Below are 72089 nucleotides of genomic sequence, written 5' to 3'. Positions count from 1 at the left end.
AAAATCACATCTTCAAATTTTCTGTGAGGTAATTTACTTTAATTAATTGAGGAAGAACAGATTCATATATTTGTGTGTGACGTTAACTTTTATCATACCCTAAGGATGGTTCATTGATATTTGAAAGAACCCAATCTGAAACACACATTCCAGAGGAAGCTTTTACTAGTACTTCATATATCATCTAATCAATAGCAGAAGTTTAGCTCACTAGCCTAAAGGATTTAGACATTAAATTGGAAGGAGGAGAATTCCTCCACTGAAGGAATGAGAATGAGGACTATTCTGGATTCATCATTGTCTGAAAGTTTCCACAGGCTCATCGATCCTCTGTGAACACTGTACAAAAGACTGGCCAGTCCCAGCACCTGCTACTTTGGGGCAATGCCCCATATAAGAGAGAATTATGTCTCTTGATCTAACTAGAAGTTTGGCTGCTCCTAAGGCCGTAATATTTCATTGATTCAGGGGATGCTCCTCGTAAGAGCTCCTAAGGAGAGCTAACAGGAGCTTGCTGAGTTTCTGGAACTGTGTGAAATGTTGTTCTTCTTTACTAAGAAGCTTCTTTGTGTGCAGCAGACTTTGGGCTAGGAGCTGCTTTTATTGTAAAAGATGAGAGTTTTTTGGAGACTTCAAGCTACTTCCTACCCTGTAGTCACCAAAACCTATTAATGTTTACCAAAGAATCTGAAAAATCTTGAAATAATAAAAACTCGGGCCACTTTGCAACAGAGAATATTCTAGAAGGCCAGATCAAAAGTTATTTATGGCTCAGCAAAGATAATGGCTGTGGGCTTGTGAAAGAAGGAATGATTTTGAGAGAGATGTGTTCAGTAGAATCAACAGAATTTGATGACATATTGAATATTGGGGATCAAAATAAAGAAAAGTATAGAAAAGTTTGTGTCAGTCACTTCAGCAAATGTTTTAGCCACTTATTGCCTTATTACTTTTCCTGTGGCTGCTACAATAAATTAACACCGACTTAGTGGTTTAGAACAGAAATTTACTCTCTAAAAATTCTGGAAGCTAGAAGTCTGAAACAAATATACCGGGTTGAAATCAAGTCTCAGCTGTGCTGCATTTCCTCCAGAGACTCTAAGGAAAAATCTGTTTCTTGCCTATTCCAGTCTCTGGTGGTACCAGCATTCCTTGACGTGAGGCCAAATCACTCCAGTCTTTACCACCTTGGTCATACCACTTTTTCTTCCATATCCATCAAATCTTCCTCTATTTCACTCCTGTCAGGACACATATGATTGTATTTAGGGCCCAGGCAGATAATCCAGGATAATCTCCCCCATCTCAAGATCCTTAACTCAATCACATCTATAAAGACCATTTTACTGTATAAGGTAACATTTGTAGGTTCCAGGGATTAGGATCTGATATCTTTTGAACTATTACTCAACCTACTAAAGACATACTTAATTTTAAGTAGCTGTAGGGAATTCTAGAGCCTCTATTTGGTAAATAGATATCTATGAGGTTTGGGGTATGAAATAGAAAGCAGGTTCACCAGCTGAGACAAAACAGTGCTGGGGACACTGGATTCCTGGCATTGTCAGTTTCTGAAGTGGTTATGGGGGAGAATGGAGCAGAGAACTGACTAGCTGCTAAGCAGTGTTTTGAAAGGAGTGCAAAGCCAGCAGCAAACATAATAGGGCAATAATCTGAAGCGTTGAAGAAATGTTTCCTAGTCACCTGCAAATAAAGGAATCAAGGCAACAACTAATTGGATTAATCAGCAGTTGGAGTTTGCTGAGCATATATGGTTGAAAAAATGAGCAATGGCGTCAAGAGCACCAATTAAGGTGAAAGTATTGGATAATGAGATTTGGGCTGGATGGAGAAGCAAATAAAGTGAGGAGAAGGCTGAAACATTTGAGGAAAAAAGTTAAAAACAGGATTATAAGAAATTAAACAATCAGAATTTATATTCAAAGAGATTTATTATTTCAAAGGTAGAATAACTGATAGCAGTATCTAGCGTGTAGTATGTGACTAGATAGTACAGATGTCGAATATTATTGTTGACTAGAACAAGGAAAGAGGAGGGTATGGGCATTCATTCTCAAACTTTACTGGGTCTAAGCATTATCTGGAGAGCTTTCTGAGAAATGCAGATCCTTGATTCTACTTTTGAGAATTTTGATTCAATAGGTCTGGTGTGGAATCCACGAACTGCCCCTTTAAACAGACGTGATTTAGATGGGGGTGGCAGGAATATCACAGAAACTGCCACAGGATGTTAGATTCATAACTTACATAAATATTGCTGATAGTGGTATGAAAGCAAGATTCTGGATGAGGGAGAAAATGGTGCCAACCAATCATTAATACAGATGAGTGATAAGGAAGTGAATAAACAATAGAATAAATAGTAAATGGGGCTAACAAGCATTGGATGACGTGGACAAAAATGGATAAATGATTTTTTCACGAAGAAAAAAAATGGGATGGACTGAGACTTACAGAAGACACAGAGAATGTAAACTCCATCCCTGGGTGGGGCAAGAAGAAGAAACGTGTTGCCTCTACACATGGGCCTTTCGAGAGAAATTCTGTCTTCAAGGAAGAACCAAGGTCCAAATAAAGGGATATCTTGTCACATATATATATGGATTTGTCCCCCGAAGAGAGTGTTACTTATATTTTTACCTCCTACATTCTCTTTGCACGTAAAAGAAACTCAATAACTGCTTTTTAAAATATGTATTTTTTCTTTACACTCAAGCTTTATATTAAATCAGTCTATAGAAACTTATCATATTCCATTTCACTAGCATATTCCATTTCAAAAAGCAGGTCACATATATGTGCATCTTTCTAATACACATTTTTAAGGGAAAATTTTTGATAATTAGAACATTATTTATTTTTCACTCAAATAGCAAAAATTTATAACATAAAAAATATTATGACATATGTGTATTTATATATTTTACCTTTAAAACTAATAGCATTCTAATTTAGTGTGCATAATTAGAAGTAATGTCCTTCTTTTTTTTTAGAAGTAATGTCCTTCTTAAAATTTATTTTCCAGGCTTACTGACACATAATTGATCTGATGTACTTCTCTAATAAAATATGCCTACAGTTTTTTCCACATTCCAATCATAAAGAAACAAAAGGAATAAGATACATAAGCAAAAAAATAATTTAATTTTAAAAAGGATTCTAATGTTACTGGCAATGTTATTAATAATTGACAAAAGGTAGAAGCAATTCAAATATCCATCAACTAACGAAGAGATAGCTAAAATGTCACATATTCTGACAATGGAATACTATTCATTAAGAAAAAGGAATGAAGTACTGATACATGCTACAATACAGATAAACCTTAAAAATATAATGAAAAGTGAAAAAAGACATTCACAAAAGATCACATATTTTATGATTCCATTTTTATGAAATGTCCCAAATAGACAAATCTATAAAGACAGAAAACAGATCAATGTTTACCAGCGACCAGGTTCAGGGTATAGCAAAAGGGAAGGGGTAGTGAATACTAATGGATATAAGGTTTCTTTTTGGGATAATATTTTAAAATCAGTTTATGGGGTGCCTGGGTGGCTCAGTCAGTTAAGCTTCTGACTCTTAATTTTGGCTCAGGTCATGATCTTAGGGTCCGGGGATTCAGCCCCACATCAAGGTTCACGTTCAGTGGGGAGTTTGCTTCAGGAATTTCTCTCTCCCTCTGCCCCTCCCACTTCTCACTCTCTCTCTCTAAAACGAATAAATCTTTAAAAAATAAAATAAAATTAGTTTATGATGATGACTGCACAATTCTGTATGTGTGCTAAAAACCACTGAATTGCACACTTTAAGTGGCATATAAATTATTTCTCAATAAATCTGCTTGAAAAAGAATGCTTTCTAAGATCTCCCTCCAGGATAACCTACCATCAGTCCTATGAAAAGGCCCCCAACAACATACCTTCCTATTTCATTCCCTCTGTTTTCTTACTTCAAGCTAGTTTCCTCTTTCTGCCTGCAATGTGGTGAAACATTTCCAGAGGTGTTGCTGGTGACACAGAGACCCATTCCATTCAAAGTCACAAAAGTCCCACTTAAGTCTCTACTTTTTAGATCGCTTACACTTGATTTCTTCAAGGCTGACAGCAGGATTACTTCCTACCCCTCCTCTTTCCCTTAGTAATAAATATAAAACACATTCTGGAACACAACTGCAAGTTTCTTGTAAGATAAATCTCTAAAGCCAATTGTAACACACTGGGTGTCCCAAATCTTCTTCCCAAAGATCAAAGTCTGATTTCCCTGGATTGTTAGCACAATCGAAATGAAAACAGTTTGCTTCTAGCATTCAGCCTTATGATCCTGACAATAAAAAGAATAAATGTAGTAGAAACATCTGTACGTGTTCAGGAATGATAAAGTTCAGCTGGAATTTTTTAAACTGAAGTTTTGCATTTGAAGTTTATACCAGCAGCTAACTTTAGACAGTCACATATGATCCAGAAATGGGGCTTTGAAGATGAAAGACAAAAAGCAGCACAGCAGAATAAGGTTGGTCAAAAGAAGATGAAATAAACGAGTAAATAATGCAGGAAGTAATCAGATTCAGAGAAATGTGGCATAAAGAACTTAATAAAATGAAAATCATTTCTGAGGAGAAATATATCATAGTGACAGTTTCTTGCATTATATTATGAAGGCAATAAAACTGTAGAGTCAAAAGACTCATCAGAAATACTCTGCTTTATAATTAATGTGAAATAATAGATGAAAGGCAAAATGAAATGTGTTTATTTCTCTTATCACAGAAGCCCAGGTGATGTATAAAATATGAATACTTCAAAAGTGAAGAAAAATGTTTTATGTAGAAGCTGGCAAACTTTGTAAGAATTTTGGCATTTTTAACTTCACTGCCGAAATATTTGAGATTTTTTGATTTGGGATATAAAGTAAAGTTGAGAACCTGGGATGATTTTTTATTTTTTTGAAAGGTGATAATTTGTACTAAATAGAATCTGTGAGCCCTCCAGGAGAATTGTAAATAGGCACCCTGATTCACACTAAGCGACTCAAACTGTTTTATTATTCATGCCAGAGTTTTGAAATCCTGGGTTTTGTTAAATTGTATATATTTTTTTAAAAATATTTTTTTGTCTTTTAAAATATTTTTTTTTAATTTCTTTTCAGTGTTCCAGAATTCATTGTTTATACACCACACCCAGTGCTCCATGCAATACATGCCCTCCATAATACCCACCACCAGGCTCACCCAACCTCCCACCCCCCACCCCCTTTGATAGAAATTCCGGAATATTTTTGTGACACAGTGGACAAAAAAAAGCTGCTAACCAGTTGCTGTATTATCAGAATTTGATCGTTGTGCTAAAAACATCTAGTTGCTAAACAAATGCCCTCAGCGAATGATAAATTCCAGTACTTTCAGGATTACCCTTCAGGGACAGACTTTGCAAGGGACAGGTGCAAATAATTAGTCTCCTAAGTCAGGATTTTAAACAGAAAGCTAACCATGTTCTTGACCTGAATGACTAATCGTGATCCTAAAAAAATTTATCTTTATGTTACTCAGGTCTGTAGCCTCTCCTACTAAAAAAATAAATCAGTAAAAATAAGTATATTGCTTTGCTTTGGTTCTGCCTCTAGCAAACTTTGAAGTATATAAGATCTGTACCAAGTAAGATGTCTCCTATGTCTTTTTTTTTAATTTTTTTCTTTCTTTTAAGAATATACATGTCTATGAAACTCTTGGCTAACTTGTAGTCAGATGCAGATGCCTCTCAGACCTTTGCTATATGAATAAACAGAATGGCAAACGTGATTCCTCTCTACTATGCTGACAAAGATATCTGCTGAGGGTCCCATTCCCTTATGAAGCCACCTACTTGATCGACTCTCAGTTAAAGAGGTAATTGAAGTTGATTTTTTAAATACATAATTTCTCTCTAGCAGAACTGATACATTTTTATTGCCAGATTCTTCTTATCAAAAACTTTTTGTTAATGACAACATTCAGAATGAATGTATTAAATGCACTTCATGTTGATTTTTTACTTTAAAATATATAAATATTTGTCTACATAAAATAAAAAAGTTTAGAAGGGGAGCATGGCAATTTCAATAAAGTCGGTTAAAATCTGAATAAATAAAGTAGTTTAAATAGATATAATCAAATGTTCCCATTTACCTGAATTTTAAAATCCTCATCTGAAGCAGTATAAATATTATTGTTATGTCTGGATAATTGGAAAAGTAGCCAAGTCTGTATGTTGAAATATATTATTCCTTTTATGTGAGTTAACCTATGTTAGCATTGGATTACCATTGCTAACATAAATTTTACACATTTTACACATTTCCATTGTAAGTATGTCTAATACAAAACCTTAGCAAACTATGTAAATCTAATCTTAACATCTCTAAAAGTAACCAAGTACGACCACACTAAGATTTCTTATATGTCACATGCAGAGAATGCATAAGTGACTATAAAAAAAAAAAAAAGGCTAAAGAAATGATGGATAATGTAATGATGCAAAAAGACCCAAAACCTGGAAAATTGGTTCATGCTTTGTTGAATGTGTCTGTATTGAGTTTTGTATTTTGGACCATTTGAAAGAGCACTATGTTCGTGGTTACAGCCAATACAATACTTTTTAATAAAGTTGACTAAAATGTTCTAGGCAGTGGTTTTGGGTTTTTAGGGGAATAAAGCCCTTATTTTGTGACTTTTTTACTGTAAATATGTTCTTTCAATCTACTTTCTCTAATAGTAAATGTAAAGGCTTAATACTTCTTTCCTTGAAGTAGCATTGCTCGACAAATCAGTCTCAAAGGGAACATTCTTGTAATACTTCCTAAAATGGTGAAAGCTCTTCAGACCTAGATCTTTAATATCCTGTGACTACTTATAAGAACAGAAACACTTTTTGTTAATTTAATGACTTTTAGGCCTAAGTTGCTAAGATTTTTAAGCCTATTCATGGTAGGTTAGCCCTTAGTAAATTTTTCCAAGATGAAAATTCAGAACACCATCTCTCTTTCAACTAAGGAAAGATCATTGGCCATGACCTTTCATGAGTAGAGCGGGGACAAATGGAAAGGGAGAGAAAATCCTCAAGCAGACTCTCCACTGAGCATGGAGCCTCAGGAGGGGCTTGATCCCAGGACCCTGAAATCATGACCTGAGCCAAAACCAAGAGTTGGACACTTAACTGACTGAACCCCCCAGGTGCCTCATCTGACTCTAATTTCTAATGCTAATTTGGATGATAAGGATAGCTGTTCTTATATAAATCTTGAGCTTACTTTTTATCTGTTCTTCTGTGACAATTAGAGAGATGTCATAAAAAAGCATTTGGCAGAGAAAGACCTGTTGTGACTTAATGTTTTCAAGTAAAAGTATTATAGAGATAATCCTGTCTGCCACAGACATTTGCAAACATCATTTCTTCACTCACTTCTTTAGGCAATGCTAGTAAGACTAACAGGCCAAGAATTAAAACCATGCTATCTGATGGATTTTATGTTTACATCAGATGAAATTGACATCTTAGAAGTAAGAAATAAATATTTACAGGAACTACCTATTTTTTTTTAATTAACAGAATCTAAGAAGTTTTCATTTTGAAATCATTTGGATTAAAAATAATTTTGTGATCATCTGTGTCACCTTCAAAGACTGCCAGCTGAGGCCAAGTAAAACTTACAGGTTTTGCTTTTGATTCTTCTGACAGTTGGACAAGCTGCCTTTTATGAAGAAACTATGGACAGAGTCTCTGTGAAAGATTTACAGTTAGAAAGGAAAACAAAATAAATAGAGTGCTATCGTGCTTCCCAGTCTACTCTGTCTACTCTGAGGCTGTAAAACTTAATGTCAAACATTACCTTCACATTGACAAGTTTGAATGGCTTCTAACCCACCTTTTTTAAGGAAAAAGTGCATTTGGAAAAAGAATGGAAAGGATTCAAATTTGCGGCAGTGATTTCAATGTGCAATGTTCCTGAAATAAGCTACAGCGAGATGTTGGTACCTTTTCATGAGAGTAGGCATGACTTACAACCAGAGGACGTTAGTGACTCAGAAGGATTTGTTATGGTCAGTTAACGTGGGGCAGAGCTTGTCATGGGCTAGCCCATTAAGCAATTCGGGTTCCCTGTAGGCAAATTTAAGCACACAGGACATCTGAGCTCAGTCATGGAAATCAGAAAGGAAAACAGATTCTGTAGGAAAGCTCAACTGTTTCATTTTTAATGGTCATGTGTGGCCTGTAAACCAAGGTTCAACCCAGTAGGTAAACAACCAATTTGTTGTTTGAAGTATAAACAAGGGATAATTTATTTATTTGTTATATTTTTCTTGCTTTAGCACATTCAATTATATTTGTTCTTTAACACATAACTTTAATCTAGACTTATCTAAAGTTCAATTTTTTTCAGAATTATAAGCCTATTCTTATTCTTTTGGATAACCTCAGTGTGGAATATTTCCAATTTCTAAGGGCAGATTTCCTTTTTTTTTTTTTTTTTAAATAAGCCAAATGATATTTGAAACCGTATCTGTTATCTGAGAAAAAATATTTTAAACAAACAAATAAATAAATAGATGGGTGAGATGTACCGTTTTTTCTTCTCTTTTCATAAACCTCAGGTATTCATTAAAGCAATAATGACAACTTCTTTGAAATTTATAAACTAGTTTTTTTTTTAAGATTTTATGTATTTATTTGACAAAGAGAGATTACAAGAAAGCAAGAGAGGCAGGCAGGGAGAGAGAGGAGGAAGCAGGCTCCCCGCGGAGCAGAGAGCCCAATTCGGGGCTCAATCCCAGGACCCTGGGATCATGACCTGAGCCGAAAGTAGAGGCTTTAACCCACTGAGCCACCCAGGCGCCCCTGTAAACTAGTTTTAATGAAAATTTCAAAGAAAGAGACATCAAAACAGTATCTAAAACAGAAATGCCTGAATGAATGTATTACCAATACATCTATCTTGACAATATGCAGAGGCCAATAAAATAAATCAGTTTTACCTCTTTATGGTTATACCTCACATACAAAACTGTAATAAAACCAGAGTAAAGTGATTCCCAAAAATGCATAAATTGAGTATGACATATTCTGTCATTAGAAGTGTTGTCTACAAACTAGCCTTCTATAAGAATCTAATTTTGATAAAATATTTTAAAGCAAAGCTTCTAACCAAAATTCAACATAGAATTGTTTTGCGGCCAAAGCCTGTCTTAAACCTCTTTTAAAGACAGAACTTAACAAAAACTCATTGTGAGCATCTACGTCTCCTTTGTTGTATGTTGAATAAGATTTATATATGAGGTAAGCTGAAGATCTGGTTTATATTCTTCAATAAGACAAAATAAAAAGAGACTGTACATTGAAGACCTCTGTGTATATTTCCCCTTTCGTTAAGGACCATAAAGAAAGAAAATTGGATTAAAATGGTTAAATGTTTTTCGAACAATTCCCACAAATGCCAATAATTATAGATTTTGGTTTCTTTGGTTCTCGTGGCTCTAATCTTTAGTAGCTTATTACAATGCACAACACCGCATCAGATACTTTCCACATGACACACATTTCACATCCTCACGTTACAGACCGTGGGCCAAGACTCCGGTTCAAATGCAATTAGGTTTAAGCAATGTGATAGGAACCACAGGAAATGTGAGCACTGTCAAATACTACACGGTCCCCGCTCCTGAGCTGGATTGTACCAGAAAGGAGTCAGCCTTTAAGACTTCCATTGTTCCCATCTCCCACAATTCTGAAGTAGACCTTGCGTCAATCTTTATCGAATGTGTATTTTAATGATGGTCTTACAAGGGGGGTTTTTTGGTCAGTGGTGGTGGTGGTGGTGGTGGTGATGGTGTTGTTGGTGTTTTTAACAAAAGCATAGCGCAAGCTGCCTTTGAATTTCAGCAAAATTGTTTGCCAGAGATTCACATAAGATTCTGTGGGGAGACGTATTAATCTGAGCTTGGGTCTCTAACCATTTATTGTATGGAAGAGGAAAAGGATCTTCTCTTTCTCTGTGTCTGCGTATACATTGGAAAATCTATGTTCTCCCTAATCACAGTGCTCATACAAAGTGACATTGCATCCTATCACTTAAAATAAACAGACCAAAACCTTCAAATGTTCCTAGACTGGTATCAGAAGAAAATAGCGTTTATGAGCTTAAGGTCATCGATTGTAAATTCTTATAATATGAGGAGTTACCCCTATCGTTTCTTTGCCTACTACACACTTTGGGGACACTAAAAAGATTAGGCTAATGTTTTGAATAAACAGTTAATAGACTTTTTGGCAGAAACATAAATCTCTCTATTTCGTATCAGATGCTGATTTTTACAACAGAAATTTTTTATCAAAAAACTCCCAGAGTCAGTGTTATTGGGAACAGTGTACTATATCAGTGTGTATTTACATCCTACTTCAGTCTAGTGCTAATTTTGGAAAACTGCACTGTGTTGACTAGAGCACAAATTACTCTTTAGACTCTGAGGTCTTTAACAACTGACTCTACAGCATTGTCCTGTTATATACTCTGTTAAAATTTCTGCCTTGTGAAAGGGAGCCTGAGCTGAATACTTGATATTCCAAATATATGTCCTGGTTGGCTTCCTTGACCACATGTTCTCTGAATTTCCTCTCTCACAAATGGAATTAGTTTAACTTTCTTTTCAGTTCCAGCTAATAGCAAAAGTTTGCTTGCTTTTCAATGGGTGCAAACAGATTTTTCACAATGCTACTTTTAGACACAGAACCCATCACTGCATGCCTGACTGGTGATTAAATCTAACCACACCCTTTGAAAAATAACTTACCTAAAGCAAACACTTCACCTCATTCCCTCCCAATCAACATCAATGGCAGCAACACTTATTGAAACTTACTATATTCAAGGCTTGATCTAGTTTCTAAAAAGGAAAGGGTGTAAACAACTCATGGGCAAAGTTTCCTTCCTAATTTGAGGGTGTATTGCAAATGTCGACATTTTCCGTGTTATAAAACAAAAACAAAAATTTACCTCTGAGTATCAAAAGACTTCATTTTTTTGAGTAGCTACCTTATTTCCTAATATGCTGACTATGCGGTTTTCTGTAGATTTTTCTGAAGTGTAGTTTTCTATATTTCTCTGGAGTCTTAGGTTTTTTACTTTAAAAATTCACAGGTCAAGATCTATCACTTAAGAACTATCCTCATTTAATCCTATTAAATGGAGTCTACTACATTTGCTTCTAATTTACGTTACCTCCCAATCATAATGGCTTACAATGGAACTGAAGTTCCTCTGTACATCATAGGTGTGATTGAGAACTTGAGTCAACTTGCCTCCAGTTTTGGAGGACATTTTAATGTATGTACTTTATTTTGAATAAAGATGACTAACTAAATCTTACCAACTGATTAGAAATAGAAATAAAAGAGCATTTTTGTTGTCATTGTTCAAGGTTAACAAAATGAAAAATTACCAGCTTTTCTTAAAAATATTGATATTTAATATTCATTGAACTAATCCCCAGACTGAATTGGTCAAAAGCAAGTCTATTTTGAAATGAATTATTCATTCCAGACCAAACTGCATTTGGCACTCATTAGGATGTTAAACCACATCCAAAACAGTTTGTTGGAGATATCTCATTAATATGGACAGAAGATTCATCAGTGGAACTAGACATAACTAAATAACTAAGATAAAAATCTAAGAAGAACAACAAAAACCTTTTAAAAAATGCATAGAGGGATATGGCATGGGAATCACTGATTAAAACTAGAAAAAAAATTATTTGATTTAATTCAGAGGAGCATAATTAAATCATTTATCTGATTATCAAAAGCAACATTAAAATAAACAACTTTAAAATGGCTTAAGGATTTTGAAGTCCTTCATTATGAAGTCAAAATTGCCTGAAAGTTTTTCCCCATGCATTATAACAGAAGCACTTTCCCAACTTTTCCAGGAGATGGTTACAGATGTGACACTAGGAGATAGCTCCACATCAAGTAACCTGGGAAAATGTCAGGTTTTTGTTTTGTTTTGGTTGGGGATGGGGACAGAGAGACTCTTTATTTATTTATTTATTTATTTTTAAGATTTTATTCCTTTATTTGACAGAGAGATCACAAGCTGGCAGACAGAAAGGAGGAAGCAGACTCCCCGCTGAGCAGAGAGGCGGATGCGGGGCTTGATCCCAGGACCCTGAGATCATGATCCGAGCCAAAGGCAGAGACTTAACCCACTGAACCACCCAGGCGCCACAGGCCAGAGAGACTCTTAAGCAGGCACCACACCCAGCATAGAGCTGGACACAGGGCTCGATCTCACAACCCTGAGATCATGACCTGGGCAGAAGTCAAGAGTCGTAGGCTTCACTGACTGAGCCACCCAGGCACCTAGGAAAATGTGAGTTTTTAAAAGAAAACTTACTTATAAAGTTTCTCTATTGAACAGTTTATTAGGTTTTATTATTTTACGGTTTTCAGAACTTCAGACTTCTATTCCTCGTGAATCTGAGAAAAATTGGCAGTTTTAGGAGTATCCTGTGGACAGTGTTTCAAAGAACTCTTCAAAAAAGTGCCAAGCCAGATGTTTAATGTGGAAAAGTCACTTTAAAATCTGGAAAGCATACCTAAGTTAACTTCATTCTAGTATTAACAAAAAAAGGGGAGTTCGGGAAAGAAAGGAAGAAAAAGAGTTCAGTGGTGAGTAAGCAATTTTATAACCTTTCAAGGTGGCCTTAATGCCATCATGTAAGTACAGGATCAGGGCCCGGGTCAGACCACCATAGAAGATTTCCTTTACTAAAAGAATGCTGTTAAGAAGAGCAGCCAGAAGTCACAGTGAGCCATCCATTCCAGCCCAAGTACGGTTTTTGTCTGTTGATTTGCTTTTTGTAAGGGGACAGAAGGATCTTTTAGGAACTTAAATCTAGAGGGGAAATGGAGTCCGATCCTGAGCATAGTCAGGCACCTGGGATTCTTTTTTCAGAATTACTATCACTTAGCTCTTAGATTTTTTTTTTAAGATTTTATTTATTTATTTGACAGACAGAGATCACATGTAGGCAGAGAGGCAGGCAGAGAGAGAGGGGGCAGCAGGCTCCCTGCTGAGCAGAGAGCCCAGTGCGGGGCTCAATCCCAGGACCCTGAAATCATGACCTGAGCCGAAGGCAGAGGCTTTAACCCACTGAGATACCCAGGCACCCCTAGATTTTTGACTTGCCTTTGCATTTTCTTCTTCCTCTCCTATTTCCTCTTGAACCTCACATGATGGTGCAATTCTCCTTCGGTGGTGTTCGCATGGTCCAGAATAATAGGACAATAAACTATTTAATTTTTACTTTAACACTTGTAGAAGTTCCTACCAAAAATAACAAAACAACATAAAATGGAAAAATGCCTCATTTTGACGCATACTGGATTTGAATGTTTGCACCTAATGTTACGGGGGCAAAAACTTAATTGAGAGTCATGCTTACACTTCTTCCTATAAATCATTATCATGCAGCAATCAAAAAATTTTATTAGAATGATTAGGTTATGAGAGGCAAAAATAGAAGTGTTTCTTGTTCATTCATACAGTCAATCAGCAAGTATTAATGAGAGCCTATTTTATTCTAAGAAGTGTGGTAAACACTGTAAGTACAAAAGTTAATAGAGCAAATTTCCCATTCTCTAGAAGCCTTGGAGGAAACACAGAAATTAACAAATAATCAGAACAATGTAATTAATGCAGTAATAGAGTTATGAACAAGGCACTATGCCAGAAAGGGGTGGAAGCCTGGGCATTGTTTGGAGGAATAAAACATGGGTACCTAAAGCAGAGATTTCTAAGTAAAATCCAGTGAAAATCAGTAGGATTTGTCAAAGTGTCCAGGAATGAGGAATAGCAAAATTCCAGACAGAGAAAAGTGTTTCGAGACTGACAGATAAGAAAAAGCATGGTGCTGATGGAAAGAGGTTATTGCCCAGCATCTGCGATTACTACCTCTGTGCATACTGACCCGGATGTGTGTCCCTCCAGGCTTCTCACTCTATTGCCCTCTGCCCTCCTCTCACAGTGCCTCCCATGTAATAGTTGATCAAGACTGATGTGTAAGAAACCGTACCTCCTTGTTTCTTAATTTTAATTTTCAGCTAATGAGCTTAATCGCCTTTCCCTATGGTTATCTGTCTAAGGGCAGGTGTGTTAAGCTACAGACAACTCTGAAACACAGAGAAAGTAACCAAACTTGGAGAAGCAATGGTAGCAATAATGTAAATCTTAAGTTTCCAGCTGACCATTCACAATCTTAAAACCAAAACCTACACTACTTTTGTCATTTCTATAGTTTTGAAAACCCAATATGAAAAAATGAAGAACAAAAGATTATTGAAAAACAATAGAATAAGTGGACTAAAGGTGCTAGCATCTAGTGAACCACCTTACTGTAGCTCATTTCTCTCATGTTCTATCACATCACCTGCTTAAGGATGGACACACCTTCCTCTTGTCATCTATGTCTTCTCTCTCAGATCCATAATCAATTTCTCTAAGCTCTCTTATACACATGATCAAGTGCTCCCATTTAAAAAGAAATGTTACTCTTCAACATTTCATCACCCCCTATCTAACATTCCTTTTCTCATCAAGCCAAGATCTTAAAGAGAAATCTCAATCTTTCAACAGATCTATTCTGACATCTCTCTCCATAACTCAGGCTTATTATCACTCAAGGCATTCTGTTAACCAAATCCAAAAGGTAGTTTTCAGTAGATTCAAGTATTAACTAACTTGGAAGTTGGTCCAAAAATTACTTTTCTTTTCTTTCTTTCTTAAATAATATCTTTTCTTTCTTTCTTAACTAAGTCTACTTCTTCTCAGAATATAACAACAACAAGAGATTTAGGAAGATTGGCAGCCTCCACCATCTTCTTGAATTCTCCAGATCTCTCTGCTTTTTTCCTCACTTGTTTTCTTCAACCTTATAACCCTGCTTCTAGAACTGTGTATAGCCCTCCCTTTTTGGCTTTACTATACCATGTCTTCAGAAGAGCTTTTGCCAGAAGGAAGTTATGGTTCTTGTCTGGTTGTATTTTTCATTGGCTCAGGAAGAGGGTCATAAAGTCCTACCTTCCAACAGACAGTATGGCCTCTGCTGGTTATCATGTCATTTCAGATAGTGATTCCCTTTCAAAATGAAGATTTTTTACTAATTAGTAATATAGTTATTCTCACAAATATGTGACATACCTCAAAGATATTGCAGGTCCAGTTCCAGACCACCACCATAAGGTGAGTGCCACCCTGAAGTGGTTCAAATTAATATTTTAGTTTTCCAGTGCAGATAAAAGTATGTTTAGCACTATACTATAGTCCATCTGGTGTGTAATACCATTAGGTCTTAAAAAAAAAAAACAAAACAGTGTGCATATCTTAATTTAAAAATACTTTATTGCTAAAAAATGTTAACTATATCTGAGCTTTCAGTGAATCATTATATTCTTGCTGATAGAGGGTCTTGCCTCAGTGTTGCTGGCTGCTCAGGTGGTGGTTGCTGACGGTTGAGATGGCTGTGGAAATTTCTTAATATAAGACAGCAATGGAATTTCTGCATTAATTGACTCTTTCATGAGCAAGTCAACTTAGTTTATATAATATTCTAAATCATTTGTTATTTCAACAACCTTTACAGCATCTTCACGAGGATTAGATTCCATCTCAAGAAAAAAACTTTCTGGGGTGCCTGGGTGGCTCAGTGGGTTAAGCCTCTGCCTTCGGCTCAGGTCATGATCTCAGAGTCCTGGGATGGAGTCCCGCATCGGGCTCTCTGCTCAGCCGGGAGCCTGCTTCCCCCTCTCTCTCTGCCTGCTGCTCTGCCCACTTGTGATCTCTCTCTCTCCCCTCTCTCTCTCTGTCAAATAAATAAATAAAATCTTTAAAAGAAAGAAAGAAAGAAAAAAACTTTCTTTGCTCATCTGTAAGAAGCAACTCTCACTTGTTAAAATCTTTTTCATGAGTGCCCTAATTCTGTCACATCTTTGGGCTCCACTTCTAATTCTAGTTCTCTTGTTATTTCTACCGCATCTGCAGTTACATCCTCCACAGAAGTCTTTGACCTCCCAAGTCATCCATAAGCATTGGAATCAACTTCTTCCTACTTATGTTGATATTTTAACCTCTTCCCATGAATCATGAATGTTCTTAATGACATCTAGAGTGGTGAATCATTCCTAGAAGGTTTTCAATTTACTTCCCCAACATCTACCAGAAGATGAACTACCTATGATAGCCGTAGCTTTATGAAATGTTTTCTTAAATAATAAGACTTGAAAGTCAAAATGATTCCTTGATCCTTGATCCAGTTGCAGAATAGATGTTGTGTTAGCAATCTGAAACAATGTTCAGCTCAGTGTATGCCTCCACTGGCACTCTCGGGTGACTGCGTACATTGCCAATATTTTTTTCTTCTTTTCTTCATCCATGATCACTGGTTACAGATCACCATAACAAACACAATAAGTATGTAAAAATTTGAAATATTGTGAGAATTACCAAAATGTCACACAGAAACACAAAGTGAGCAAATGCTGTCAGAAAAATGGTGCCAATCAGCTGCCACAACCCTCAATCTGTAAAAATAACAATTATTATAATTAAGTGCAATATAGCAAAGTGCCATAAAACAAGGTATGCCTCTACTTTATTCTAAAACAATTAATCTAGAAACCAATTATTTCATTTGTGGAAACTCCAGAATTGATGCAGTCAACACTACACTGCAGCACCTAATGTGGCTGACCTCACTTTCTTTATTCAAATCTCCTGCATCAGACCCTGCAGTCACAACTCGATGCCCTCTCATTTCTTCTACATGTAGTCATAATCCTTATTTTTGGGAGAGAGTCATCCAGGCAGTTAAATTCTTATTTTCCAGTTCCATTTGGAAGTATGTGTTCCTATTTGATGGTTCTGGCCCATGAGACGTGGTGGAAAACAGAATTCTGAAGACTTTAGTTTGCTGATACAAGGAGACAGATGAAACTGGTACAGCTCCTTACTTTTCATTTTCTGTCATGAAAGTATGTGTGATATTGGAACATCAACATTCATTTTATGACCATGAGATAGCAAATATGAGAGAATAGCCTAGAAAACCAAGAGGTGTTGAACTTGACATTGCTAAACTGCTAAACTGATGCCACCTCCAGATCTTAAGTTTTGTGTGACACATAACTGTGTTCTTTGATCTTTATTTCTTCCCTCTCCCTCTCATCTCCCTAAAAGAACACATATCTAATTTATAATGACTCTTTTAGGCCCATCTTTTCAAGGTACTACTAAACCTTTTTTTCTATTAAGGTATTTTATAGAAACTTTAAATTTAAGATCTAAAACTAAATCCATTATCCTCTCCCCTCAAAACCAAAACCAAATGTCTATATTTCCTTCTTGAGTTAATGACACCATCATCTATCCAACTACCCAAAGGAGAAATCCAGGAGTCCTCCTTACTCCCAGTCTCCCTGTAATTCATACATCCTATGACTCAATAACGCCTGCTGATTTTATCCAGCTAATATCTCTTGGTGTTTGCCCTTCTCTGCTTTCCTTCTGCTACCATTTGAATACTTCAGTCAATCACTGAAATTCCAAATTTATTCCCTTTCTTCCAATTCCCTTATCTTCATTCATTCATATCTATTATGTCAGAGTAATCTTTCTAAAACTCGCATACCTCCCCATCATTTTCCTTGCAGGAGATCTCCATAGCTATAGAACTAAGTCCAAATTTCTATGTATAGCATTCAAATTCTCATGATGTGAGATGCTGCTCTTCAGCTAAACACCTGGCCAAAGGACATGTTTCCTGGATGATGTTCTGCTGTCACTTTTTACTTAATTTTTTTATGTGAATCATATATAAATGTTGTTGTGATATGAGTGATCCCATCAAATAAAGTTGATAAGATATCCTTAAATGCTCTTCACCTTCCATTACCCAGATACAGCAACTGCCAAACAGTGGATGTGAATTCCGCCATGTTCTCTTACCTCCCAACTGCTGTGTTTCTGTTCCCTCTTCCAGGAATGGCTTTCATTTTTTGTGTAATGGATACTTATAGACCTAACAGCCTAGACTCCAATATGATCTCTGTAAGAGAACATTTGCTCAGTTGTGTAGACCTGTAAAGAAAGTACTTTTACGTTTCTGTGTATTTAGGGTATTCTAGGCAAGAAAAACTGAAAGTGAGCTAAAGGATATGCCTGGAAAGTTAAAGAATGATTGGCTAGATAGTGATCTTCTGAAATATTTATCTCCCCAGAGCTAAGTGCTTCTATTTCAAACAAAAAATGAAACCAGGAGCCATCCACTTACATTACAAATTCCAGTTTACATTACATTTCCAAAGTGTAAAACATTTGAGAGAGGGTTTCTTGTCCTGTCTCAAGTAAGTTGGGTGACAATTCCCATATAAACTTCAAGATTCATTATTTTGAGTCCTCTCCTGTGGTATAAATCCCTTTATACACACAAGCATAACCAATCGGTTCTCATTTCTTTGCATCAGATGGGGGATTGGGGTCTAGAGAAATAGTCTGCCTTTGATCTTGGATCCTCATATTTGCTTTTGGGATAATATAGATAAATATAGATGTTAAAATTTTATAACATTGTCTGAGAAAATTAAGGCTCCCTCCCCTATTCTCCCATAGGTATGTGTTTACACCTCTAACAATAACCTTAGAAGTTTGATTGATTTATATATATATTTTTTAATTTGTTGCCCTTTAAGTATGAGTTACACATTGGATGATACAAGCTGTCACCTTTTTTTTTTTTTTTTTTTGAGTCACAAGTTACCTGTGTTTCTTACGACATTGGAGATACTTAATAAATAATTGAACAATAGAAGGATACAAATAACAAATATTCAGGTGTAATGTATTTCCTTGGAAATATTCTACAATGCCTCCAAATAAGAATAAAATTGGCATCATATATCTTTATAGCCTATAATTTCTTTTCCCAGGGAAAACCAAAGTTTATATTAAATTTATTTATTACTGAAGCTTATATTGAATTTATATTAAATTTCCTTATAAAATTCAGAAAATAGGAATCTATCAACCCTGTGACATTCTATTCTATTGAACTAAAATGGAGGATTAGGGAGTTGGGTAAAGAGTTCAGGAAGAGCAGGAAAAGGCAGAGAAATGGTAATTCTTACCTCACCTCAAAAGTCAAAATAAAAGGACATTATCACTTTTGAATTTTGGGTGGCAGAAATAGGAAGGTTGTAAATTTCAGACAAAGAAATCAAATTTAATAATACCAAATATTCAAATAACCACTGGAACAAAAGTAATTAAATCACTTTTATCATTATAAGTAATTTAAAACCACAACAAATGTTTCTTTCTTTATAATTGTTTATATTCCCATATTTATATTAGAAATGAAATTTCTTTTCGTGCAGGCTGAAATCAAGAAAAATCAGAGTAGAATCTTTTTTTTTTTTAATTCCATCATGAAGTAGTTTTTGTGATGCCCAAAATCAAATGCCAACTGTCATGACAAAATAATTAAATCTGATTATTATTATTTCTTTCATGGATTATTTTAAAAATTAATACAAGTTTACATTTGTGACTAGGAAATGAAGTGGATTAAGGAAGTATGTCAATGAAAACTTTTTTTTTTTTTTTTTTAATAACTGGACTCTCTCTTTGGGAAAGAGTCATTGACTTTACTACAGAGAGATTATCAGTAAATGTATGCTGCTCACCCACCATCCTAATCATTATTGTCATGAAGTCAATTTGAGATCACAGGTCACAGCTTTAAATTCAAGTGTGGCATAAGGAATTTAATCAATAAATGTTTGCACACAGAAAAAAATATGCTGTAAGGAAGCCTGTTTTAGTAATACATTTATTCAAACTGGCTTAAAAGTATTCTGAAATGTATTTAAGGAAAGGTGATACTTGGGTGAAGTGCATTTTAAATTAAGTTGTGCTTAATATTAGAAGATCTTCTACATCTTATTGTAATCAGGCCTAAATATTTTGCATTTTAGTTTCTGCCTCAATAATTCCATTGAAACTCCTTCTTAAAGGTCACCAATAACCCCCTAATTGCCAAACCCAAAGGCCTTTCTCGATATGGCTTCATCATTTCTCATCTTTCTCGATATGGCTTCATCATTTGCTACTGCTCATGTCCTCCTCTTTCTTGAGTTTATACTCTTTGTCACAGAATAAAATGAATTTAAGACATGTACTTCTCTAGATATGCCTCATAGTATGTACTATTTTTTTTTCTTTTGGAATTTTTTTAGCAATAAATGTAAGAGTAAACCTGGTAGAGTTCATGAAAAGTTAATTAGCTGTTGCATTACTCAGGGATTTCGATATCCACTTTTCAAAGATGTGTAATTATAGAGGATTTATCACAGAAGTAAAAGCAGAACATACATAGAGGCAACAGGTTAGATCAGTGTTGGCAAACTATACCATGGGCCAAATACAGTCCACTGCCTTTTCTTGTAACTCAAATTTTATTTGAACACAGCCACACTCATTCATTTATACATCGTGTGTGCCTGCTTTTTTGCTACGAGAGCAAAGTTGAACAGTTGCTATAAAGTCCACATGTCATGCAAAACTTAAAATATTTATTATCTACCTTCATTCAGAAAAAAATTTACAGGCCCCTGAGTTTGAGCATTAGATGATGTAAGAAGGAGGGGACCATTCAATTTTTGATGCAAAAAAAAAAGATGTCACTTGTGTAAAGATTTATGACAAGAGAGGAGGATGGTGTGGAACTAGTTGTAATCATAAAATTCTTCTACCAATGCTTTTTAGATATAACTTTCCTTTTTTGGCATCTTGCCTCAAGAATAAATGTATGGGACCAGCATAACTGGTTACCTATGAAGACCTTAGAAGACCTCATGCCATCTCATCCACTTTTCTGGCTTCAAGAGTGCACACAAGTACATGGATCTCCATCTGTGGTAGATAGACCCAAGCATGGAAAGGAACTAAAGGGAGGTAGAGAAACTATATGGTACCTTCTCATAGCTATTGCATCTCAATAAATTAGTCTCTGAACGTCTGCATGTTGCAAGTTAAATTGATTTACTTCATTCCAAGTAGAAAGGATACTAGAAACCTTGCCAAAGTGAAGTTCCTGTAAGACTTGCTGGCCTCAATCTATTCTTGAATTCTATGATACCTCCCTTATGCTTACAAAAAACAATCCCCTTATTCAACCATTATTTGATTGAGGACTTTGACCAACAAAATCACCTATCAGGATGCCTATTATCTTGAAAACAAAAGACAACAAATGCTGACAAAGGTATGGAGAAAGTGGAACTCTTGCACACTATTGGTGACAATACAACACAGAGCAACCACTATAGAAAACAGTATAAACTTTCCTCAAAAAATTAAAAACAGAACCACCATATGATCTGTAATCCATCTCTTGGTATTTATTCAAAGGGACTAAAATCAGGATCTTGAGGAGATAGTAGCCCTCCCGTGTTCATTGGAGAATTATTCACAACAGCAAGCAGGTGGAAACAACCTAAATGTTCTTTGATGGGAAAATGGATGAAGAAAATATGGTATGTCTATAACATGAAATAGTATTCAGCCTTTAAGAAAAAGGAACTTCTGCAATATTCAACAACATGGGTGAATGTTGAGGTCATTTTATTAAGTGTAATAACATAAACCAGTCACACAAAGACAAATGGTGCATGATTCCACTTATATGAAGTATCTTAAATAATCAACTCACAGAAGCAGAGAATAGAATGGTGTTTGCAAAGGGCTAGAAGAGGGGAAAATTGGGAATTGTTCAATGCATATAAAGTTTCAGTTATACAAGATGAGTAAGTTCTAGATACCTGCTGTACAGCCATATAAAATAATGTGTTGTACCATAAAATATAATAGATTTCATGGCAGGTGTTTTTACCACAATAAAATAAAATAAAATAAAATAAAATATCGAAGTGTAGTAAAGATCAGAAAGTGATGATGCTAGAAGTAAAATTAAAATTGGACAGACATGGAATCTTAGAAGCAACAGCTATCTATCTGTGAGAATGCGGACACTGCCAAGTCTCTGAGAGACTCCAGAGTTGCAGCCAGAGGTACTCGGTGAAGGCAAACTTGCTGACATAAATGAGGAAAGTGGTTTTGAAGAAAATGATGAAGATGTCCCAGAGGAAGTGATTCTGGCAAAATACTCCACATTAAAGGACTCTCACAGACATTTCATTACATTAAAAACACAAAGAATAAATTGTTGAAGTTGATCCAAACTTAGAAAGGGAATGAGAATTTACAGAGGCAAGAGAAAGATCCCAGTTCCCTAGTATTGCTGATGTAACCAGAAGAAGGCAAGTACTGTTTGAACTACTCTTGTTGAGGTTGTTTTGTTTTGTTGTTGTTGTTGTTTAGTTTTGGGTTTTTTTTTTGTTGTTGTGTTTGTTTGTTTGTTTCGAGAGAGAGAGGGGCCGGGGAGGGAGGCAGAGGTAGAGAGAGAATCTTAAGCAATCTCCACAGTCAGTATAGAGCCCACACAGGGCTCATCTCACAACCCGAGCCGAAATCAAGAGTCGGACGCTTAACCAACTGAGCCACCTGGGCTCCCACTTGATGAGATATTTATGAAGAAATAAAATAATTTAATCCTCAATGTTTCTGGTGTTTTAAATAACAGTATACTAAATATTAGTCTTACTATTTTTTTAAAAAATTTCCTTACTCATTGATAACAGACAGTAAGAGAATTTTTAATGTTTTGACCAAACATGGTCATGGAACAATCATAACTTTTCCCAAAGATTAATAAGATTTCAGCACAATTTCAGCCTGTATGATTATTTTTTACAGTCTTGTACTCTCTTGAAAAGTGAGGATTGCCTGTATTAGGTTCAGTAAGTTTTACTGAATATATACTGTGAGAATTTTCAACACAAATACTAGTGATATCTCACTATATATTATTTGAGTGGTAGAAGGGGGTGAGAAGAAGTTCTCAGTAAAGTTGATCCTAAGCCTCTCTTTGCTCTGTTAACTACATAAGAGACTGTCCCTTTCAGAAGCATGGTAACGTTGAAAAGTAGAAGAGCAGATGAAGAGCTCTAAAGGATTGAATAAGCTAATTATCATTTCAGGACCAGTAATGTTCTGAAGCTCACCATTCAAAGACTAGAATCCTGGTATCTGAACCCTCACTCAGCTTCTCTACCCAAGCGTTTCTTGGAGGCTGCCTTTTCTCACCCATCCTTTACACTTCTCAGTTTCTCTTCCTCCCTTTCCCCTCATTCATTCCCTCGATTCTTTTCTACCTGACTGATCTTGGAATAGATCCATATCTTGATTGTTGTTCTTTTTCCTCTTTAACATGTGTTGTATTTTTATGACAAAACTGTGACTTCGGTTCAGTATCTATCATCACATCACATCATACTTCTGTTCACAATATTCAGTAATTTCTACTTCTCTCTTGCTCTCTCACACACAAATCAACAAAATAAATAACGTCTCAGAATAAATGTTTTTCCTTGTATAGGACCCTCAGTTGACTTTTTTCCCCCTATGTTTCCATGGCACTGGAGTTATGTGCATTAAGTGAAACTCATTTCAAAGCATTAACTTTTCAATACTTAAACAATTCTCTTGATACACAGGTTAGAGAGATTTTAATTGTGTGCATCAATCTGAGTCCTGTTCATCACAATCTCCAAATCCTACAAACATAATTGGCTTCTGGGAACGTGCATAGTATTAACCCTCTAAAAGAACTCACTGTGCATTTTGCCAAGCAATTATGTTTCTGATGTGTTAACTGAAAGGAGAAAGACATTAAAAAATATAAACATTGAAACTTGAAAAACTTGAAAAACTTGAAAAACTTGAAAAACTAAGTATAAGTTCCATTGAAATTCATAAAATGCTATATGTAGTCATATATTCTTAATAAAATATACCATTCATTTGCCAGTGCAATTTTAATTGGGAAGGGTGTCATGGCATGATAAATTGGCAAAATATGTAGAAATTAACCCAGAACAATTTGCACCTCATACTCTGGTCCATATGATTTTAAACCTGGTTTTGTCTGAAACATGAAAAAAAAATAACTTTAATAGTATCTAAAATCCCTTCAACTTTCAAATATAGTTCTCTGAACAACATCCTTAATCATGAAAATTATCTTTTCCCTCGAGACTCCCACACACCCCAAGAACTGATTATTTTGGTAGTACACCTCAAATAAAATCTAAACCAAAATTATAAAGCAAAGTGCCTCTAGTTCATTTCCCCCTTTTAATACATCTTGTAAAAGAAACTGCTTTTAATCTAACAGTCTTCTTTAGGTTGTATTCTATTAGAGGAAATTAGACCAAAATTGATCTGAGTAGTGAAATTTATCATTACCCACAGAAAATGGACAATGAAATGTGATTAGGCTACATGTGCCCATCATTGCCTTTTTCGAGAGCAAGCCCTGAATAGAAAAGCCTGGATTCAATGAATCAATAACAGTAAAAGCAAAATTGGAGGGCTGTCAAATCAACTTAATTCCTCTTTTCTGATCAAGTGGCGTCCAATCACCTAAAGCACAATGCTAATAATCAAATTAGATTGCTTTTGACTCCTTTTACCCAGAGTCAAAACACACATCTGACTGTAACATTTTATATACTCAACTTTGAAAAGCCACTAACATACCGATGTATTCTAGAATTAAAGGCTTGTTGCATTCTCAGGATGAGGCAGAGGACAAAATTACTTTTGATTATGCTCTTAAACTAAATGGAACAATTAAAATAATAGGTTGCATTCATCCATTCAACAAATATCTCAAACCTAAAGAACTTTGCCAGCATCAGCATATTAATCTGGTTTATCCCTTTCAATAGCATTTCTTTTGCAAAAAGCAGGCGTTTTTCACTCCTCACTGTTCTGGAAGACCTAAATATAACATTTATTCAATCAGATCACATACTTTGCCACCTGGTCTCTAGGTATCTTTCTTGTGGGTTCCCTTAGCAATTTATAACACAGCCCTTATTATACTGTATAATAATTTCCTGTGTATAATAATGGAGAGGAATCATGACTCAATATTCTTTCAAATGTAAATGCCTAGCACAGTGATATTTATTGAATGAATAAATAACTATGAAAAGATAATGTTATGGATGTGGCACAGTCTAAAATTGTGACTGTCTCAGTAGAGATAAGAGTGGCCTTTAAGAAAAAAGAAAGTTATTTTTAAGATCCTCCTGGAGTGGAATTTTTTTTTTTCCCTTTGGAAGTTGTTAGGGAAGCTATAAACAGAGATGTGAGGCTTCATTACATCACATTGCCAAAGGCAACACTTCATTCAAGAAGATAATCAAGAACGTCCTTGAAGGAGGCAGTTTTCAATGTGGATTTAAGGAGAGAGGGATCTTTAGTGGATGCTAGGCTGTGTATCTTCATGTTGTCGAAATGAACTCATCAAGACCGTTGGAGCCCAGCCTGCCTTCAGAGAGTTTTCCTGGGATTGGGGGGGGGGGGGACAAAACAACTAAACAAACAAACAAACAAATAAAAAAAAAACATGAGTACACAGTTATAATTTTTCTTTCCCAACAGTTTCCCAGATGGCGATTCGCATGAAATTTAGACAGAAGAAAGCAAGTCTGTGGCCAAGTTGTGAAGGTGGAAAGAAGAGAAGAGGAGGCATGGAATAAACCTAATCTCTGAGGAGACAACTTTCTTCATTCGGATAAAATAAAATGAGATGATAAATCCACAACACTGTCAAATAGAGTCCAAAGTAGATATTAAAGCCAGGAAAAGAGTATTAAAGAAGATGAGGAAAGGGAAAGAATTCCTAAAGGATAAAAGTAAAAGGATAGAAAGAAAAGGGGGGGCGGAGAAGAGTTTAGGAAAATAATAGTTTTGTTCAGGTGAAAAGTCAGCATTGCTCTATCCTTTTCCCAAAAGTAGTTTTTTTGTGTCGAAAATACTTGTAGGGTGCCCAGGTTTAGGAACAGGCGATGCCCAAGGGGGCCCAGGTTTGTTTTGCTTTTCCTTCTTCTCTTAATCTCTCAAAATGTGATTCCCCGGAAAGGGACATGAGGCCAGAAGTGGCATTTACCAAGCTCTGTCCTTCCATAAGAGGCATTATTTAGTTTAGCCGCAACATCCATAGCGTTGACCGTCCTATAACCCAACACGCTTTGGTGGGGAGAAACCCATGGCAGAGTTAGCACATCTTCAGGCACAGAGTTAAATGATAAAGGATTAAAGTGGAAACAGAGGGAGGAAGGTGGGTGTTAGCTACAAAGTTACAGAAAACGAGCAAGGTCATTAGTGAGTGATCCACACCACCTTGCAAAGTCTTGACTTGAAAAGGCATGCGTGGTTCAGGGCTATAAAGTGATGTGTATTGTGTTAATGGATATGTGTTTTTAAAGGAAACCTGGAAGGGTTTTTAAACATTTGCAGATGGACCAGATGGGACAAAAAGAAAACTGCATTATTCAGATTACACTGCCCTGGTCTGGGCACTGATCTAAATCAAAGGCAAGGGTTAGGAGGAGATTTAATATCAGTATCAGATCTCTGTACAGACACACACATCTGCGTTGATAGGGACCAAAAAGAATCTGGATATCAGAAAATCCAAATAAAAAAGAAAAGAGTCTTGGTATGGGGAAGGCCTGGAGAAGTCTGATAGGAATTTATGACACTTCCCTTCCCGTAAACTCACTCCCCAGTAAAAGATAAGTGGAGTAAAAAGAACTTTACTCAGATGGAGACATCTTGTCATGCAAATTTTGTTTATTCAACAAGACCTGGATAAACAGCAGATCTGATTAGTAGCTAAAGGAAGTAATGCTGGTAAGATGTTTTGAAAAGATCCGCGTAAACCAATTGAGCTTAAGCTGACATCTGATAGGAGCAACTGTTAAACTCTTTATACTTCTTTTCAGTGTGGCTCACTTGACAGTCTAGAAAATAAATGATTTGTAAATTTAAATGGCAATTGTATTTGTATTTAAATTTCTGTAGATGTCTTCTGTGCCTCATAAGAACTCAGAAAGATATCCCCCGGACCTTTTTTTCTTTAATTTTTACTGAAAAGATAAAGCTTTACACTTTTGGAAAGTTAATCACTTGCAAAAATAGAGCAAACACTAGACATCAAAAACAGCTATGAAAATCTAGAACAAACTTTATTCTTATTACAAGTATGAAATATAATGTTTTGTTTTGTTTTTAAATACATCCATTGAGAATCAAAGAAATAGCTGTGTTTGGGGGATAAGGGTGCTGCTGGGGGAAGAGGTATAAAATCTGTAGCATCCTGAGATGGTTAAAGATAAATTTGGGAGTGGTCTCCACCTAAGTACTCCAGATAGATCTTGGAAATATCACCAATCGGACCTGGTTTATAGGCAGATTTAAAGACATCAGTGCACTTGAACATCCCACTATCAACCCGGGTTTATAATGGTTACTTCATTTCAGGGAAAACATCCACCCCTACAAGTGGGCTGAAGCCACCTCCCACTGGCTGGGTTCCCAAGAGCTGAGGGCTCTACCGCATTGTGCCATTGGTCTGGTAGCTTGAAATTGGCAAAAAGTACAAATCAGATTTCCCCCCACTTCAAGAAAGCCAGATATTAAACTTTTATCAACACACCACTGTCACTATCCTCGTTCTGTGTCTTGTCATCCATCTGAGAAGCGCCAAGGTAAGTAATTAACACTTTGCCAGGAAACCTGTCAATAAGACACTGTGTCAATGGCCAATGTTTATTTTCATTTTCAGCCCACAGCCCAGTTGTGCCCTGGGGCTTCCTGCCTCCACTCTCATTGGGATGTTCAAATAACTGATTTCATGTCAGGATGCCAAACCATGGGCTGACCTGGTGCAGGTAGAGAAAACCCAGCAGAAGAATATAACGGTACAGCTGTTAATAAGCATTCTATGTCCTATTCTTTCAAATTTTTGAAGATAGTGTACAAATTCCACCTCTTCTGTGTAGCCTTGCTCAGTCTCTTCCCTTCGTCATCGCTCTTTATTCTTCGCTCTTCGAGGGTGGCTTTTATTTCCATTGTGATGGTTATTTCATCTGTCTTATAATAACAAGTTGATGTATATAAAAGGCCATTATGTATTTTTTTAATATATGCAATTTCATTAGTGTTAACTAATACAATTGTGAAATCTTTTGCCCTCCACTATAATGTAAGTTTTTTGAGGGTTGGGACCGGAACTTATTCATCATTTAACCGCCTATGCTGGACAAACAGTTCACATATGAGTACCCATTAAATTTTAATGAAGTGGATGGTAATTAGAGAAGGTATGATTAAAGACAGAATAGTTTTCAAGAACCCATATATTTTAGATGAAAGTAAAATATTAATAACACCTTGGTTTTCTTCTATTGCTTTCTTGCACATTGGAATATACTTAATTGATCTGGTTATGACAGTGTTACCAATAGGGTGTGTCAATGGCATTTATCTGGGTAAGTGTGGATTTACAGTGTATTCGGTCTGGTAAATATGTATCCCTTAATAGATGCCATAACATTCTAGCTAGAACTCAGAATCTGCTTACAAATGGTTATATGAAAAATGGTAATAACATAATTTCGTTTATATTCTTAGTTGCTTTGTTATAGATAGATACTTTATCTCAACATCTTACCTAGTGCTCCTGTCCTATAAATTAGCAAAACTTTATATAATAGGTACTTGCTTTTTACTATCATAATTACCAATCTACTTTTCCCAGCTACATTTACTTTATCAAAGAAAAAGCAGAACAAGATACCTAGAAGCAAACAGGGGAAATTATTTAACACATCTAAATATAAAATGAGAGTAGCAGCCTGTGGAAGAACATAAAACAGAAGAAAGGCAATTAAAAGTCCCTCTCTCTCCCTTGTGACGATTGAAATTGTGGCCTAAAGTGGAAATTGACAGGCAAAACTCTTGAATTAGCTGTTAACATATCAATAGGTGTAAATTGCAACAGGCAGTGTTGACTTTGATTGAATGATCCCTATCATAGCTCTGATTTTAGCCTTGAGATGCACAAACAAGAAGTCATTTTATTCTGTCACTTCATATCATAGCGGAGGTACAGGGCAACAAGTTCAACCAAGACAAATAGGATGTAAAGCTTCCCTTTTCCAAGAGGGTGGCTAGGTGCACTGACCCAAGGAAGGGCAGGTGTTAATGATTTCTAATGGTTCATTAAAGATAGAGATCTACTTAAAATTGTGTTTAGTTTGGCAGAAAATGTCTAGGAGTAACTAGGATGAACAAAAGGAAAGGCAGGAATAAACATATATTGCCTCTCCATTGCTTACTAGTTAAAAACCTATCTAATACGGACGTCTAGAAAAGAAAGCCTCTACGACAGTACCAGGAAAGCTACATTGGTTAACAGTTTCCTACCCAAGCCACTGATATCTGGGTCATAGAGCGAAGTCAAGGCACAAGATCAGAATTAAAGATGTGAGAAACCAGAGGAAGGCAATTTGTTAAGACATTGTAAGGAGGAAGAAAGCTAAAAACCAAACAAACAAAAAACAACTTCCAAATTATTTATTAACGAGTCACGACATTTCAGTTCCCGTACTCTATAGACTGTGGACCACCTATGCGGCAGGGAACTGTGAGTATGTAGAAAGCATCAAGTTACTGCAAAAGATCAGCAAAGCAGATGTGTACTACTGTATGAATATCTCTGCCTCACAGAATGGAGGCTGGGTAGCACAGTCATTAGGTACATGGATTGAAGCTAGACCTTCTGAATTCAAATCTCACTTCCTAGCCGTTTGACTTACCCCAGTTATATAAAGACTCTGAGTCTCTTTACCCTTGGATATAAGTTGAGGAAATGAATAACACCTCCAGAATTACTGAGAACTAAATGAGTTAACACATCTAAAGATTTGGGGATAGTACTTGCTTCCTAGGAAACAGAACAGAAGGGTCTGCCATTAGGATACTTATAGGACAGCTGGCAATTATAAAATAGAACACAATACACACTTATAATAAAATATAAATTAATTCCAAAGCATAGATATGATAACATGAATTGTAGCCTTATCTTTTTTATCAGCTGTTATTCATAGTATAACTCTTTTCAAGAGGAAGTTCACAATATTTTTTTTCCACTTAAAAAGAGATGAGCCTGAGAATTTTAAAAGTAAGTAATGATTAATTTTGAACATGGCCTATTAAAAAACAAGCAAATAGTTAAAGATTAAAAGATTAATTAATCTTTTAATTAATTAATTAAAAGATTAAAAATCTTTAATCTTTCCCTGACAGAGCTGTCAAACAAGCATTAAAAAAAAAATAGCTCTGGGTCTCTAAGCATTACTCACTTTCCCAATATACTATCCCACCACTGTTGCCAGAAGATTGGGGTCTCCAAAGAGACAGATAACCCCTCATTTCAGGAGTTTAAGATTAGTTTTAACATATGCCCCCCCCCTCCAAAAAAAACCTTAAAGGCTTGAATCCTGGTATGATAGTCAACTCATCCACATTTTAAAAATAAGTATTAATAAAGCAAGATAAAACTAAAGAAGCCTCATACTCATTTTGAAACTACTCTGCTTCATAAAAGGCTTATTTCCTACATCACTGTATGCCTTGTATGGGTTAGCTCACTTACCCTTATTGAACTGATACAAGTAAATTTAAAAATGAATTAGCTAACAAACTTATTTTTTTTTCCAGAGCAGAAATACTATACTTACGATGCACCCAAATTAGATAAATGGCAAAAAATTCTTTTAAAGACACTATAAAGTGTCCGCATGAAGATAATATATTGGGTTTAGTTGTTGAGAGACCTTATGCTGCTTTCTGATTGGTGAGAAAAGTAATAAAGCTGCACTTGAATACTAAGAGGATGAACTCTTTTGGCTTATTTGGGCTCTTAATATAACAGTCACTGAACTAGCTAATTAGCTTGGCACAATTTCAAGCTATTGGATCGTAGGAAGTGATAGAGTACAACAGAAGGCATCTCTTGGCGAGAATAACTATAACTCATTCTTTTCTGGGAGGCATTCTTGTGGAAAGGACTTTTAGCAGCTTTTTGATCTCTGGCACTAATTTGGAATAAAGGAAAACGCCCATTTAATTCATCATGGTAACATTCAGTGGTGCACAAGCAGAGCAAGGAAACAGCATGCGTGATCTATGTACGAGAGGACTCAAGGCTAGCTCCCGCATGCTGCTTTCCGGGCAGTAAACGTTCTCCTCCGATAAATATTTCGGAAAGTTTTATAGCCAGACAAATTGCATTAGCATATGGAAAGTGTAGGCAAGTTGAGAGTCCTCCATAATCTTCCTCTCTCAGAAAGAATATATATAAAAATACCCCGAAAACGACTCAAATGATAGGTTCCAGAAAATTCCCCTTGCCTATTCTCAAAATTTGGAGGCTTGGTCTAACATGCTTCCTTTTGAAAACACGGATTTCCAAACACCCTGAGTACGAGAAGAGAAGGGCTTTGTCAAGCTCACTCAGGTGTCAAATCTGCCTGACGGATGTATTTGTCACTGGAACTTAGTAAACTGATCAGCTCAGAAGTTCTATAAACGTTGTGAAGCTCATTGTGTCCAACCACTACCCTGCATGCCGGCACTGGCTAGCATTCATGGGGAACAGAAAATGTGTTTCTTTAGAAGTTGAGGTGGCTTATGCTCTGTCCTTGGTCTCCCAGTCTGCCTAGGAGGTAGAGTGTCTCTGTCACCAGGTTCAGGATACATATTGCAGGCCTGTGACTAGCACTGGGGAAGTTTTGCACTAGGGTTTCAAGTCTAGAGTTCACCAAATCAACCCAAATTTGACTCTTTCCAGAGAGACTACTCTTCTAATACCAGGAATACCAATCCTAGGAATTTTTTTGGAAGTAACTACAGCCAGGCTAGCCAACATTCTGTGGGATGTCAAAAGCACCTGCTGTCCTTTGTCCCCTGGTTATCCAATGGCACTGGCCAGCTGACTCCATGGCTCTCAACCCTGTTATTTTTTTGTCAGTGCCCAAATTGCCTGTTCTCTGTTTTCCCATCCTCCCTCTGTATTCCTTTCTTGATTGCTACTCTTGCAATCTCTCACAACTTTTTATTGTGTCTTCTGGGACAAGCCTTCACAAATTTTCCTAAAATCTCAGCTACTTCTCTGAATTTCTCCATCATCTTCTTGACTGAAACGTAACTTATCTTTTCCCTGAAAATACCAGCCATGCTTCTTTCTGGTTGCCTCACATTTTCAGGTACGCTCCCCTTCGGTGCAATATTCACAACCTCCTCCTGCGATCAACCTGAACTCGCTGTGTTTTCTCTGTTCATTGATCTCGTGATCTTTAAAGACATTCACTTTATTTTAGCCATCCACTCCTATATCCAGGCCCTGGATTTTATCATCATCACCCAAAACTGCTTCACATTCTGAATCATTATTTTTACATCCAACCATCCCCTCATCAAAGCCTCTTTTCCCTCTAGCTCTATTACCTCTCTCTTCTCAATCCTCGTCTTCTCAAAATCAAAACTCATTAATATCTTCGATTGTTTTGCCCATTTATTTTTCCTTTTAGCCTCCACCTACTCTTGATCTCTTTTTAATGTAAGTCACCTCAGCCATTATGTCATCTATTTTCTCACAATGCACTACACTCCCTGGGAAGTATCAACACTGGATAAATCTACTCTCTTCACAACTGTATCTAGAGTTTACATCGGCTATTAATGCATCGTTTACCAAGTGAGTATTTATTGAGCAATTCTAGGTTCCAGGTACCAATCAGGAACCGGGGATACAACAGTGAACAAACCAGTCGTGGGCTTTGTAGCATACCTCTTTGCATCTAGAGGGGGGAATAGAGGCATTGATTAAATAACATCAATAAATATAAACATGCAAATATGACAAGGACAAACTTCTTACTATGGGGCAGTAGGCACTCCAAGATCATGCATCTACTTATTCACTTTATGTCCATATGGTGTCATGGTCTCCTTTCCTATTATTCTTACCGCATGCTTCCCCTGCTTAGATAATGTTCTGGACCACTCCTATGTATGCTCTTGTTCTCCTTCCATTTCCAGGTACACGTAGGGTACTACGCAATGTATTCTTAGGGCACTTACTATGTCACCTACCATGGTGAGAACAGATTTTACTAACCATGTTAATTCTCAAAGGATGGGCAGTGAATGGAAGATGAACTACACTTCCAAAGGAAAACAAAGAAAATAAAGACAGAGAAGAAAGGAAGTACAGAAATTGGAAGAAAAATGTGGTAGACAGTGGACTGCCTGCACACACATACACACAGAGGAGACTGGTTGCACAAAGAGGGGGAGAGGATTTTAATACCTGTTACGGGTGAGGTAATTCAAAGGAGAAATGCCTACACAGAACTACTGGGAAGTCTTCTTTGTGATATCTCTATAACCCCCCTATGTGTTTGCTTAAGGAATGTTACAATAAAGATTTATGTCATTCTTAAAGGTTTCCGGTAGTCAAATTTTTGTTTCTTATATTTGCTTTCTTTGGGGGATAGGAAAAGGGAAGTTTTGTGTGCCCAGCCAGGCTGGAAGAATCCAGGCTATATTTTAATTACTTGTGCTCAGTATCTTGTACTGTAATTGTTTATTTAACTGTTTTCTCTGATAAATTCTAAGCTCCATGAAAGCAAGAATCATGATTAACTTGGGTGGCATATTAATGCCATATTGGGTGGCATATTCCAGTTACACAGGAAGAGATAAAAAAAAATTATTAAGTGAATCTAAAAGTGAACAAATAAATGAACGAGAGAATATACTGTTGCGTATTTTTATGACTTCATTAAATTTGTCAGTAAGATATCAGAGGCTAACAATTCAAGGATACACAATAGCTAGTAGGGGGACAATAATTGCAACTAATTTTAATTTTCTTTTAGGAAGAAATGCAAACATTTAAATTATGTGTTATTTTATAATTATCTGATTTTAAAAAGATATATCATTGGAATATCTTATTGACTTTAAGGAAAATTGTGTTTTATTACTTTTTATGCTTATGGGATCAATTGTGTCTAACAGACAAAGGATGTAGTCAATAGATTGATTCAACTCTTACATCACATTTATTGAAAGGGGAGGAGGAAGAAAAAGAGAGACAGAGATAGATAAGAGAGATAAAGAGATAAATTTTGGAGTAAGAGCACATGAAATTAGATTTCCAGATTGTATAAAAAGCATGTGAAGTTGGTAAAGAAAGAATGGGAAAGATGATTATGAGGGAATAAAATAGCTCATTCACAGGAAAATAATAACCTAGATTTATTATAATAATTACTTAATAAGTAACTTGAAAGGACTAGGATTACTCCATTCTTGGCTCCTTGTACGTACGTGTCTATGCACACGGACAAACATAGACACAAATACACAAACACACACCACTTAAAGCGCTCCTTCTGGTCTACAACAGAGTCTATTATCTTTTTTTCCTTTTTTCTGCCTCTAAACCTACTAATGGTTATTTCAAATTTTAATGTTGGTTACAAAATATGTTTAATATTTAACTTGATTTTCCTGGAGAGGAAATAGTCCAGAAACTTCCTCACCACCCAATATGACACCACGCTTCCTTACTTAAATAGTCTATTAACTCTCTACCATCTCCTGATTCAGATCTGAACTCCTTTGCATGGCTTGTGTGACTTATCAAAATCTTATCTGAGATTTGTCTCAGCCATAGTTTCATTCATAATTAATTCTGCCTAACGATTCTATTACGATGAACTTTTTTTGTTGTTATTTCCTGAAGCATGCTTTGCCTTTTTCTTAATGGGTGCTGTGACAGACTCTTGTTTGCCAAACCAACATAATGAATGTGAAAATGTGGGCACACCATAAACTATGATGCATGATCCCGTATGTAATATGTCCCCATATGTACTCATATGCAGTGAGATTAATTCTTTTCAGTAGGGCTATTTGATTTTTAGAATCATTAATATTGTTCTCCTCTAACCTTCTTCATGAACTATTTAAAAGCTAATAAAGGAAAAAGAACGGTAACCTTAACACTTTAATATTTCAGATGTTAGTAGGGATTAAAGGAATATTTTCATAGAAGGTAGTATAAATCCAAAATATTTAAGGCCATAGTTAAAAATGCCCTTTTTGAAACTGCAGTGTTTAAGGAAATGCAAAACACTCCATTTTTAAAGAACACATGGTTCTCCTTTGCCCTTTATGTTGGTGATAATACAAAGACCCATCATCTATCTGGCATTGACTTGACATTTTTGGCATTTCATTTTTCCCCCCCAAAACTAAAATCTTTTGTTTTAAATTACTAATTTGAAAAAATTACCAGTGATGTTGCCAAAAATGTCTTCTGTTATCATTTCCTGCTTTCAAAAGTGATCATGAGGAACAAAATTCAACATGTTTTTATGACTCAGTCTTATTATGAACATGTTCTAGTTCTATTATGTTCACCAATGATAATTGTGGAGGCTATAGAGGACTTTAGAGCTACTATCCTTAGTCCATTTCTTGAGTTTCAAAAACGTGCATTTTAGTAATTTTTATACCTTTTCTTTCAATGCGTGATGGTTATCTTTTAAGGCCTAAGAAACATTTATACTTCTCTCTGATGCTGTGGTGCCAAGTCACATTAAAGATGCATATTTATTGGATGGAAACTATGTATAAAATAGTGTTCTAAGCTTTCTTTTCTTTTTTTTTTTTTTAAAGATTTTATTTATTTATTTGACAGACAGAGATCACAAGTAGGCAGAGAGGCTGGCAGAGAGAGAAGGGGAAGCAGGCTCCCTGCTGAGCAGAGAGCCCGATGCAGGGCTTGATCCCAGGACCCTGAGATCATGACCTGAGCCGAAGGCAGAGGCTTTAACCCACTAAGCCACCCAGGCACCCCATGTTCTAAGCTTTCTGTGTGTACTAACTCATTGCCTCCTCCCACCAAGTATATTCATTTCACACAGGAAGAAATGGAGGCACAGAGAAGTCAGAATGTCTCCCTAACACCACATGACTAGTAGGAATTAGACCCCAGTTACACTGGCTTCAGAGCCTGTATTTTTAATCTTTGTACTATTATGCTAGGTAGACACACGCTGGAAAAATAAGCTCTATTATGAATGTGTATAATCAATAATAGCAATATTACAAATTTAGAAGTCAAAATATGTAGAAAAGAATTAAAACCAATATGCCTCAATTCACACGTATTTATAAGGCACCTCGTATATATCAGAAAGCTCAGGTACAGTGGGAGTCATACAGACATTGTGAAACTGATAAGCAAATAGGCAAAAGGAAAATGGGTCAGGTGTTGAAATTCAGTGAGTCTTACAAAAGAGAAAGTAGAGGAAGCTATTGAACATATAGCAGGGGGCCTGTCCTATTCCGGCAATAACCACTGGTAACATTTTGGATTATAAAGGTAAAGATTTCTTTCTATCATCATGAACAGTAATCATATTTTACATGCTTTTCTCAAATATGCTTATTTATTTTTAAAGATTGAATTTATTTGTCAGAGAGAGCACGAGCGAGCAGCACAAGCAGGGGGAGCAGCAGGCAGAGGGAAAGGCAGGCTGCCCGCTGAGCAAGGAAACTGATGCCACTTGATCTCAGACCCGAGGGTCATGACCTGAGCCAAAGGCAGACGTTTAACCCACGTGTCCCTCAAGTATGCTTATATTAGAAGAAGTATAATTTTCACGGAAAACTTATGATGAATTATAAGTATTACAAACGTCTTGCATTTCAGCTACTCATTGGTTACATCTTCCAAGAGCTAGAAATTAAAATTGAAACACATTTAAAAAAAAAAAGTTTTTTAGATTAATCTGAATAGCTAAGGTCAACTAAGGTTGACCTTAGTGATTTCAATTTTAGGAACACCAAGCCATGGATTCTTAGGACCACCCAGAGGAAAAGCATAAAATTAAGTGCAAAGTGAACTGGAAAATTTACTACTTCAAATTACACACTTTCATTTATTAATTTTACTGTCCTGCTAGACAATCACTTGGGGGAGTTTATTTGATTCCTGTAAATCTGTTGGTATAATAAAGCTAAAGGTTTTATATTACAGTGTTTATTGTAAACTAATTATTGGCGTGGAGATTTCTCTCTCAAACAAGTAGGATGCAAATATCAGTATGATTTCTAGGACAAATGAAGTTGTTCAAGTCATCTCACAGACTTCATGGAATTTATGAAGGCCCTGAAACAATGCGTATATTTTTAGTATCCTGCTTTTTTGAAGGAGAAGATATATGGCTTATGCAAGTCTCTCAGCAGAATCTCTGACCAGGACAATCTCAGGGCCACTGGTCTATGAAGCTTTAGCTCTTGCTACATTTTACTTCTTGAAGGATGCTTTTTAAGTCAAATATGTGGTGAAATTTATCTCATCAGCAAGCTTTCCTTCTTTATGGGTAGAGTAGACTGCAATTTCAAGATCAACACCAAAGCTTGTATTTTCTAAATGATACAATCAAGAATTATTACTGGAGAAATACACTGGTGTATTAGTGGGTTTAAAGTTATGGTAAGCACCTAACTCTGTTGTTAAATCCTTTTCTTCTCTAAGCTGACTGATTCAACCAGAAAATTAATAGCAAACCTCTGATTGTGTCAAAATGGTTCAGGACTGTATCTTGTTGCTAAACTAAAGATCAAAGGGATGGTCCTTTTTCCCCCAACTTGGGCCACTATCACATGCTTTTAGAGATAAGGAAATGACAACCCAAACTTTTTGGCGGGGTGGGTAGGAGCAGGTTCTTTGTAGTTCTAGCTTTTCATTAACCTTTTGCTTACTCTCTCAAGGCCGTTTGCCTACCCTCTCTTCAAAGTTAAGCAAGGCCACAAAAGGATGGATAATATTAAAACTTGCAAACGAGGGAAGATAAATGTTAAATTAGAAATCATGTCTATCTTATCCATTCAAATAATACTGCCTTCATTTTTTATTATAAATATATGTTAGCATTCATTTACTTTATCCAAGGATATATTGTAAAAGAATTATTCAGGCTTCAGTCACAAATTCAAATTTAGTAGAACTTTCTATTTTTAGAATAACCTTAAGTAACTTTGTTTTATAAAAAAGGACTAGTTTTATTTAACCAAATTTCATTATTAAATGGGTCCCAAAATCTTAATTAAAAAGATATTAAAGAACTGGGAAAAACATGAAGTTAGTAAAAGAACATTTATAGAAAGGAAAATATAATTATGCCATCAGAAGTAAATAATGTGTCTGTACTTTTGAAAGTCAAAAGTATGATTCATTACCATATATTGTTCTTATTTTGCATGATTTTAACTGTTCGTCTTATTTTATTAGAGAGAAATTCCCCAGGAATTTTAAACCTTTGTGCTTTACTAAATATATTTTTACCTTTAAAATTTGAATTTATGATGATTTGATGCACAATGTCAAAATTAAATAACAGACTACATCATAGCATTTCCTTTTTCTTGAGAACCCACTGTGCTCCAAAACTTTTGGGGGGCATGTCTTCCTTTGTCTCAGATATATTTTGGTACTCATTATGCTAAAATTACTGGCAAAACAAAAACAAAAACCCATGAATAGTTTCGTGGCTGGGTGGTCTATGATTTCAAGAATTAGTTATGGTTTTACCAATTAACTCCTGTGATTGTTCTATACAAATTTTATTGGAAAAATGTCCTATGTGGAAACTTTTCTTTCTGGGGGTGTGGGAACTTTTTTCCTTTCCATGTGTGGGTGGGGAGACTTTGCATTTGTAGTACAAATGTTACAATTTATTTAAAATACTATAACAAAATTTTGCCTGGGGTTTTTAATTTTCCTTTAATCAAGTGGTGTTTAAAATAAATACACAAACAAGTCATTTTCTTTACCTGAAAACATCACAAAGGGTAAAGAAAGATAAATTTACGGGGCATTGATTAAAAGTGACAGAATCTTAAAAGGACAAAAAGTTTTAAATTGATGCCATCAGTCTTGCCCGTGTGAGGGCACAGCTTTAAGGAAACGTGCTTTGATTTTATTTTATTTTGGACAACAGTAGAATAGAATATGTATGCAGTGTTAGTCAATGATTTTCCTGGAAATAAAATGCAATTCTTCTGTTCTTTGCTTCATAACAGAATCTTTATGTATTATTTATATAATCTCTTGCTTGTAATGTAAAATTAATATAGAATTAAAACAAAAGTCAAAGAGACTAAGAAACTAAGTAATGGACAATGTCTCTCTTCCCCAATATTTACAAATTACTAAATTCACTTTGTTTTTGCCTTCTTTCTCCTTTCAATATCCCCTGCTTCTTCCCTGTGGCTGTTGAGTAGAATTAACACACTCCATTCAGTTAGAAACTGATAGGATTCTGCTCTGGGTTACGTAATCACAGCTTGGAACCCTCTAGCCGTGTTCTTGTCAAAAGCCTTTCCAGGCACTTTCGTCATTGCACAGCTTTTGTTGAATCTCTGTCATATAACTTCCAAACTAAACGATGCAGAGAAAGAAATGAATGAGGAAAAGAAGAGCATGGACTGGGTAGTTTTACAGCATGAAACTTTATGCATGTTTGCTGTTTGTTTGTTTGTTTGTTTCAATCAACAGACTCATTTTTTCCTTCTCCAAACTGTTAAGTCTTCCTGTCTGGAGTCACATCTAATGATGTCCTAATACACAATCCTTTCCATTCACTTCAAGTAGGTGTCTAAGTTCCAAACAGCTTCTTGAAAAGGAATCTAGGTTTGCTAAGTCTTTTGGAATATAAATTCCTGAAACAAATGGAATCCAATATTATTTATTTTTTTAAGCAAGAAAAAAATAAAACATTTAAATTGTTTTTTTCAAATGAGGACTAAATTTGATCAAGTTATTGCCTAATTATATAGTGTTATAATTTCACTTTTTAATGACAATAGCTAAGCAAATACATAAAATTCTGTAATATTCTAGAAAGTGTTTGTCACAACCATTCGAGAATTCGAGATATTAGCTTAAATGGAATCTTTTTTTCCTCTTGCTTACTTCAAGTCCAAACAGATATACAAGCACTTAAAAACTATTTCAAAATATGTTTCAAAGATCCCAGTCACATGAAATTATAGAATACATGAGTAAATGAAACATTTGTAATCAACTGGAGAACCACAAAGTAATGAATTTGAAGAAATAATTATAACCTAATGCTTGATTGACACCAGATGACATATGCATATGTGTTTTCCAGTTTGGGGGGTTTCTTTGAAAAATACTTTTATCATCCAAATCTATATTAAACAAAATCATATTATGCTGAAGCTATCAGAATTTTAAACAGCTTTCCATCTATTAAAAAAAACACTATAAAAAAACAAGAAGTTATTTGTAATATTTGACTGATTTTTTTTTTTTTTAATCAAGCCTGAGTTGGTTCCAATTTCTCATTATGTGTCTTAGGTTATTTTTAAACTAATTAAGTTACAGATATATTTTTTTTTTACTCTAATTTCATTGTCCTTGGTAATCATATTTTCTGGTTTAGAATTCTTAAATATGCCTCAGGATGCCACAAACTTTCTGTTGCCCTTTTTCTTTGCGTAAGACCTAACCTAATTTTTGTGAAATATTTGTTTAGGTCATTTATCTAATGATGTAGGCAATCCATCAAGGCTCAGATTTGGACCTGTCTTGATTCTGTATTGAATTTCTCTTCCTCACTAATCTCCTAAAGTATCATTTAAACTCTTTCTTTATACTAATGATTCTCAAATTCACATCTTCAGTCCAGACTTCTCTTCTGAGTTCTAGTTCATCTATGTGCTATTGCTTGCCTTGTTCTCTTGAATGTCCTATAGGTATCTTTAACCTAACGTGCCAATAACAGAACATTTCATTTTCACTGGTACAACTTTTACCTTCCCCAGCTTTCCTGATCTCAGCTGATGGCATCACCTTCAACAGAGTTAATCAAGCCAAAACGTATTTCATCCTCTCCTTATTGAAATTTTTAATAGGTTTTACTTTTACAGCAGTTTTGGGCTCCTAGCAAAATGGAGCAGAAAGTAAAGAGTAAGCCTCTGCCCCCACACAATGCACAGTCTTCCCCATTACTAACATCCCTCACCACAGGGGTACATTTGTTACAGTCAATGAACTGCACTGACCCATCATTATTACTCAAAGTCCATAGCTTACATGAGGCTTTACTCTTGGTGGTGTACGTATGTTCTATGCATTTGGACAAAAGTAACATCAAATGTCATTCTCAATTTCTCCCTTTTCTTCCCCACCTTCATCGCAAGTTCAAATTTATCTGTCATTTTCATGGATTCCACCAACAGAAGTGGTTCTTGAATTTGCCCTTTTTCACTGCTACTGCCTCTTACCTCACATCTGGAATACAGTAGTAGCTTCCTAAATTGCCCTTCCGTTTTCATTCAAGCTGGGACACACACCATACTTCCAACAAATGTATTCTGTTAATGTCAACCAAGTCAGTGTACTCATGGCCAAATAGCCTTTGATGGTACTTCAGACAAAATCCAATCTCTTTCCCTGGTCTTCAGGATCTAAATAATCCAGTCCTTCGGTAGCCAACTTCTTCTTGTACCACTCCCTCCCAAACTCAAGCTCTTTTGGCCACGCTAACCCTCTGTTACTCAACCCGCCATACTTTTGCCTGCTCCGCCTCGCCACACAAGCCATCTCCTCTCTTGAATGCTCCGCCACTCCCCCACGCCCTTCCGGTGGCGGGTTTCTTCTTGCCCCTCAGATCTTCCATCTCAGTTTAAATATTCCCTCTGGAGAAAAGCTTCCCCTGATCACCTGACCCAAAACAGGGTTATAGACCAAACTCAGCTACTTGTTAGCTAACCTCAAGCAAGTTCAAAAACGTCTCTGAGCTTCAGTTATCTGTGAGATGAATAAATTAATCACCGTATGTATTTCATAAATTTATTGAGTATTTAAATGGTTGATATGTGCAAAGTGCTTAGAATACATTAGCTGCTATATGGTAAGCACTTAGAAATCATTATGATTACCTTTCCTCTTTTATTCTTTCCCCTATATTTCATCAATACGTTCAGATTTTTTCCCCCTCACATTATCAAACTCAACAGCATCGGGCTTATAGTGTTGGGTTTTCTAATTGTCCTTCTCTATTTCTCCCCAATAAGAAATCACCTTTTGTTGAAATTTGATTTTAGATTATCTCTTCTAATACCAGTATTATCACTTGGGTAATTTTATGCAATAATAATCCAGTTTATTTAAATTATAAATTTATAATTATTTAAATTAGGGGCAGAAGGGTGGCTCAGTCAGATTAAGTGGCCGAATCTTTATTTTGGCTCAGGTCATGATCTCAGGGTATTAGATCAAGCCCTACATGTACGAGTTGGCTTGTGATTCTCTCTCTCCCTCTCCCTCTGCCCTTTCCCCCAGTTCATGCTCTCTGTCTCTCTAAAATAAGATAAATACATTTAGGGGCGCCTGGGTGGCTCAGTGGGTTAAAGCCTCTGCCTTCGGCTCAGGTCATGATCCCAGGGTCCTGGGATGAAGCACCGCATCAGGCTCTCTGATCAGCAGGGAGCCTGTTTCCTCCTCTCTCTCTCTGCCTGCCTCTCTGCCTACTTGTGATCTCTCTCTGTCAAATAAATAAATAAAATTTAAAAAAAGATAAAAACATCTATTTGTAAAATAAATAAATGTAATAAAATCTATTATTTTGAATGCTGACAAAGTACCCACTATGTACATATATATTTATATTTATATTTTGTATTTCTGATATTGACAACCATGTTTTTAGCCTTCTCCTTAGGATTTTAAAACTTAAGGTACTAAGACAATACAAAAAAGAATCTGTATCACATGACATATCGAGAATGTTTTATGTGGGAAGATAAAAAGGAGAAGTTAGTAGCAACCCAAACGACCTGTTTATGCCATTTACAGATGTTAGCTTTAGCCATTAACTTACCTTCTTCATTCATCAACATCCACATTCCTAATACAAAAAATGATATCAGCAATGTCAGCAGAAAAAAGGGGGGGGTGGATTTTAAGTTGACAGCTTTAGATGGAAAGAAAAAATGATAACAAGTGGGTAATTAAGTCTGACTTCATTCCCTGTTTGCTGTCTTAAAAATATATCTGTATTAAGAAGTATATGAGGCAATTCCATATTGAAAGTGAAAATAAGCAAAAAACAAATGAAGTTCTAAAATATGCAGATAGTTCTTAAACTATCTGAGATAAGGATCATATTTTTATAAAAAATAATAATTACCAGTATTTTATTTGATTTTGAAAGTATCACCAAGAATTTTCTATAAGTTCTTTAAGTACAATTTTTTTTTTAATGCAAAGAATGTGAAGTTTTAGGTGTCAAAGCAAAGCTGGATTTCTTTGTGAATTGAAGATTGCTAATCATCTTTCTCTGCACAATGTTTAGCTTTAATTACCTTCAAAAACATACCAACTGCACACAGCAATAATTTTATACTTATGTTGACAAGAGCTTAACTATACTCAGAGCACCACAAAATCCATCATCTCTAATCCCAGTGGCTCTGGAAAAATAACACTAAAGAAACCTCAGCTTAATTTAAATCTATAATAAGCCAAAGAAGGAATAAAGATAACTATCCCCAGATTAGCACACATTCTGACAATTTTAAGAAAATAATTACCACAACTTTCTTATGTGGAATTGCCAATTTTGCAAAGCACAAGTTAGAATAAAATAAAAGGAAAAGAAGAATTTTACCACGTAATTATATTGTACTAAAGTAGCAAAATCTGTAGCTGGATTTCAATGCCTCCTACCCCACCAAGTGGACTAATAGTGTTATTTTTTTTTTTGTTCTTAACAGCTTTTAAAATAAAAAGTACCCAAATTGCAGACTGAAGAAGCAGAATATGTTTCCATTGGAAATAAAGCTGTTTCCTTCCAAATTTAGATTTATAAATTTTAGCACTGAATTGTAAAGTAAGCTGCATAAAGCATTCTTACATCAGTTTTAAATTTATGTAACTATATAGAAACAACTTTCTTTGCAGCTTATGATTTAAAAAAAAAAGAGCTGATAGGTTTTCAATAAAGTCTGTAAGACATGATTAGAGCTAGTCTAATTATGATAACAACAATAATCATACTTTAATAAAAGTAAATAACAAATAATCAAGATTTACTCCATGCCAAGTATTATTTTAAGGGCTTTCATGAATTATCCCATTAGAAGCTCATAAATAAATCCCTTTAACTCCTTATAGTTCTTGTTTTACAGATACTGAAACTGACTCCATGAGAAATGGAGCAATTGTCCAATTTCGCACCAATAGTAGTGACCAAAGAAAGAATTCTATCAAGTGAAAATGTCCAGAGCTCCTCTTTTTAAGCACTGCACTGGTGACATTCAGTAAATGTCAAATAAATATATATAATATTCATCCATTCACCTATCTAATATCTTTTCAGGGAAAGCATAATTTTAAAAGTAAAAACAAAAATCAGAGATCTGGTAAATATTTTAACTTAAAAGGTGAGTAATTTTGAGTTTACTAAGAACTTGTCTTTCATACAAGTGAAGAATTCCAAAACACGATCATCAGGAAATCTTCACAATACCCATCTACCAAGCCCCTACATTGTAGATGACAATCAAAGTTTCCCTTGAACCCATTCTGATCCTATTTCATTAACTGCAAAGAATTTTAAAAGGAACCTAGTGGAAGGTAGACTAGCTACCTATCTGTCTGCACTCTGAATAAATGAGGAGGAAAAAAAAAATTCCATGGATTAAGAACTTGTTTGCTTTCTTTCCCAGTGAAAATACAGTCTACAGCTTAGTAATAAAAGGTCACAAACAAATTATAGTTATAAGAAAGAAAGCCAGCAGAGTCACAACATTGGAAGTATGCTAGACACTAGCAGTCACATACTATTTTTAAGTCAAGGATATGTATTATAATACTATAATATTATAACAAAATTATTTCACATAATTCAAGCATATATAAATTTTAAATTAAAAATAATCATTTTTTCTTTCTTATTATAAAAGTAATGCATGAATAACAGGTAAGAGGTCATAATCTCCAGCTTCACTTTATAAAAGAATGATGCTTAGCAATACTTTGGTCTTGCTGGGATGAAGAATAGAGTAATCTCAGTAAAGGTGAACTTGCTTCCTACCAAAAATATTGTCCAAAGAGCTTTAAAATCCTGAGGGTTGGGAAATCTAATTTGAAAGTATTAATTGTCCTCTGTAGGATTATACTTGGAGGTTTGAACTCACTTTTGATGGACTGGAATGCATCTGTGTAGAGTGAGGAGGTGGAGAACACCTGAACTATTCTTCCTATGGAGATACATTACTTTGCCAAACACGTTAAGAGTTGTTTTCCTTGGAAATAACATTGTTACTCTGCAGACTATTTTCTTGATTGGGAAGTAGAATTTAAACCAATAGTTCTCAACCTTGGTGAAACTCAGAATCACTCGTGGAGCTTAAAGAAATACATATATTCCAGCAGACTCAATAGAGAAATTTTATTTTTTTGGTTAGGCTATGCCAAAACTTTAGTAATTAAAAACAAAACAAAACAAAACAAAACAAAAAACAAAAAACAAACTAAAACTTCTCAGGTGATTCTCTTTGTGTACCTGGGATGGGGACCATTAACTTAGACTGAGTGTCATGGAGAAGTTTCTTACTTCTTTTTCTTCTTCCTCCTCTTCTTCCCCCCTCTCCTCTTCCCCTTCATCTAAACCAAGAAGAATAGGAGTCTGGATTTCCCCTAGATACCTTGGTTTGGCATATGATCAATGAAACTTCCATTAAGGAATATTACGCTATATTCCTTTAAGCACTGGAAAAGTAAACTCTGGGGCAAGACAAAGTCTAATAACTATAGGAGTAGTTGTTATATATAGTACCAGTTTTAATTTTTTTCCCAGTATTTTAATTCCTTTCTGCTATTTCAGGGCATTAAAATTTTATTAAATGATACAGTAAGACTAATGTGTTGTGGTGAAGTCAGGAAGGAGCTCTATTTAGCCTGAGTAGAGTGGTACCCACTTTGGTATGGGGTGATGGGCAGGAACCCAAAGAAGAAAGACCAGATGACAAGAAAAGTGATCCAAAAGAAGTGGTCTTATGCCAGAAGCTGACTGAAGTGAAAGACCACCAAGACAGTTTTATGCAACATGTCAGCAGTCTTTAGAGATTTTCAAAAATACATGGTAAGCAGAACCCTTGAAGCATGGGATTAGAAGTCAGGATATTGTTACTTGTGTGTTTGAAAAAAAAAAAAAAGGGCAATGAACAAGGGTAAAATCTGGAGAGGTTTGGGATATCAAGGTTGTTCTAATTCACTTTAAAAAAAACTTGCAATCCCACCTGCAGATAAAGACTTTGCTCACACCTTTTTGTTTCAATTCAAAGATATAATTATAACCTACATTTTTGCTTTGTAAATTTCCCCTTTAAAAAATTAACAATATAGTACATGTTGCAAACACATGAATGTGTAAATAAATTTGCCACATCCATTTAATGGCAAGGGTACCTTTTAAATAATTAATTTGGAAACAACTAAAAACAAACCTTACTGTACTTTGAAGCCATAAGTCAATGGACTTATGACTTCTTCAACCGGAGTCCTGGAAAATTGCCTCCAGTAAATGCAGAAACAAGCATGAATTTATGTCTCCCCTAAGATTTTTGTACTTTTGGAATATTAGGGAAAAAATCCTCCAGAGGTGTTTAAATTCTGAGACTTAGACAGAAGGAAAAAAATGTCTCCCCCCCCCCACCCCGACTCCCTGCAAGAAGCTAGATTGTATCTTTTAAAAACCTTTGTTCTCGGCATTTCTGTAGAGTATGGTCTGAATGAACCCTGGACTTGATCCAAATTCCTGAAGGGCACACTATAAAACTGAGTCCTATCCAAGCCTGTCAACGCAAAACTCCAGCTTGGGTAGACTTCCTGTGTGGAAGACTCTAGGATTAAAATTGGGGGAGGGGGTCCATGTAAGAGCTATACTTCAGAGTATCCATGAACCACATACAGTTACATATAATATGTTCTGTGTTTGTACATGAGAATTTTTATAGGGAGAAATGCTTCTCAAAGAGAGCCATAACCTTAGCAAAATGTAAGGAGGTTGGTTCTACAGTATGTTGATCATTTCAGGTACTCTTTGATTTCTACCTGGGAATTATGGCAAGGGCATAACCCATCCTAGAGACTGCTTCCCAGGCTAGTCCTTGGAAGATCAAGTGGAATGGGTTGTAGTAATCCGTCATATCCTTTGGGAAAACTGTCCACCAGAGGAAACTCAGGGACTCTGCGGAGGCAGGATGGAAATCTCACTTCAAATGGACCCAGAACTAACCGAGAGATTTTGACTAAAGATGACCAATGGTGTGTCCTTTAAACAATAAAGGTTCCCCTTCCCCAGCTCCATCTCTAAATCAGAAATTTAAATTTCAACACACAACGGGGTTTGATTTAAAAGAAATAGCTAGACTTCCTCAAAAACTAAGCCTATGTGTTAAAGTCTTACTACTTAGAGCATGCCTTCCCAGCCTGCAGCAGTCCGCAGAAACAGGATAGAAATGCAGAATTTCAGATCCTACCCTTGTTCTACTAAGTCAGAACCTGTGTTTTTAACAAGATCCTTAGGTAAAATTTGTATAATATTAAAGTTTGATAAACACTATTTATGCTATTTAAATTTTATTGTGTGTGTGTGTGTGTGTGTGTGTGTGTGTGTGTTGTGTTTTGGGGAAGTGGAATATGGCTGGGAGGCACAGTTCGTCCTTACCAAAATTTTCTTTCTTTTTATCTTTGTAAAGCTGTAATATTTCTATATCCAGATTTGAGTGACTATCAGCAATTGGAATTGAGGATCCAGCCAGATTCCCTCAGTTAAAGGATGACAGCCAATGACTGCGAGTTGTGAGGTCTCTAACTTTTTTTTAAAAATTTTTTACTTCTTTTCAGTGTAACAGTATTCATTGTTTTTTCACCACACCCAGTGCTTCATGCAATCCGTGCCCTCCCTAATACCCACCACCTGTTTCCTCTGATCTCCCACCTCCTGCCCCTTCAAAACCCTCAGGTTGTTTTTCAGAGTCCATAGTCTCTCATGGTTCACCTCCCCTTCCAATTTCCCTCAACTCCCTTCTCCTCTCCATCTCCCCTTGTCCTCCATGTTATTTGTTATGCTCCACAAATAAGTGAGACCATATGATACTTGACTCTTTCTGCTTGACTTATTTCACTCAGCATAATCTCTTCCAGTCCCGTCCATGTTGCTACAAAAGTTGGGTATTCGACCTTTCTGATGGAGGCATAATACTCCATAGTGTATATGGACCACATCTTCCTTATCCATTCATCTATTGAAGGGCATCTTGCTTCTTTCCACAGTTTGGCGAACGTGGCCATTGCTGCTATATATAAACATTGGGGTACAGATAGCCCTTCTTTTCACTACATCTGTATCTTTGGGGTAAATACCCAGTAGTGCAATTGCAGGGTAATAGGGAAGCTCTATTTTTAATTTCTTGAGGAATCTCCACACTGTTCTCCAAAGTGGCTGCACCAACTTGCATTCCCAAAAACAGTGTAAGAGGGTTCCCCTTTCTCCACATCCTCTCCAACACATGTTGTTTCCTGTCTTGCTAATTTTGGCCATTCTAACTGGTGTAAGGTGGTATCTCAATGTGGTTTTAATTTGAATCTCCCTGATGGCTGGTGATAATGAACATTTTTTCATGTGTCTGAAAGCCATTTGTGTGTCTTCATTGGAGAAGTGTCTGTTCATATCCTCTGCCCATTTTTTAATATGATTGTCTGCTTTGTGTGTGTTGAGTTTGAGGAGTTCTTTATAGATCCTGGATATCAACCTTTTGTCTGCCACAGCAACTTCTTTCAAGATATGTCTCCAAAGGCGAAGGAAACAAAAGCGAAAATGAACTTTTGGGACTTCATCAAGATCAAAAGCTTCTGCACAGCGAAGGAAACAGTCAACAAAACAAAGAGGCAATCCATGGAATGGGAGAAGATATTTGCAAATGACAGTGAGGTCTCTAACTTACAGGGGGCTGAGGAGCAGTGGCAGGGGCCTGGTATATTTCTCCACCTGACCCTGCCACCATAAGGTGTCCTTTCAAGATAATTGGTATTATTGGGTTGCCCTGTAATTTTAAGCAAGGTGCACTATCTCCAAATGTGTTTTCGTTTCGTTTCGTTTTGTTCAGAATTTTAATTTTATCATTTCACTTTTTGAAAGACCTAAGGATACGTGTATGGCTTTAGTTTATAATGTGTGCCCCCCATTGTCCCTTTTGCTTGTAGAATACCAACTGAAATGTAAATTTCCTGAAAACACTAAGAATTATTACTGATTGAAATTTGTGGTTGGTTAGAATATATAAAATACATCCACAAAAATGTAATATTCAAAGCCATTTTTGATGAAGTAGCTCCAATTCTGAATGTGTGAAAGATTGCATTAAAATTAGTTATTAGGGGCTCCTGGGTGGCTCAGTCATTAAGCGTCTGCCCTCGGCTCAGGTCATGATTCCAGGGTCCCGGGATAGAGCCCCGCATCAGGCTCCCTGCTCAGTGGGAAGCCTGCTTTTCCCTCTGCCACTCCCCCTGCCTGTGTTCCCTCTCTCGCTGTCAAATAAATAAAATAAAATCTTTTTAAAAATTAGCTATTAAACTTTTTCTATACTATATTTGAAATACTTTTTAAAAAATTTTATTTATTTAGTTGAGAGAGAGAGAGAGAACGAGAGAGAGAGCGTGCACAGAAGCAGGGGGAGTGGCAGAGGGAGAAGCAGATTCCCTGTTCACTCGAGGGTACATGGAATAGTCAAATCTATACACATTTTGGAATCTTAAGAGAATGGTTAAAATTCACGCATGAAGAAACATACATTGCAAACAAACTGAAAAAGTTTAAAACCGTTGAAAGTCAAAGATACGTGTATTAAGTTTGCAATACTTTTTTTTTTTTTTTAAGATTTTATTTATTTATTTGACAGACAGAGATCACAAGTAGGCAGAGAGGCAGGCAGAGAGAGAGGAGGAAGCAGGCTCCCTGTTGAGCAGAGAGCCCGATGCGGGGCTTGATCCCAGGACCCTGGGATCATGACCTGAGCCGAAGGCAGATGCATAACTTACTGAGCCACCTCTTCATTTTTATGAAGAGGTACCCCTCTTCATCTCTTAAGATTATAGTAACAAAGACATTTCTTTCCTTCTTCTACTTTTGAAAACCACCCAAGCAACAAAGACCCCAAGAACTGAGAGCAAGAAGTTTCTGCTTTTATGAACTAAAATATATGGAGATGAAAGAATGATGAATGACTTCACATATAGGAGAAAGGTGGGATCTTGGGTCCTAGAAAAGGAATATTTTTGAGAAGCAAGCTGGCTTGCCTGGTAGAGTTTTCAAATTCTCAGGAATTGGAGGCACCAAAGCAAAGATTGGAATGGAAACTGAAATAGACATGACTTAAGAAGCATATTTATTAAAAAGCAGTTAAAATCCCAGAACCCAACGTTCACCCTCTCCCAGTATCACAGGAAACGTGTAGTTTATTTTCTGCCACAAATGTATCAGAGAGGTTGCAGATGTGGAAACATGGCGGTGGGCTTTGGGCGGGATGTAGGCAGAGTTTGGGCGGTGGGATAAATAGAGAATGTGGTGCCCTAGGATCATATTTACTTAGCTTTTAAAAGGCAGTATCCAAGCTTACAGCCCTTGGGCAGGTGATTAGAGGCTCCTTCTGCAGAGAATGGGAACCATCCCTTAGAAAAGACGGATAGACACTGACAGCTGGTGAGCTGGACCCAAGTAAAAGGTGCAGATGCTGGAAGCCAAAAGCAGCGTAGGTCGGATTCTCTAGCTTAATGAGTTTATGGAGCCTCAACTGTTTTTGTTTTTTGAAAGAAATTTTGAAGGACAAAGTCATTTTAAAACTGTAAGACAGCAGTTTGCAAGAATAAGTACCTGGAATTTTCAGATTTATTCTTTGAAATCACAAAGTAGTCTTCCTGAGAAGTACTGTATGAGGCATGCTGTTCAAATGACAACGTAAATGTTAAAAACATATTCAAGTAAAGTGGCTAGTTTTTCAAATCAGTGGGTATTTTGACTAATGCTTCAATATCAAGTAAGAGGTGAGTTTCAGTGTAGATTTCATACTGCTCAGGGGAGAAGGCAAATATTTTTGTTCTCCAAATGCCCTAAGCCATGTTATCAGATGTCCTGGATGGCATGAAGGAAATAAACAAACAAATAAAAAACCCAAATGAATAGCCTAAGATTTTTCTTCCCACTTATTTTTTTTTTTTTAGGATATCTTTGTAATGGAGTAATCTTATGTAATTTATACGGAAAAACCTTCAATTAATCTTTCATTAATTATTCCTCCTCTACCTGACTATTTTTAAAAGAGATGTCAGTTAGTTAATCGTTTTATGCCTCTGGTATTTCTTAGGTTTTCTTTTACTTGTATTTAATTTCTCCGGCAAGTGTCTAAATTGTCTGAGGACAAGAAAGATGTACTATATTTCCTATGAATTACTCATAGCATCTAGAATAGAGCCAAACAGTGGATTAAAACAACAAAAAAAGAGTTTAGTTCATCTAAAACAAAGCATTCAGTATCAGGGTTCATAAGTCAAGCATATAAAATGACCAAATTTTTAACAACATGACAACAAAAAATGAAATTATCTCTGCAGACCGAATACAACAATTGAAGAATGGAATTGATTTATAAATACAAGTGTAGAACAGCCATTTTTCTAAATACTATAAATACATGTCCTCTTTATAGTGAAATACTTTTATTCATTCATTGTAACACAAGTTATATAGCAGTAAGCAAGACAGGAATAGTCACCCCGTCATGCCCCTTCCAGTATATAATATATCAAGATGAATTAAGAATGCAGATTTGCCCACGGGGTAGAAAGCATAGTGAATGGAGCCAGAGAGCTTTGGGTTTAAATCCCTCCTTTGACACTTACTGACTGACTCTTATGTAGTATATTAAAAATAGGTGACATTTCTGGCAGCCATACAGAAGCTATTTGATCCCTCATTCTTCACAAGCTCATGGGATGAGGAAGGTCAAGTCATTTGACCTTTCTGTAACAAAACTAGCCTAGAAACACACCTGAAAGGAACTGCAATTTAAAAAAAAAAAAAAAAAAAAGTAGCTACAAGAGTCACACGGCTTTTTCCTAAGTAAAAAACTGTTAAAAACGTGGAAATTTATGAAATGTATGAAAGTTAAATGTTAAAATGCACAGAACACTTAAACGAAAACATTAATTAAAACTAACTTGCATGTCAGTTTTATGAAGGTCTTTATTACCATTTCCTTAGGTGTATATATTTTTCTTAATATATCTTTGGCATATAAAGGCAAACAAGTGGCAGCTATTGAATGTGTATAAAAACCATAAAATATGTAGCTTCAATATTTTTATCTCAGGTAAGACATTCTATTTATTACACACAACCCTAACTATATTAATAGCATGATCATAGGAAAAATATTATTATAAGAAGGAAATTTTAGAGATGATTATTATATATTGAGTAGTGTGAGAGAGCAAATCTCTTTTAATTAAAGGGTCTGTTTCAAATTAGGATCCACAGGATATAGTAATAAAAATGTGGGCTGAGAAGAAAACTTGAGAAGTTACTGTATTGATAAAAATAGAGATTTAATTAAATTCATAAATATTGAGAACAGCAACAGTAACGGTAATTCAGCTCCTAACAGCGGTGGTTATAGCATTCAATGTATGCATCACATCGCTCTTACACAGCCTAAGGAAAACCATCCTCTCCTGCTGATGGAGGTCCATCAGTTGACTAAAACCATGTGAAAAATTGTTTTGGATAAGGACGTTTTTATCGTTTCTCTTATCAAGTCCGGGGGGGTGGGTATTAGAGAGAGTGAGGAAGCAATGGAATGAACCTGATCAGATTTGTGTCCAATAGATCCTTTCCACTGGTTTTCAACTTGTGGATTTCCTTTGTCTGTGCTCTCCCTCTGCCTCAGAGCACAGATCACCCCACCCAAGACTCCCTGCTGTTTGATTCATTCTCGCTCTCTTTGCCAAAGCGAACGTTGTTTTCCAAAGTTAAAGGAGGAAAGAATATGTTCTACTTTTACCTCTTCATGTGATTTTTTTTGGCCTATAAAAACATTTCATAAATGCATTTGCATAGCAGCAATGTTATGAGAAGCATTTTATTTTCCCTGACACATCCGCAGTGGGATGTGGGATTCCCTTCAGATACAGAAATGACAGTAAAAGAAAACGAAAAGACAGTGCTTGTCCTTCGGAGGGTCAGAGGAAGCTGTTTTCATGTTTTATAAGGTCCCAATTGAGTTCTAAATTCAGGAGCAAGGGGCTTTTCCCGGGGAAGGTGCTTCCCCCACGCTGTGATTTTCCTAAAAGAAAGCCATTACCTGTCAATTTGCCTCCCAAAGAGCCTTACATTCTATACCCCAGGGCAGGATTCCAAGAAGAGGGTCTCTTCTTCCTAAGCACCTTCTACCTCCAGAGAAAAAGGGAAGAAATTATCCCAATTTCAGCCACCTGCTTTTTCACTTTGTCCTCAAACTACACTTAGCGTCCTAAACATAAAGCACAGATGGCCAGACAAAGCTAATTATTACTGCCATGGCAAAACTAGCTGCTTATTGATTTCTTTTTTCTCTGGTTTTGGAAGCTCCAAACTAGTGAGGGTTTAATCTATCTTAATAAGCAAACCCCATCCTGGGGGAGTAAGGAGGTATTCTGAAGACGACAGCCCTGTCTTCCTAGGAGATCTTCCCCAGTAGATTAAATAAATCTTTGATCAAAGTTTATGTAGATACAAAGTTGTTATTTGGGGCTAGAACGAGGCATAGTGTTTAATGGGCCAAGTTACAAGATGGCAGCTTTGTGCTCAGCCGGTTACCTAGGGATTTAGCTTGGCCTAGTCCCTGGTTTTTCATTTTTTAAATTGCATGTCTTTAGTGGAGGCCTACATTTTCCAGAACTCTCAGACCCTATTGCTCAGATGGTCTTCCGCTAGAGGCTTCCCGTCCATAAGGTACCTGCATGGCCTCTGAAGGTGTCTAAGTTTTCAATTCCCACATTGAATAATAACACTGTTTGGTCCTCAGGAAAGAGAGGAGTACTTTGGCCTATGCCAGGATTTTTCAAATTCCTAACGGTCAAAGAAGTGGCATCAGAATAATTTATTTTTAAAACTAATTTTTTAACAGAAATAAACAGCTGCCCTGGGGGATTACAAAATTTTCTAGACATGCTGGACAAAATATGTAGATAAAATTTTTGTATGATTTTTTTTCAAACCTGCTGTGTCTTTGTAAGTAATGTATAAAAGTCTGTTTTTATCAAATCATGCTATAAAATATTTATTATGCTTATAATCCTATTTATTTTTCTCAAGAAATGTTTAATAACCTCTATTTTTATTATAATATGTAAAAGTTATTTTCTATATCATATAATGGAGAGTACATAGTTTAAAAGACTGTGTAGAAGATATATGAGCAAAGAGACAGCCCGACTGCAAACATAGCCCTAAAATAAGGAAAATAATAGTAGTAAATAAACATTAACAAAAAGTGCTTATTATTTATGCCTGATTACTCTGATGCACAGTAATCATTATATGTTCAATTAAAACTCATCCGATTAATTTTGTTTTGTCTGATTTGTACATTAGCCTTATTTTTAATTTTAGTTTCGAGTCTGTTTACTAAATAACACGGCCTCTGTTTGCCCACGACTGCTTATGGGGCGAGTAAAGAGGCTGAAGTACAGAAGCCAACAAAAAAGCTCAAAATCTATGTTTTTGGCAAACACTATTTAATTTGGATTCAGTTTTCAACAACTGCTTTTATAGTAATAGAAAAAAACAGATGATTGCTTTTGGGAATCTTGCTTCTATTACGTGTGTTTAATATTTCTGTTAAATTGTATTTTAAATAGATGGGTAATTTGTCATCAGTTCTCAGGGTTTCCACGGTCATCTATCAATAACTAATCCGAAAAATCATTTTGTGTTAAAGCTGTCCTCTCTACATGACTCTAAAATCTAACTGCCCTCACCTGTAACTGCTCCCCTGGGACAGTTTATGCTACAGAAAACATACTTTTCAACACCTTTGTCAGTTTCTCAATAAAAGCGTGTTCCCGTAATAAATATCCTTGTGAATGTTCGCTTTGTCCAACATATGTAAATGAATATGTGTCATTTCCTCTGAGTTAAATGAATTCTGAAATGTTATATATGCCATGTCCATAAAATATAAATATTATCCGAGAACAAATCAATAAACTATTGATGGAATTCTGTCACTGCTGAGGATAAAGACTTTCTAAATCATTATTCGTTATTTTTTGAACACATCAACAAGATTCAAAAATAGAATCAATAACAGAATTAATTTTAGAAAGGCGTGCTTATGTGCTGGTAATAAAAGAAATAAGAAGTAAACCGGTTTGATTAATTTTTTTGAGGTTAAAAAAATAATAATCGAAATAAGTTCAAGAGCCAGTTTGGCTTCAATGGTGGAAAGAGACGTTAGATATGAAATAATCGGTTTATCTGATATTTTTTTTCACTTTTCAATAGATTGAGCTCTGAGAAACCCAGGTTTAGAATTAATTACTAATACTCCACTGTTGGTGCTTACATTTAACATGAACTCAGGACCTCCTGTACATACTAAGAACTTCATGACTTCATGATTCTGTTCAGACAACCCACGTTCACCAGTGTTTCATTGTGTAATATAAATTAAATATGAAACTATGTTAAATTACTTTGATGATGTTTTTCAAGTTATACTTGAAATGAGTATCATCCACCAGGACATTTGGGTCACAGTGAACTAAATGTCACCTAATAATAATGGTCAAACTGCCTGATTAAAATGTGGTCACTGAGAACTTCAGGTCATAGTCCAGTTACACAACCGGGTAACGTAGGTGTTGTACCTGTTATATTGTACCTGTTATATACTAAATATATGAAAAATTAACCCCAGATACTTAAAAATTATATTATACATTCTGAGACTATAGAGTAAACATTTTTACAAAGATTTAATTTATTTATTTGAGAGAGAGAGGGAGAGACAGAGATAGTGGCAGAGATAGTGAGAGAAAGAATAGGAGCAGGGACGGGAGGGAGCCGCAGACTCCCTGCTGAGCAGGAAGCCTGACAAGAGCTCAGGGCTCAATCCCAGCACCCTCGGATCATGACCTGAGTCGAAGACATACGCTTAACCAACTGAGCCACCCAGGCAGCTCTAGAGTAAACATCTTAATAGTTTTTTCTTAACAGTCTGAAAAATATTTACAATAGCTGTATTCATAGCAGTAGCAAAGGGAAACGAAATGTTAGTTCACTCATATGGAGGACATATATCTACCTACATGCATACATATACATGTATTTGTATGCACAAATATACACATACAATCGTGAAATATAGTTAGTTTTAAAAATGCTACTTAAGTGTTTTGGGGCTTGGAGATAAAAATGACTTACAAATTATATCACTGATAGATATGATGTGAAACAGTATTTTAAGGCTTATGATCAGAGTCTTGGTCATTGATATTATCAAGATCCAAAGACAGTGACTGACTTCCTTATGAGAGGCTGGGGTATAAAATTAACAAGGCCCATTCTTACACCTTCAGAATATTGCCCACTGAATATATTACCTTCATCGTTGCACTATTGCTCCAAAACCTCCAACAGTTGGGATTTGGGTAGAGCAAGGCAAAATCTGGGTGACATGACAGAGAAGTGTTTAATCTAGGACTTCGGATTTTCAGCTCAGATGATTTATGAGAGGAAAGCAGACATATTACAGCAGCTGGAGGCATGATATTTGACCTCAGACATGATCACACTCTTAGCTCAATACATTTCTTACTATACAGCCTTGGGCATGAAATGTTAACTCCTTTGAACTTCAGTTTTTTTCATCTGTAAAATGGCACAACACCTTCTTTGCTGTGTTGTGGTGAAGATGAACACAGCATATGGAAAATGTTAGTTGAGAACATATCGTTACTAAGACTTAACAACGCGGGCAGGCCAAGGAGTACAAGAAAAAGAGATGTAAGAATGCAGAATGTGAAAAAGAAAAACCAGGAAGCTGGGAATTAAGAAAGGAAAAAAAAAATAGGGGGAACAAATGAGTAGTTTATATTTAATTTGTTTCTTCTTCACACACTCCTCAGCTACAAGGTAGATCTGGCTCCAGCCAGCACACTGAAATCAATGATTCAATCAAATTTTATCTGTTACCTCCTAATCAATAAATCCAGTGCAATGACTTGGATCCTCATCCAACTCATATCTGTAGCATTTGACTCTGCGGACCACCTTTCCTTCTAGGATGTTTCTTTCTAGTACTTTCTCCTGGTTCTCCTTATCTAAGTCTACCTCAGTCCAATGCTGACTCTGACTTCTTCAATTGTCCCTTAAATGTCTCTACTCACTCCCCAAATATCTTGTCCTAGGCCAAATTTAATTAAATTTCATTTTATTCCAGGTAGCTCAGCTAACTAAACATTAACTAACCAAACAAAACTAAACTTCTCGGGGCGCCTGGGTGGCTCAGTGGGTTAAGCCGCTGCCTTCGGCTCAGGTCATGATCTCAGGGTCCTGGGATCGAGCCCCACGTTGGGCTCTCTGCTCGGTGGGGAACCTGCTTCCCTTCCTCTCTCTCTGCCTGCCTCTCTGCCTACTTGTGATCTCTCTGTCAAATAAATAAATAAAATCTTTAAAAAAAAAAAAAAAACTAAACTTCTCAAATCTTCTCTCCCCAGATTTCCCATCTTTACTCTCCATTCCATTTCTAGCTGGTCACTGTCTCATACCAGATGCTCTTCATTTTTCAAATCAGACCATTAGAATTAAATATAACAGTTTCTCTCATTCTTATCAATCCCTTTAATAAAAGTTGCTTGTTTAATTTTTGCAAAATACAATTCTAGCCATACCCCTCACTATTCAAAACCTTCCTCATAGGACATAAACTATGAAATAAAATCTAGTCTCTGTTATGCTCCATCATCTGGCTCAACTCTCCCCTTTTGATGGCCTTTTCCTACTCTCTCCAAATGCTCAGAATCTCAGCAACATCTGTCAGTTCCAGGCCTTTCACAGCTAAATGCCTATGCTTATATGATCTCTGACCTCAACCTATAATTCTTCAAGTCTCAGCTCAAATTTCATTTCCATTTGGAGAACCTGCCTTCACTCCTTCCAATGACAGTTGGAATTAATGACAAATTACTTTCTGCATCCTAAAGATCTGTCCCTCTCTTTATTCAGTTGTAGGTCATGATCAGTCAGTTATCCTTTATTATTCCTAGATCTTCTAGGTAAAGGAAGGACCCCTACGTATCGACATTTGTGCGTTATGACCAAACTGGAAAGGAAGGACTATTGCAATACTACATAATCTTTGGAAACACTTGCTCTGCAATATGATACACCCTCACCTCTCACCTATTCCCCAGGTGGCCTCATTTAGAATCATGGCTTTAATTAATAGCTACAAGCTAAAGACAACAGAGCCCAGAGTTCTTTTCTGAACTATAAGTTCCACCTGGATATTACATAGGCTCTGCAATCTCACTCTGCCTCACTGAAAACTCAGCTCTCTTCCTCCCTAAATCTGACTTCTGTTCTTAAATATTCTGTTCCATTGGTAGTACCAACCCTCATCCAGTTTCCAAATGGAAAAACTTGGAGCCATTCCTGATCCTTTCTTTTTCTTCATCTCCCACATCCTTTATAGTTTATCTCTTAAATGTCTCTCAAGCACGTCTATTCTACTTTGCCATTGTTAAGGACTGAATGTTTGTGTCCCTCCCCATAAATTCATACGCAGGTATTCTAACCTCAACGTGATGGTATTAGGAGGTAGGGTCTTTGAAAGGTGATTAGATCCTTAGGATGGAGCCCCCATGAACAGGGTTAACAGCCTCATGAAATAGAGAAAACTTTCTTGCTCCTTTCACTATGCGAGGACACAACAAGAAGGTGGTTGACTATGAACCAAGAATCAGAACCCCATCAGACACTGAATCTGTTGACACCTTGCTCTTGCACTTCCCAGCCCCCAGGACTGGGAAAAATAAATTTCTTTTTTTTTAATAAGCCACCTGCCCAGTCTACGTTATTCTGTTACAGCAGAGCAAAGTGTCTGAGATAATGACTGATACATTTTCTTGGATGAGACTTTTTTATTTAATACCTAATTTTCTAACCACACTTCTTTTCCTCTAAAATCTTTATGGCGGCTATATTGCTTTACACGAAATGTAGATCTGACCCTGACTTACCTGTAGATTCTTCTGCACTTCTGTATTCCTTTATGGAACTGAATCCAGTTTCAACAGATTATAAAAGACCTTTTATGCCCTTCCTCACTGATCTCTCTGGACTCTTTTCCATATACTCTATGCTTCATACTTGATGATTCAGATTCATAAATTGTGCCCACTCTTTTCTTCCTGACTTCTTGATTCTGGTACACTATTCCCGGTTCCTGGATGCTTTTTCTTCCATTCACGTCATTTCCTTTTTTCCCTTGATTCTTTGGCTTTGTTAAGGTGTGCCTTAAGTCTAGATATGCTGTTGAATGGACAGGGAAAATCTGTGATTTCCTGAAATTGGGTTAAGTGTTCCTTACTTTTCTGTCATTAGCATTACCCAGTCTTTCTCCTTTGACTGTGTTTACTTTAATCCTCCAGAAAACTCTGAGTTCCTTAGGGTGGAGAACATATCCTAGCTATCTTGGAACACACAGAGCCTCAACCAAGAGATAATAAGGTAAATAGGTAATATAAAATAGAAATAGGTAATAAGAAAACTCAATAAAAATTTTCTCCAGTAAATTTTTTACCTACTTTAGATTCTTCAGGTGACCCAAATTTCACATTTTACCCTTGTAATCTGGCACACTCAGAATCAAGAATTTCCAGAAACAAGCACTGCACCTACTTCAAAGAATATTCTTACTCGGATTACACTAACTAGATAGGTTCAATTAACATGTAAATGAAATTAATAATTTAGATGACAAGGTTATTATAGTTAAAAGAAGTCTAGCTACCTATTTAAAAGTGGTTGCTCCTATGGCTAATCAATCATTCATTTCTCATTACTTTCATTGAGAAATTTTCTCTATCTTAGATGGAGTATGAACTGCTCCATTACTCTTTTCATATTTTAGTATTTTTTTAAGAAAAGAAATTATATATCCTCATTCATCACTAGGATATCTACACAAGAGAAAACTTTAATTGATGAGAAAAATTAAGTGCTTAAAATGAGTAAGTCCATAAACATTCAACAGCTGTAGTTTCTTTTTGAGCATCTAAATGTCAAAATAATTTTGATTTACATAATTAAATTTGCCAAATCATTAGTCCATAATGTAATGGCTCTTGATATCATTCAGGGAGATTGCAACAACTAAGCCCTTAATATTTTAAAATTAACTACAACACTGGAAATAATTTTCACATAATCACTAGAAAGAGCTAAATAAAAATGATCTATTTACAACACATTTGGGCTATTATAACTTCTGTAGGTCTTGCTTTCAAACTCCAGTTATTTGGTGAAGCAGTTATAATGGTGCCCTTGGAAAGTGCTGTGGCTCTAAATAAAAGTGTAGCCCATTCCTCAGTTCTATGACCTGGAGCATCTTTTCACAGAATTAATTATGTCATACCGAGAATGAACTGGTCTTCATTCAAGAAACCTGAGTGTTCACTTGGGAATTGTAGTTTTTATCTTAATCTTTTAATTCACTGTAGTCTCTAGATACTTCTCCTGGGTCATCTCTAACACTTTTCAAACTATCAGTGGTGAAGGACCAGTAACTTTATCGTTAAAAATTTCTAATCTCTTGCAGCTAATATATTTTGTTTAAAAAACCCTAAAAATTAACTGCACAAAACCAAAATTAAAAATCCAAAGACCATACATCCAATTTTTAAGTTATTTTTATTGGTTCCACAAGCATAAAATAACTCTGTAAAATTGTTACAATCACTTCTTGGGCTTGTTCAATTACTATATTTTTTTATTACTGACCAGTAACAAGGTTTTCCAACCAGTACTGGTCCACAAATCATACCTGAACATCACTGAATCCGTATCTAAATTTTTAATTCACAAAGCAGGTCTGAAAATGGGAATACTTGCTATTCAGTTTTCTAAAGTATCCTTAAGCATAATGAGGAAGACAATTTTCCTAGAACTCTAGATCGACAATGGTGCCTCCATCCTCTAAATCCTTTAAAGATAGGACATGCCTCTAGCCATTGTTTTTCCTAACTCCACCACATTGATGAAACCTTGATGTTTAATATTATTTAATTATATTATTTATTTATTTATTTATTTATTTATTTTCTTTGCTCTTTTCATAACAAAGTATTTCCATTGATTCTGGGGGAAAAAAAAAAAAAAACAACCCTTTAGTTTCCTTAGCCAATTTTTAAAAGGCAGCATTCCCTGAATTTGCTTAAACTTGCATTTTAACATCTAAATATTAAGCTTCCTTTAAAAATATGTATTAGGTTATGCTCTAGGACTTGTCTGTCCTGGTTAGCCATTATGCGGAAAAAGTGGATACCATCACAAAAAGAAATGGCAGAAGGAGAAGGCATAGCAGAGTAAAAAGCATGCACAGAAAGGATGACTCAAGACAATGCTGCCAAGTGCCCATTAGATAAGGGATACTATAGTACAGGTGAGCCAGTTCCAAACAGCCAAAAGTTTGCATATTATATGTACGTGGATATATAGGTATATATGCAAATCTTATATATGTCATATATATTATACATGAGTTACATATCTCACGTAACACATATACAAAAAAGTATTCAATAGATGCCCCTCACACTCCCACTTCCTAGAAAATACATCACAGACAAATAACATTATGATAAGCCAGAATATCAAAGATTATCTGAAATGTCTACTTTAAACCTAATCATTTCTCTAAGCTTCAGACTCAAATATTCAAGTTCAGTTCTATAACTGATGCCTTCCTAAAGGTTTCTAAGAGAGAACACTGATATATCAGTGTATTCAAAATTGAACTGCTGACTAGCTACCCAAACCCAATTTTTTTTTAATGAGGCCTATGACACATGACCCCACTTTAGGAATTTATGTTACAGAAATTGATAGTGCATCTTTCTTTATGAGAGCATAATAACTATTGGTAAAGGATTAATTAAATAAATAAAGGAACAGCTATTTAATGGGATGTTATTCAACTTTTAAACAAATGAGATAAGTTTCTACATCCTGCTTAGGAAAGTATGATTCAAGATATATTAAGAAAGCAAGTTTCAACACAGTAAGTAAAGTACAATTAAATTTTATATAATAGTAAAATGACCTGTCTGTACATAGACTTTAAAAAATTGGAAGAACACATGCAAAAGAGCTCATAGTACACATGTGTGGGTACTCAGATTATAGAAAATGTGCACTTTAAAAATATTTCTATAATTTATGGCACTTTAAAAAGTATTTTTATTATTATTTTAATTTTTATTTAAATTCCAGTTAGTTACCATATAGTACAATATTGGTTTCAGGAGTAGAATTCCATGACTCATCACCTACATACAACACCCAGTGCTCATCACAAGTGTCCTCCTTAATACCCATCAAACCGTATGGTCCATCCCCCCTCAGCCTCTCTCCATCAACCCTCAGTTTGTTCTCTAACATTGAGTCTCTTATGATTTATTTTCCTTTCTCTCTTGCTCTCTCTTTTTTCTCCCCCGATATGTTTATCTGTTTTGTTTCTTAATTTCCATATGTGAATGAAGTCTCATGGTGTTTGTCTTTCTCTGACTGACTTATTTTGCTTAGCATAATAGTTCCATCCATGTTACTGCAAATGGCATTCTTTTTGATGGCTGAGTAATATTCTATTGTGTAAATATATACACACACACACACACCCCACATCTCCTTTTTTTTTTTTTTTTTTTAAGGGGAGAGGGGCAAAAAGAGAGGGAGAGAAAGAATCTTAAGCCAGTTCCATACACAGCACAGAGCCTGATGTGGGGCTTGACCTCACAACTCTGAGATCATGACCTGAACCAAAATCAAGAGTCAGATGCTTAATCGACTGAACCACCCAGGTGCCCCATATACCAGATCTTTATCCACTCATCAATTGAGGGATATTGGGCTCTCTCCATAGTTTGGCTATTGTTGATAGTGCTGCTATGTTTTTTCTTCTAATCCATGCACATGGAATGCTTTTTCATTTCTTTGCATCATCTTCAGTTTCTTTCATCAGTGTTTTGTAGTTTTCAGAGTACAAATATTTTACATCTTTGGTTAGACTTAATCCTAGGTATCTTACTGTATTTTGTGCAGTTGCAAATGGAAACGATTCTTTGATTTCTGTTTCTGCTGTTCATTACTGTTGTATAGGACACTCAACAGATTTCTGTATGTTGATTTTATGTCCTGTGACTTTGCTGAAGTCATGTATTAGTTCTAAGCAATTTTTCGGTGGAGTCTTTTGGGTTTTCTATGTAGAGTATCATGTCTGCAAATAGTGAAAGTTTGACTTCTTCCTTACCAATATGGATACCTTTTATTTCTTTTTGTTGTCCGATTGCTAAGGCTAAGACTTCCAGTACTATCTTAAACAGTAATGATGAAAGTGAACATCTTTATCTTGTTTCAAACCACAGGGGAAAGGCTCTCAGCTTTTCCCCACTGAGGATGATATTAGGTGTGGGTCTTTTCTATATGGCTTTTATGATATTGAGGCAAGTTCCATCTATCCCTACTTTGTTGACGGTGTTTATCAAGAATGGATACTGTATTTTGTCAAATGTTTTTTCTGCATCTATTTTGAGAGGATCATATGGTTCTTATCATTTACTTTATTAATGGGTGTATCACATCAATTGATTTACAAATACTGGACCTGCCCTGTAGTCCAGGAATAAATCCCACTTGATTGTGGTGAATAATTAGTTTAGTGTACTATTGAATTCAATTTGCTAGTATCTTGTTGAGAATTTCTGCATCCATATTCATCAGGGATACTGGCCTGTGATTCTCCTTTTTTGGTGGGGTCTTTGATTTTTGGAATCAAGGTAATGCTAGACCTGTAGCATGAGTTTGGAAGTTTTCCTCCCATTTCTATCTTTTGAAACAATTTGAAAAGAATAGGTATTAACTCGTCTTTAAATGTTTGGGAGATTTTTGATTACTGATTTAATTTCTTTGCTGGCTATGGGTCTGTCCAAATTTTCAATTTCTTTCAGTTTCAGTTTTGGTAATTTGTATGTTTCTAGAAATTTGGACAATTCTTCTGGATTGCCCAGTTTGTTGGCACATAATTTTACATAATATTCTCTTAGAATCGTTTGTATTTCTATGGTGTTGGTTGTGATCTCTCTTCTTTCATTCACAATTTTATGTATTTGGGTCCTTTCTCTTTTCTTTTTCATAAGTATGGCTAGGCATTTATCAATTTTATTAATACTTTTGAAGAACCAGCTCTTAATTTCATTGATCTGTTTTATTAGTTTTGTTGTTGTTGTGGTTTCTATGTTGTTTATTTCAGCTCTAATCTTTATTATTCCCCTTCTTCTGCTGGCTTTGGGCTCTATTTGCTGTTTCTTTTCTAACTCCTTTAGGTGTAATGTTAGGTTGTATATTTGAGATTTTTCTTGCTTCGTGAGGTTGGTCTGTTATGCAATGTACTTCCCTCTTAGGACTACATTTGCTACATCCCAAAGGTTTTGAACTGTCATGTTTTCATTTTCATATGCTTCCATGTACTTTTTTACTTTGTCTTTAATTTCCTTGTCAATCCATTCATTCTTTGCTAGGATGTTCTTTAACTTCCATGTATTTGTGGTCTTTCCAAATATTTTCTTATGGTTGACTTCAAGTTTCACAGTGTTGTGGTCTGAAAACATGCGTGGTATGACCTCAATCTTTTTGTACTTGTGGAGTACTTTGTAACTCAGTGTGTGATCTATTCTGGAGAATGTTCCATGTGCACTCGAAAAGAATGTGTATTCTGCTGCTTTAGGATAAAATGTTATGAATATGTCTGTTAAGTCCATCTGGTCTAGTGTGTCATTCAAAGCCCCTGTTTTCTTGTTGATTTTCTGTGTAGATGATCTGTCCAGTGCTATAAGTGGGGTATTAAAATCCCCACTATTATTGTATTATTATCAATTCATTTTTTTACATTTGTTATTAATTTAATCATATATTTGGGTGCATAAATATCTATAATTTTTAGATCTTCTTGATGAATAGACCCCTTAAAATGATATAATGCCCTTCTTCATTTCTTGATACAGTCTTTGTTTTAAAATTTAATTTGTCTGATATAAGATGGTTACTCTGGCTTTCTTTTGACATCCATTAGCATAATGGACAGTTTTCTATCTCCTCATTTTCTATCTGCTGATGTCTTTAGGTCCAAAATTAGTCTCTTGTAGCCAACATATAGATGGATCGTGTTTGTTGTTGCTGTTGTTGTTGTTTTATCCATTCTGATACCCTATGTTTTTTGATTGGAACATTTAGTCCATTTATATTCAAAGTGATAATTGAAAGATATAAATTTAGTGCCATTGTGTTACCTGTAAAGATAATCCTTCTGACAATGTTCTCTGTTCCTTTCTAGTCATTTTTGCTTTTGTTCTTTTTTCCCCCTCAAAGTCCCATTAATATTTCTTACAGTGCTGGTTTAGTGTTCACTAACTCCTTTATTTTCTGTTTGTCTGGGAAACTCTGTATCTCCTTCCATTCTGAATGACAGCCTTGCTGGATAAAGTATTCTTGGCTGCATATTTTTCCCATTCAGTGTATTGAATATATCCAGCTATCCTCTTCTGGCCTGCCACGTTTCTGTGGACAGATCTGTGGCAATCTTTCAGGATTTTTTCCTTGTTTGTGCATTTTGGGAATTTGACTATGATATGCCTTGGCAATGGCTGGCTTTGTTGAATTTAAGGGAAGTTCTATGTGCTTCTTGGATTTTGATGTCTGTGTCCTTACCCAGGGGAATTTTCAGCTATAATCTGCTCATATAAACCTTCTGCCCCTTTTTCTCTCTCTTCATCTTCTGGGACTCCTATGATATGACTATTACTACATTTTAATAAGCTCTCTAAGTCTACCTTCATGATCCTTTACCTTTGTTTCCCTCTTCTGCTTCATTATTTTCTGTAATTTTATCTGCTCTATCACTGATTTGTTCCTCTGATTCATCTGTCCTCATTGTTATGGCATCCATTCAGGTTTGCATCTTGGGTATAGCATTTAATTTTGGCATGACTAGATCTTAGTTCTTTTATCTCTGCAGTAGGGGACTCTCTACTGTCTTCTATGCTTTTTTCAAGCCCACGTGGTATCCTTATAATTGTTGTTTTAAATTCTAGTTGATACATCTTACTCATATCTGACTATCATTTCTTTCTATTCTTTCTTTTGGGATGAATTCCTCCATCTTGTCATTTTGGAGGTCAAACAAACATAAACAATAAAACAGAATAAATAAAATTTAATTAAAATTTTAAAGTAAAATATATATAAATAAATAAAGGAAGGAATAAAGGAAGTTAGATTCTAGGGGTTTTGGTCTACTTGTTAAGCTTGATAGAAAAAATATTAAAAATTAAAAATAAATAAAATTAAAATTTTAAAAGATGTATTTATTTGACAGAGAAAGAGCACAAGCAGGGGGAGCAGGAGAGGAAAAAGCAGACTCCGCACTGAGCAGTTAGCCTGATGTGGGGCACAATCCCAGGACTCTGGGATCATGACATGAGCTGAAGGCAGATGCTTAACTGACTGAGCCACCCAGGTGCCCCTAAATAAAATTAAATTTAAAAATTGCTCTTTCTGTATCTAAACAAAAACAAAAACAAACAAAAACCCAACTAAAACAAACCAAAAACCCAAAGGAAGCTGGATCTTTTTTTTTTTTTTGTATTTTTTTAAAATTAACATATAATGAATTATTTATTTCAGGCTTAGAGGTCTGTGATGCATTGGTCTTACAAAATTCGCAGCACTCACCATAGCACATACACTCCCCAATATCCATCCTTCAGCCACTCCAGCCTTCCTACCCCCTCCCTTCCAGAAACCCCAATTTGTTTCCTGAGATTAAGAGTCTCTTATGGTTGATCTCCCTCTCTGGTTTCATCTTGTTTCATTTTCCCCCTACCTTCCCCTATGATCCTCTATCTTGTTTCTCAAACTCCTCCATATCAGTGAGATCTTATGATAAATGTCTTTCTCTGACTGACTTATTTTGTTTAGCATAATACCCTCTAGTTCCATCCACGTTGGTGCAAATGACAAGATTTCGTGGTGATTTTTTTGATGGCTGAGTACTATCCCATTGTGTATATATATATACCGTATCTTCTTTATCCACTCATCTGTTGATGGACCTCTAGGTTCTTTCCACAGCTTGGCTATTATGGACATTGCTACTATAAATATTCGGGTGCACATGCCCCTTCAGATCACTACATTTGTATCTTTAGGGTAAATACCCAGTAGTGCAATTGCTGAGTTATAGGGCAGCTCTATTTTCAACTTTTGAGAAACCTCCATACTGTTTTCCAGAGTGGCTGCACCGGCTTGCATTCCGACCAACAATATAGGAGGGTTCCCCTTTCTCCACATTCTTGCTAACACCTGTTGTTTCCTGACTGGTTAATTTTAGCCATTCTGACTGGTGTCAAACTAGATCTTGTTGCCCTAAAGCTGAAGCTTTGCAGTACTCTATGATCAGTAGCCTTGTTGCCTGCAAGGGGTTTGTGCTGGGCTTCTGGAAGAGGGGCCTGCTGCTCTGAGTCTCAGGTGAACTTACACTAGTGGAGATGGGCCTGCCAGGCACAGTGGGGCAGAGGTTTGTGGAAGCAGCTCTGGTCTCCACTTGGTGGTGGTGTTTTTCTCTTACTGAGTTGAGTCATTGCTGGTGGGCACGTGGTGAAAATGGCTTCTCCCCGCTCTCTCATCTCCAGAATGGGGAGTTCATGCCAGTCTCTCTTCAGGAAGCCCTCACAGACAGTAAACCATTGCTTCTCCTGTGTTTGTGGCTTTCATCAGCTCTGTGCCTTCACTCTGTCTTTGTAAGAGTTGTTCACAAGCCAGACAACATAGAACTCCTGTGTTTTATCTTCGGCCTGGCTGGGTTTCAATGTCCCACGCTTCAGAGCTGCTGATCCTCTGGGAGAGGGTCTTGCAGCACTATGGCCAGTGCAGGCTTGTCCCATAAAACAGTCACACAACTGCGCAGTGGTTCAGAGTTTATAGTAAATTACAGCACACAGCAGGTGCCAGGTTCTGCTGCCTTCAACCAACATCTTTGTTCCTATCCTGGTGAATGGGACAGTTCAATGGCACCCACAGGGTCCTTTGCCTATGGAGAGGTTGTATCACCTCCACCAAATGCCCTCCAAGCAGGGGAACCACTTCCCTTGTGCAACCCAGGGGAACCTCAGACCACACTGCCTGCTTCCAGGGCTCTGACTTCCTTTCTCACCAGAGTACTCCTCAGCTAACGATGCATGGCCCTGGCAATGGTGCTGACTTCCAAAATTTCAGATTCCGCAACGTGCTTTAAAACAAAAACAAAAAACAAAAAACTGGTGGTATTTAAACTCTCTCCTTTTTCACAATTAATGGAACAATTTTCTTGTATAGTTCCCTGTGTGTGTTTTCACTCTTTTTTTTTTTTTTTTCACTTTTTCTTTCTCATTCTCTCCCTCCTCCCTCTACTATCAGGGGTTCTTTCCCTTTACCCCAACAGTGTCTCTTTTCTCCCCCAATCAATTCACTGTAGCTCTTACCTTTTAGGGTCATTTTTTTTTTTTTTCTGATTGTGGATATGCAGTTTGTTCTCTAAGACCTCCAATCAATTTCTCGGGTATTCAGCATTATTTGATATTTATCTAGCTATGTTCAAGAAAGGAGGCAAACTTAGGGTTGCCCTACTCTTCCTCTGTCTTAACCAACTACATTTTTATTATTTTAAAATCAGAAAAATAAAACATCTCTAAAAAAAGGGAAAAAAGACGTAAGTAAGTGGCCAGGTGAGAAATACAGTAAAGAGCAAAGGAATAAAGATAGGAACCCCAAAGACATGAAAAAGGAAAATTAAGCAAGATGGGTGCTTAGAAACTTAAATAGTATTTGAATGTGGCTTTCCCAGAGAGAGAGCCATGTAAAGACTAAGCAGAGTTATCACAATGTCACTAACTTTTAATTTTACATAAGATGAGAGCCAAGCAATTATTTAAGATGATAAAGTAACAGGAGGTTTAAATGATAATCCACATTCCTAGACACTGATTTCCTGATGTCCTCAGGCACAAGAGCACTGTTTGCAAGTTCAAGACTGCCAAAATGTCTCAGAGGTCTGAAGTTTACAGAGAGTAAAACAATGAATAAAAAAAACCTTAGTCAAAGCTTGAAGTCTCTAAAACACACACAGAAAAGGGGAGATGGTGGGTATTGAGTCTTACAAATGTCCATAAAGTAGGCAGCTCTTTTGATTTAATTCTGCACTATCATTTCTTGCTACCAATTGCTTACTGTCAATTGTGAAAAGAGGTTCATTTTTGGCCAGTCTTGACCGATTTTTGTAAGTAATACCTTCAAAATAAGTAAAGGTAATGTGTTTGGTGAGAGAGGAGATTAATTGGGCTATATGCAGTATTTTTGAGGTTTGTTTGTATGTTTGTATTTTAGAGTGATGTAAAAGCTAAGGGTACCGACTACATTTCCAGGAACAGAGGATTCAATAATGTTTTGATGAAACACAATATATCAAATATATTCATGCCAATGTTAACCAACTTTGACCCTTAAAAATAAACAGGTCTTCTAGCTAATGACACCCACTGTAAAATTTCAGCTACTACCAGAGATGTGACATCAGGAGCACAAAGCAACAAGCCTAGGATTTGCACTTTTAGTCACAAGAATTTCTTGATAAAACCACCACAATCATCTTACTGCACTCATTTTACCAGATTTTTATTGTTTGAGTTCAGCTGCTTTTTGCTTAGTATAATTAAAACCGAGATAAGTGAATGGAAAAGTTGCTTAACAATAAAATCAACATGTATTAAAACAAATGTATCTAGATCAATGGAACAGAATAGAGAGCCCAGAAATAGACCCTCAACTCTATGGTCAACTAATCTTCAACAAAACAGGAAAGAATATCCAATGGAAAAAAGACAGCCTCTTCAACAAATGGTGTTGGGAAAATTGGACAGCCACATGCAGAAAAATGAAATTGGACCATTTCCTTACACCACACACGAAAATAGACTCAAAATGGATGAAGGACCTCAATGTGAGAAAGGAATCCATCAAAACCCTTGAGGAGAACACAGGCAGCAACCTCTCTGACCTCAGCCTCAGCAACTTCTTCCTAGAAACATCACCAAAGGCAAGGGAAGCAAGGGCAAAAATGAACTAGTGGGACTTCATCAAGATCAAAAGCACGGCAAAGGAAACAGTCAACAAAACCAAAAGACAACTGACAGAATGGGAGAAGATATTCGCAAATGATATATCAGATAAAGGGCTAGTATCCAAAATCTATAAAGAGCTTAGGAAACTCAACACCCAAAGAACAAATAATCCAGTCAAGAAATGGGCAGAGGACATGAACAGACATTTCTGCAAGGAAGACATCCAGATGGCCAACAGACACATGAAAAAATGCTCCACATCACTTGGCATCAGGGAAATACAAATCAAAACCACAAGAGATACCACTTCACACCGGTCAGAATGGCTAAAATTAACAAGTCAGGAAATGACAGATGCTGGTGAGGATGCGGAGAAAGGGGAACACTCCTACGCTGTTGGTGGGAATGCAAGCTGGTGCAACCACTCTGGAAAACAGTGTGGAGGTTCCTCAAAAAGTTGAAAATAGAGTTACCCTACGACTCACCAATTGCACTACTGGGTATTTACGCTAAAGATACAAACGTAGTGATCCGAAGGGGCACGTGCGCCCGAATGTTTATAGCAGCAATGTCCACAATAGCCAAACTATGGAAAGAACCTAGATGTCCATCAACAGATGAATGGATAAAGAAAATGTGGTATATACAGACACAATGGAATAGTACTCAACCATCAAAAAAATCATCATGAAATCTTGCCATTTGCAACAATGTGGATGGAACTAGAGGGTATTATGTTTAGCGAAATAAGTCAATCAGAGAAAGACAACTATCATATGATCTCCCTGATATGAGGAAGTGGAGATGCAGTGTGGGGGGCTTGGGGGGGGTAGGAAAAGAATAAATGAAACAAGATAGGATCAGGAGGGAGACAAACCATAAGAGACTCTTAATCTCACAAAACAAACTGAGGGTTGCTGGGGGGAGGGGGGGTTGGGAGAGGGTGGTGGGGTTATGGACACTGGGGAGGGTATGTGCTATGGTGAGTGCTGTGAAGTGTGTAAACCTGGCGATTCACAGACCTGTACCCCTGGGGCTAATAATACATTATATGTTTATAAAAAAATTTTAAAAAATTAAATTAAAAAATATCAGATGTATCAACAATTCTTATAACTGAAGCAAGAATAGTAGGCCATTGTTAAACAGAAATTTCTAAAAAATATTCTGTTTATTCTTCAACCAAGTCTTTTGTATAAAAAATGCCATAGTTATAAAATAGACATTTTTATTTTAAAAGAACTTTATATTCAAATAATTGGATTATTCATAATCTCTGGTTCATGACACATTATCATCACTGATTCATGACCCTCTTTCTCCTGTTTTTCCTTCCTTCCCTCCCTCCCTCTTT

The 72089-nt window shown here is 36.1% G+C and overlaps 1 long non-coding RNA gene across 1 annotated transcript; it reads left to right on the top strand.

Moving 5' to 3' along the window:
- The first annotated feature begins 36455 nt into the window (after nucleotides 1-36455).
- LOC308353725 lies at nucleotides 36456-49565 on the top strand. Its single transcript, XR_013967802.1, has 3 exons — nucleotides 36456-36547; nucleotides 47968-48075; nucleotides 49040-49565. It is a non-coding gene; the product is annotated as an uncharacterized lncRNA (long non-coding RNA).
- Nucleotides 49566-72089: the final 22524 nt, after the last annotated feature.

Source organism: Martes martes, assembly GCF_963455335.1.
Source record: "Martes martes genome assembly, chromosome: 1".
Classification (NCBI taxonomy): domain Eukaryota; kingdom Metazoa; phylum Chordata; class Mammalia; order Carnivora; family Mustelidae; genus Martes; species Martes martes.
The sequence above is the reverse complement of the archived record's forward strand: the minus strand, read 5'-3'. Positions and strand labels throughout refer to the sequence as shown.